The 65,937-nt window shown below is 41.5% G+C and overlaps 2 protein-coding genes across 9 annotated transcripts; both read left to right on the top strand.

Moving 5' to 3' along the window:
• The first annotated feature begins 2,794 nt into the window (after positions 1-2,794).
• Positions 2,795-8,773, top strand: Hsd3b3 (hydroxy-delta-5-steroid dehydrogenase, 3 beta- and steroid delta-isomerase 3). The gene is given in 4 exon segments (NM_001042619.1): positions 2,795-2,884; positions 3,019-3,225; positions 4,873-5,037; positions 7,607-8,773. Coding segments are annotated over 3 exon segments (1,122 nt in total). The 5' UTR covers positions 2,795-2,884; positions 3,019-3,080; the 3' UTR covers positions 8,419-8,773.
• Positions 8,774-22,993: 14,220 nt separating this feature from the next.
• On the top strand, positions 22,994-50,915 carry Hsd3b2 (hydroxy-delta-5-steroid dehydrogenase, 3 beta- and steroid delta-isomerase 2). Of its 8 annotated transcripts, none has more exons than XM_063281677.1 (8): positions 22,995-23,382; positions 23,620-23,821; positions 32,897-32,970; positions 34,520-34,586; positions 40,305-41,615; positions 44,980-45,186; positions 48,393-48,557; positions 49,776-50,915. In XM_063281677.1, exons 6-8 carry the CDS (start codon positions 45,042-45,044, stop codon positions 50,585-50,587), a joined length of 1,122 nt encoding a protein of 373 aa, XP_063137747.1. In that variant the 5' UTR covers positions 22,995-23,382; positions 23,620-23,821; positions 32,897-32,970; positions 34,520-34,586; positions 40,305-41,615; positions 44,980-45,041; the 3' UTR covers positions 50,588-50,915. The 8 variants fall into 8 exon arrangements, with proteins under 8 accessions (XP_063137748.1, XP_063137746.1, XP_063137747.1 ...); XM_063281674.1 differs by having other exon boundaries at positions 40,170-41,615; XM_063281678.1 differs by having other exon boundaries at positions 22,994-23,382; positions 32,897-34,586; positions 40,305-40,362.
• Positions 50,916-65,937: the final 15,022 nt, after the last annotated feature.

The following is a 65,937-nucleotide window of genomic DNA, read 5'->3' as shown; positions in this document are numbered from 1 at the left end:
TATATATAAATTCTTATTTTATGTAAATTTATATGTATGTATATATGTATGTATAGATATATAGATATATATATTAGTTTTAGTCATGGTGTTTCATTGAAGTGATAAAAACCCTAAAACAGTGTGTGATGTATATGGTCCACTTACAGCTGAGGTCTCCACAGTTTCTTACTTACTTCACTTTGACCAGTTGTGAATTTCTGTTTTGTTGTGCACTGCACAAAGAACCTTCGCTGATAAGGACTGCGGGCTGCACTCATCCATGGGTATAGAGATAAGTATTTGGCGAGCAATTAGATTCAACATCTCTGTGTGTGTGTGTGTGTGTGTGTGTGTGTGTGTGTGTGTGTGTGTGTGTGTCTGTGTGTGTGTGTCTGTGTCTGTGTGTGTGTGTCTGTGTGTGTGTCTGTGTGTGTGTGTGTGTGTGTGTGTGTGTGTGTGTGTGTGTGTGTGAATTTGTCACATTACTCGGGGTAATGCTGCTCCTCTCAAGAACCACAGATTGCAAAATAAAATGCCCCGTTGAGTTGTTGGTCAAGGGAATACCAGGGGCCCTCAATATTACACAAGCTACTGTCATTGCTCTTGGTTGCCTGTTGAAACTTATGGTAAGATATTATTGCTGAAGACACCATGTGGTCACAGGAACTGGAAAAATTAAGGTGGTGCTATCCAAGAAGCTTTCTTCCTGCTGGCTAGATTTCATAATACCCAAAGGTGCCAAGGCCACAGGGGAAAAAGGAAACATCAACATTCTTGTACAGCTGTGGATCCTGTGAACTACAAGAACAACCAGCCTAGAAAAAGATGCCCATGGATGCAATATGACCACAAATGTTATGGGAGTAGTCAACAACATTGGGCTGGATATAAGGATGACTCCACAGGGGGAAATGCAGGCCTTCTCCATACCCATGGATGAGCACAACCCTCAGTCCTCACTGGAGAAGGTTCTTTGTGCAGTGGACAACAAAACAGAAACTCACAACTGGCCAAAGTAAAGAAAATAAGACTCTGGGAGTCCTCAGCTGTAAGAGGGACACCTATACCACATACTGCCTTAGGGTTCCTAGTGCTGCTGTGAAACACCATGAACAAAGGCAAGTTGGGGAGAGGAAAGGGTTCATTTGGCCTGTACTTCCACATCCCTGTTCATTGTCAATGGAAGTTAAGGATAGGAACTCTAACAGGGAAGGAACATGGAGGCAGAGTTGGTGCAGAGGCCATCTTCCCATGCCTCAAAGAACACTGTGGAAGAGATCACAGAAAGATTCTAAGAGCCCCAGGTCAGTAAGGACCAGGGCATATGTCCTCAGAATATTACAGGACATTTGCATACATGAAGTCAAACCAGCTAGGTTGCCTCCACCAAACCTACATTGATCAAGTCAGTTAACATTCCACCTTGGAAGGGGAAGGGGTTCAGAACGCTTACCCCTGGATGAGTCTCTTCATATTTTTTATTCACATTACATCCTAATGACAGACCCCTCCCTAATTCATGCCCAGTCTTGGCCTTGCAAATTCTTACCCCAATTACCTACTCCCTTCCCCTCAGAGAAGGAGAAACCTTACACTAACTTGGGTACCACCCAACCCTGGAACATCTAGCCCCAGCAGGAGTAAATGCCTCCTCTCCACTGAGACACAGCCAGTCAGTCCAGGTAGAAGAATGAGATCCAATGGTAGGAAAGGGAGTCAGAGACAGCCCTTGCTCCCCTTCTTAGGAAACTCACATGAAGACTAAGCTACACAGCTGCTACAAATGAGTAGGGGGCTTAGGACCAGGCCTGCATGTTTTTGGTTGTTGGTTCAGTCTCTGTGAGCCCCTATGGGCCCAGGATAGTTGACTCTTGACATCTTATAGTATCCTTGACTACCTGGATCACTCCAACCTTCCTCAACTTTTCCAAATAGCACCTCCTAAAGTTTTCCACTTTGCACCTCCCGATGTTTGGCTGTGGCTCTCTGCATCTGTTTCCAACCCCTGCTAGATGAAGCCTCTCAGGAGACAGTTATGCTAAGTTCCTGTCTATAAGCATAGCAGGGTGTCACTCAGCATCGAGGCTGCATCTCTCACATGGGATGGATCTCAAGGTGTTAAATAGGGTCTCCAGGAAAGCAGACCTGCACATGTACAGGCTATAAATTTATAACTACTAGTATGACTTTATTTCTTAGTAAAGTATATTAAAGTCAATTTTAGCATATAAATTAAAAAACTATTTTCATAAAAATTTTTTGAATAATAAAGAGATCAGTTTTTTTAAATCTCAGTAAATGCTTACTGGATTGCAATGTAGATATTCATACAATAAATTCAAATTCTGGTAAATAATTTCATATAATTATTCTTAGATTGAATATACTAAAGTTCTTCTAATTCTTTTTGTTTGTTTGTTTTTTGTTTTGCTTTGGTTTGCTTTTACAGACAAGGTCTCACTATATAGCTCTGGCTATCCAGGAACTCATTATGTACACCAGGCTGGCCATGAACTCACCTTGCTCTGCCTTTAGAGTGCTGGGATTAAAAGCACACACTCCACTACTGCTCCCATTTTTCTAATTCTTTAGTATTTTCTTTCTGTTGCTCCATTTTACATTAACGATAATACTGTGAGAAGTGCACATGTCCAAACAAAATAGTCGTTATCACAAGGGAGCCTTGAAGCTGACATTTCTTCCTGTGTCAAGAATGAAGGACAGAATGTTTATCAATCACTGGGAAGGAGGGACCACAGAGAAGAATAAATAATGACCACAACGCAAGTGTGAGTCAAGATATGGTGAGTCAGAAGACCAGGGAATAAAACTCTAGTCCTGATCTGAGGGCTGAGGAGAGCCGCATCCAGACTTTCTCATCTGATTTTGAACAATTTAACAGGTTGGATTTTATTTTGTTTCATTTTATTTTAGCTTCTCTTGCTGATAGTGTGCTCATAGTGTGCAAGCAAAAATTGGGTAGAGGGAATTCAAGGAATGACTGGAAAACTGGTTTCATTGGATCTTTTTGTCTAGCCCTCCTCAGGATCACCATACATCACCACTGCTCCGCCTGTGATCTGCTTCCTGGGTGGACCATGCCTGGATGGAGCTGCCTGGTGACAGGAGCAGGAGGGTTTGTGGGCCAGAGGATCATCCGGATGTTGGTGCAGGAGAAAGAACTGCAGGAGGTCAGGGCTCTGGACAAAGTCTTCAGACCAGAAACCAAGGAGGAATTCTCTAGTAAGTGAGTCAGAGGCTCTGTTTGTGTGACTGTTGGGAATGATCACTGAGGATTGGGAGGGCTTCTTGTCTAGCAAATATGGAGAAGCACTTGGAACTTAAGGCTTCTCCCATGCTCAAACACATCGGGAAGATTCATGACCACACAGCATATAATACACCACACAGCTGTAGGTCTAGAGTCTGACTTGTGTCTGATCTAGAGATAGTGGCCACAAGGACAACTGCTGGAACTCCAGACCTCTGTCTTTCTTCCCAAGTGGCAAATCTCACAGTTGTGTACTCCCTGTAAGGTGAACTTAGTACATATTGGTCTACTGGAAAGATGCTGGGTTGGGGGCCTCCACAGAGGGTCCCTGCCTTTTCTACTTGGTCTGGTTGTTTGTTCCTTTCCTTGTGTGGTTTGGCAGAGGACACTCAGTGAGCATTCTCCAACATGGAGTTGAAATAAAAAGTCAAATCAGTGAGTAAAAGAGAGACAGAGAAGGCAGAGAATGAAAGACTGAATCACACAGAGCATATACGAAACAGTATAATGACCAGGGTCAGGTGAGGGCCATGGACTCCTCACCTCCTTTCTCCAACGTCATTCCCCTCTATCCTTCATCTCCACAGAGGAAATGACAGAAGACTTGTCTGGAGTCTGGCATTCTTCTTAGCTGAAATTGCTGCTCCTAGGGCAAGAGCAAGCTCTGGAATGACAGTGCAGATTCTTAGCTGCATTGTCTTCACACCCTCAAGATATCCCTGCAGGGACCATAGGAAAAGAGCCTCAGCTATGAGGAAGTGTCAGGAACTGGTGCAGACTGCCTATGTCACATACTCCTTTGTGAGGAATTTATCTGACTACGTAATTAACAGGGTCCCCCTGTGGATTCCATAGAAGCTAAAGGTACTGATGCATCCACGGCCCTGGCTTCCTGTCTGCAGCCGAGTCCTCTTATGGGCTGACTTGTACTCAGCATCGATAAATGCTTCTGACAACTGCTGTATGCTGACTGACAGTTCTCTCAGAGGCTCCATTCCCATCTCTATAATTCAGCTAGCTCTTCATTTGTTCTCAGCCCAGACCCAGAATATCAAGGCCTATCAAGTTTAGGGCTGAAATATCTTTGTGTCTCACTCTTCTGAATCCATCTCACTAGAACTCTGGAGGACATAATCTGGTTATCCTGTTGCTGGTACATATTTCTCTCCTGTCTTCGCACCTGTGTAGTGTATACCAAAGATTGGTGTCACTGCCTCCAGATTCAGAACTCCGGCTATTGTTACTCCTTCAAATCCTAAGAGTATTTCCACATTCCCTATCAACTAAATCTTAGCCTCCCTCCTTACATTTGAGTGCCGCCTCCTCTCAGGTTACTTTAATGAATATAGGAATTTCCCATAATTCCTTGTTTATGTGTAAAGCACAAATGGCATCTTACTGCTCAGATGCATTTTCTACAAAGGGATGGGGTGGAAATAGATGCTTCCTCCTACCCTACAGATGCTGTATTTTGGTTCTTGAGCTTCCTTCAGGAGAAAGGCCACCTCCCTAGTGTCTTCTCCCCATAGCTGCCCTTGAAGGTCTAGGTAACTGAAACCTGTTTAGGAAAGTTCAATCCCATGCAGAAAGCTTCTCAAGGATCTGCTTTGTGTCCACAGAGCTGCAGACAAAGGCCAAGGTGACAATGTTAGAAGGAGATATTCTGGATGCCCAGTACCTGAGGAGAGCGTGCCAGGGCATCTCTGTTGTCATCCACACGGCTTCTGTCATGGATTTCTCACGTGTCCTACCCAGGCAGACCATCCTAGATGTCAATCTGAAAGGTACAGTACCTGAGGACAACATGGAGCATGTAGGAAAATGAGAAGAGAAGAACAGGTAGTAGGGGGAAACTCCTAATTGGAACATGCTGTGCTCACACACATCTCTGACAGCACTGCTCACAGTCCTGATATTTCCTTAAGATTTTATTTTCTTTTGTCTCTGCATCACTGCTATGTATGATTGGTATGATGAGTGCTGATGGGGAAAGAAAATGGCATCAGATCGCTGGTCCTGGTGTTACAGGTGGTTGTGAAAAGCTACGTGAGAGCTAAACTCTTAAGCTCTTTGCCATCCCTCTTGTCCCTAGTCTCCAGTGAGGAAAACAGGCTGCGAGTGGTGGGGGAGGAACATGACTAAGACTCCAGATGAGGAAGGGAATGAAGCTTTAGAGTCAAGCTCCCAGTCCTGTTCTCCTTCATCCCAGTGCAGCTGCATTCCAAGACCCAACCCTCCATGTCCACCTAGCCAGGGCCAGCTTCCAGGACAGATCCAGCCATTAGACAGTCCAGTGTGATTTACCGTAGTTCTGTGAGAGCCGCCCTGCACCCATGCGGCAAGTTGTCCCTGGCAGAGACCAGAGTAAAGCTCTTTCACAGAACCATGCTGGGAAGAATGAACCAGCTCTTGTCCTCCCATGCACTTTCCTTAGGAGACATTAACTCCCATGTCTTTAACATAAGTTCTCAGCCCACTGTGGCCCTCCTCTGGAGGAGGTAAGGGTTTTTCCCATGATCTTCTTCTTTTTCTCTATTTTACTTTTAGTCAGTCTTTCTGAAGTATAGCTTCATAATGTTATAAGTTATGATGAAGCAGGTAAATTCACATGGGATTTCTATGTAATATCCTCACTTGCACCACCAAGGACCAATCTCTTTATCACCACTATACCCTCCTCCATATAAGTTCTTTTTTGGTTAATTTATCCTCTCATATAGTAGACCTCAACTGCAGCATCCTCTCCATCTTTCCACCCCCTCTACTTCCTTCATCAGCCTCCTCACCTCCTCCTTTCCCATCCACTCATCCCATGTTACCTTTTAGAAAAGGGCAGGCCTCGCAGGGATATCAATCGAACATGGCATATCAAGTTGAATTAAGAGTAGACAGATACTCTCACATTATGACTGGATGAAGCAACACAGTTGGAGGAAAACGGTCACAAAATCAGGCAGAAGCAGCAGAGACAGCCCCTGTTCTCTCTCATAGGAGTCCCACCAAAACACCAAGCTCCAAAATGAAAACATATAGAGGGCCTAGGGAAGAAGAATGCAGGCTCCCTGATAGTTGCTTCAGGCTCAGTGAGCTCCTAGGAATCAAGGTTTGTTTATTCTATGGGTTTTCAGCTTGAGACTCTTGCCATCAGTGAAAGCCAACCCTGAAACTTCCTGGCAGACTAGAAACCAGACAACAGATGTCCCAGGAACCTATAATAAAACCACCTGCAACAGGCAAATATATATGAGTGAAGTTATATCTAATGATATTTTGCTAAACTCATAGATTAATGTCTAGCCCAATTGACACCAGAGAGGCTTTATCCAAGACCTAATGGAAATAGATGCAGAGACCCACAGTAAAACATGAGGGACAGGTCAGAGACTCAGGCTGAAGAGAGAGAAGAGGGAATGTAAGAGGCAGAGTGGTCAAAGACACCACAAGAAAACCCACATGTGTTCCTTATGTGTGACTTTCAATTTGGTCACTCCAAATTTGGCAAAAGGAAAAATCATTTAGGATTTCCTGGAACACCTTTTAAATGTCCCTTCTACTTTCTAAACCACAGCCCTGACACACATATTACTGCAGAAAGATGGCTAAGGACCCTGGTGTTCTTAGCCTGCCTCTCCACTATAATGCTCACCCACTGCATATCCCAGCAGCAGGAGACGTGAAGTGATGAGGATGGTGAATAGGGCGTTATCACTAGAGCATTGTCACACTGAGAAAATGTGTCACGGTGATAGCTATCAGCCCTCACTAGCAAACAAAACCCAAATTTAATTGGCAAATATATTAAACTTAAGAACATTAAGCCATTTCTCCAGGAATCGAATTACTGAGTGACTTTTAATGTCAATAAATGAGTGGGTGATAGTGGACTAACTCCTTGCCTGGGACATTACTTCCTTCCTCCGAGATCTGCAGGTCTGTACTGTGTCTACAGTGTCCTTCCAATCCAGGAGTGACCAGCAGTAGGCACATATTGTTTTCAGCTTTCTTGCAGGCCCAATAGAAAGTAATGTGAATGACAAATCTCGTTCTTAAAGCTATATTCCCAAATTACACAGTAGAAAGCTTTTCTTCTTCTCCAGAATTAAAGGTTTAGACAGAAAGATAGGAAGATCTGTAAAGCCTCGGCTACCAGACAGTGCGTGTCACTTATTTGATTCTTTATATTTGTTTATTTACATTTCATTGATCATGTGCCTATGGCATAGGTGCGCTGATTCACAAGAAGAAAAAAGTAGAGTTCACCAGAGAGCTGGAAATAGAGTAGAAATAACAGGAAGGAGATATTTTTGTCTTATTTCCCAACACTGACAGTGACAGTGTGTTGTCTGTTATTAGGTACCCAGAACCTATTGGAGGCCGGTATCCACGCTAGTGTGCCAGCCTTCATCTACTGCAGCACAGTTGACGTTGCAGGGCCCAACTCCTACAAGAAGACCATCCTGAATGGCCGTGAGGAAGAGCATCATGAAAGCACATGGTCAAATCCATACCCATACAGCAAAAAGATGGCCGAGAAGGCAGTGCTGGCAGCCAATGGGAGCATCCTGAAAAATGGTGGCACACTGCATACTTGTGCCTTAAGGCCCATGTACATTTATGGGGAGAGAGGTCAATTCCTTTCTAGAATAATAATTATGGCCCTCAAAAATAAGGGTGTTCTGAACGTTACTGGCAAATTCTCCATAGTCAATCCAGTGTATGTGGGCAATGTGGCCTGGGCACATATTCTGGCTGCCAGGGGCCTTCGAGACCCCAAGAAGTCACAAAATATCCAAGGACAGTTCTACTATATCTCAGATGACACCCCTCACCAAAGCTATGATGATTTAAATTGCACCCTGAGCAAGGAATGGGGCCTCCGCCTTGATTCCAGCTGGAGCCTTCCTCTGCCCCTGCTCTACTGGCTTGCCTTCCTGCTGGAAACTGTGAGCTTCCTGCTGCGTCCATTTTACAACTATAGGCCACCCTTTAACTGCCACTTGGTCACACTGTCAAATAGCAAGTTCACTTTCTCCTACAAGAAAGCTCAGAGAGATCTGGGCTATGAGCCACTTGTCAGCTGGGAGGAAGCCAAGCAGAAAACCTCGGAGTGGATCGGGACACTAGTGGAGCAGCACAGGGAGACACTGGACACAAAGTCTCAGTGACAGAAAGGGGGCAAGGATGTGGTTCTGGGTGTTACCAGGTCCTCCAGCTAGGACAGAGGCACAATCCAGGTCCTGATGCCCTCTTTTGACACAGACTCTAACTCTATGTCTTTATGACTTCACTGGAAGCCTTGCTAGTCCACAAGCTTTCTTCCCTAATCCCCTGTCCAGAGACACACAGGTAGTTATGCCTCAGCTGCTGTGACCAAAGGCTTCAGCAATGACAATTTCCTGTCACTTAGAGCTGAGTATTACTTTTCTGTTCCCCTTCAAGTCCTAAATCACACCCTGCTTTGGTTAAATCTCATTGATTTATAAAGCAAGAGAGAAACAGCAATAAATACTGTAATGCCTTACCTGGAGTCAGCATCTTTCTGTTGTTAGACATTGCTGTGATTTCCCTTCCATAGCCAGGCCCTTTCAGTTCACAAATAGAACACAGAAGTGGAGCTCACTCATTGGAAGTAGCAATCTGAGATTAGCCTTCATCATGAAGTTGTGGGTGTTATGCAGGGGTCAACAGAGAAGACTACACACACGTGAGTTTAGGCCGATTGAAAAGACTTTATTCTGTCTGCCAGATACACTAGGTGCTGAGGACCCCAGGGTAGCACTGAGCCTTTCTTTCAGTGAGGGTTTAAGCACAAAAATGATGTTCTAGGTTGACAATTTCAGGTAACAAAAATACACAAAAGCAGAACAGAAGCTAAAAAGCAAGGCTTTCCAAAACTGGGTGGACTTTGAAAGATTAGGCCTTTGTTTTAGTTTTGGCAGGAGGTTCTGTCTAAGTGCTGAGTTTGATGGCCAGAGAGGTATTCCCATCATGGTGTCAGTTGTGCTAAGGTATGGGGCCCAGTTACTGTGGGCAGGAACTGTGATTGACATAGACTAGCTCATTTTATACTCCCTAAACTGGAAGCAAGGATGATCATACCTGAGTCATAGGTGATGAATCTTTCTCTCCACCTCCCTGTCTGGATGGTGGAAAGTTGTCCACTTCACCAGAGAGACTGAAGTGAAAGTTCCCATCTTCCAACTAAACCTTGAACTTTGCACTTGCTTGTAATAGGGACATAAGTGAGTGTCCAGGCTCACAATAATCTTAAGCAAAATGGGTATTCCTTCAGAAATGGCCCTGGAAAGGAAGAGACAAGAGAAAGACAAACTCTCAGTCATCACCTGTAATGTCTAAGTCCTTAGATATTGTAGAACACATGTAGATATATTTGGTTTTTGTTTTGGGGTTTTTTATTGGTTTTTTTAAATTTACATTTCAAATGTTATTCTCTTTCCCCATTGCCTGGCCATAAGCCCCCTAACCCATCACCCCCCTTCTTCTATGAGGGTTTCCCCCTGCCCAGCCATCCCTCTTCCCACCTCCTCTGACATTTCCCTTCACTGGGGGCGGTCCATCCTTGGCAGGATCAAGGGCTTCACGTAGAGATATTTGTGACAGGTAGTTTGATCATTAGTTAACTAAGTAACTAATAACCCCCTATTTATACCTTAAAATGTACACAGTAAAGACAAGCCCAAGTTCCTGGTAGGTTACAAGGAAGAGAACTGATTCAATCACACATGTGTTTTCACTCAGTCTAGAATGTGGAAGACATTATACCTATCTCCTGATTTAATACCAGTCCTTTCATCTTCTACCTCTTCAGCTCATTTCTGCATGGCATTCTCTGCATTGTACCCTTCCAGTTTTCTCCTTAAACTTTTCACTGTCTCCAAGAAGCCAGTCATATAATGTGTAGTAATGTAAGGAGAACAGAGCTCTTAACCAACAATTAACAGACAGCCATCCATTACACACAGAAAGAAGTGAAGAATGCTACTTTAGGTAACAGTAGTCCTTACTGGAGCCCTTACTGGAGCTAAGGGAAATAAAGAGGTGGGACAAGACATAATCTGGGTTTGCTAAGAGACATGGGGTGTTCTAAGTGTCAAGAACTAAGCATTGGACTATGGTGGTCAGTAGGGACCCAGTATAGTGTCCAGTGGATATTATGTTTAAAAACCACCTGCCAAAGATTAAAACAGAGACTGAAGGAACACCCATTCAGAGCCTGCCCCACATGTGGCCCATACATATACAGCCACCCAATTAGACAAGATGGATGAAGCAAAGAAGTGCAGACCGACAGGAGCCGGATGTAGATCGCTCCTGAGAGACACAGCCAGAATACAGCAAATACAGAGGCGAATGCCAGCAGCAAACCACTGAACTGAGAATAGGTCCCCTATTGAAGGAATCAGAGAAAGAACTGGAAGAGCTTGAAGGGGCTCGAGACCCCAAAAGTACAACAATGCCAAGCAACTAGAGCTTCCAGGGACTAAGCCACTACCTAAAGACTATACATGGACTGACCCTGGACTCTGACCCCATAGGTAGCAATGAATATCCTAGTAAGAGCACCAGTGGAAGGGGAAGCCCTGGGTCCTGCTAAGACTGAACCCCCCGTGAACTAGTCTATGGGGGGAGGGTGGCAATGGGGGGAGGGTTGGGAGGGGGACACCCATAAGGAAGGGGAGGGGGGAGGGGGATGTTTGCCCGGAAACCGGGAAAGGGAATAACACTCGAAATGTATATAAGAAATACTCAAGTTAATAAAAAAAAAAAAAAAAAAAAAAAAAAAAGAAATGCATGCTGACGGGAACCATATATAGGTCTCTCCTGAGGGACACAGCCAGAACAGGTCAAATACAGAGGTGAATGCTAGCAGCAAACCACTGAACTGAGAATCGGACCCCCATTGGTGGAATTAGAGAAAGGACTGAAAGAGCTGAAAGGGTTTGCAGCCCCAAAGAATAACAATGCCAACCAACCAGAGCTTCCAGGGACTAAACCACTACCTAAAGAGTATACATGGACTGACCCATGGCTCCAACTGCATAAGTAGCATTGAATAGCCTTGTTGGGGCATCAGTGGAAGGGGAAGCCCTTGGTCCTGCCAAGGTTGGACCCCCAGTGTAGGGGATTGTTGGGGAGTGGTAAGGGGGTAGATGGGGAAGGGAACACCCTTATAGAAGGGGAAGGGGAGGAGTTAGGGGGCTGATGGACAGGAAACCAGGAAAGGGAATAAAATTTGAAATGTAAATAAGAAATTCCCAATTTAATAAAAATAGAAAAAATAAAATGTAAATAAACTCTAAAATAAAAACTAAGCCTACTGGGCTTCATGAAAGAAAAAAGCAAAAAAAAAAAAAAAAAAAAAAAAAAAAAAAAAAAACACCTGCCAGAGAGTGTCAGGGTACCAAAGGATATTGATACTTGATACTGTATCTCCAAATACTAGACTGTAAGCTTTGGGCAGCAGAGAGAGAAAGTAGGTCAAGGAAAAGGGTAAATGTGTAATCATCTATCTGGATAAAGTGGAGACATATCTATTCCTTCTTTGTATGTTTTCCGAAAAATATATTTTAGCATATGTGATGGTTTGCCCATCTCGGCCCAGGCAGTGGTACTATTAGAAGCTGTGGCCATGTTGGAGGAAGTGTGTTACTATGGGGGTTGACTTGGAGACCCTCTTCCTAGTTACCTGAGGATGCCAAGTCTGCTCATGGCTTCCTTCAGACAAAGATGTAGAACTCTTAGCTCCTCCTGCACCATGCCTGGCTGGATGCTGCCAGGCTCCCACCTTGATGATAGTGGTGAACTCCTGCACCTGTAAGCCAGCACCAAATAAATGCTGTCTTCTATAAGATGTGCTTCATTATGGTCTCTGTTCACAGCTTAAGATAGAAGTTGGAGCCAGGGACTGGGGTTTTGTTGTGATAGGCCTGACCATGCTTTTGTTTGGAAGAATATGGATTAGGGGATTTTGGATTTGGAAAGCAGTGGAATGCTTTAAATAGGGCTTAATGGGCTATCCTAGAAGGAATACGAACAACTTTGTTGCTGAAAGTAATTTGAATTGTGCTGACCTGACCCAAGAAGTTTCAGAGGAGAAGAATTTCAGTACATAGTATAGAGACTGTTTTGTGGTATTAATGAATGTGGCCACTTTTTGCCTGAGGCTAAGGTGAAGACACTCAGATTATTTGCCTTAATTGCATTGACAAAGGAAGTCCCAGAAATGCTCTTCATAGACTTTGTTCTCTGGTTAAGTCTCATGAGGAGCATTTTAAACAAGTGTAGCCAGCTTAGAAAGGAAAAATACAAAATATAAAGTTTGAGTATTAATGGGATATTAGAAAGTGAAATAGAGCTGAATCCTATGTTCAAGGAGATAACAAATTAAGGGAATAGGACTTTTGGGCAAGATCCTACCTGCTAAATTTAGATCCAGGCAGGGTAGTACACACCTTTAACCCCAGGATACAGGTATGAAGATCTCTGAGTTCTAGGTCAATTTACAGAACAAGATTCCAGACAGCCAAGCTTAGGCAGTGAAGGAGTTGGAAAACAGGAAGAGATAATGGAATAGAATTAGGAATGCCATGCTCCTGCCCCAGTAAGCAGAAGGACTCAGCAGCTTTGGCCATATGGCTCTGGATGTAGAGTCCAGAATAAAAGGGACGACTGGGACAATTGAAGCTGGTTAGCTGGAGCTAAGATAATAGTGGTGATTAAGTAGAGACCAGCGTCACTGAGGTGAAATCTTCTGGGAAGTATTTTCTGAGACTACAAAGAAACTGTGTTCCAGAGATAGACAAGGTTGTACCTCATGCTACAGCTGTACTTGGTAATGTATAAGGGTCACCCAGGTGGTACTGGTTTTGAAGGCATGAAGGCAATATAAAGAACAGCTGAGGCTTGTCACTGTGAGAGGCCATGGAAGGCCATTGGTTAAGGTGCAGCCCCAGTTGCAGTTCACAGCCCAGGACTGAGGAGGTCATGCAAAATATTGAGGCTTGGCACCATGTATTCAATAGCCTAAGAGAGGCTATTGGTAAAACCTAGTTGCAGCAGAAGACCCCAGTATGTTGGAGATTCCAGTACCACATGATGATCACCAAGCACAGTGGTGGCAATGGAGTGGATCAAGAATCAACATAAGCTATAGAGGGCAGAGCTGAAGAAGTGACACAAGCAGTTTCCAGGAGCCCAGAAGACCATGTGTGGATCCTAGACATTGAAAGAAGAAGCTATAACATTGAAGTTGACTTGGAGACTCCAAGATATTAAAGGTGCCGGAGCCATGAGATATGTGGTGAGGAAAGCTGCAAACAGGGAGTGGAACCAACCCAGTAGAAAGCAGTTTGCTGCAGTCAAAACAGATGATAAAGAAGTTAGAGATCTGAAGACTGCTTTGACATCAGCCATGGAGATACAGAGTATGGAGTTTGCGCTGATTTCCTGTATTGCTTTGGGAATTACAGTTAAGTGATTGGGTGAATTTCAGAAGAGACTTTGAAATTTGGAATTTTAACACTATTGAGACTGCAAGACATTATGGGGACTTTTGAAGTGGGACTAAATATACTTTGCATTATGCTATGTTAAGGTATGGATTCCCATAGACTCATGTTTGAACAAACCTATGGGGCTAGAGAGTGGAATGTGAAGGTTTGTTCATGCTTATTCCAGGGAGTAACACCATAAGAAGGGGAGACATTGTTGGAGGAAGTATGCCAGTGAGGGGACGGGTTGGAGCCCCTCCTCTTAGTTGTCTGAGGATGCCCGCTCTGCTCCTGGCTTTATTCAGATAAAGATGGTAGAATTCTCAGCTCCTCCTGCACCATGCCTACCTGGTTGCGACTATGCTCCCACCTTGATGATAATGGACTGAAACTCTGAACCTGTAAACCAGCCCCAATTAAATGTTGTCTGTTATAAGAATTCCCTTGTTCATGGTGTCTGTTCAGTAGCATAAAACCTAAACTAAGACAGTTTATTTTATCCTTCTGCACATTTATAACTGGCTGGAAATAAATTTTAATAAGTCAATTGGATGGTATTTAAGTATACAAACTAAAATATCATATCTGAAGGCTAATCATTTACCTCTGCCCTCTAGTTCATGGTCTAATTAAGAGAGAAAACAAGGAACTTGGTAGTGCTTTAAAGAGTTGTTTAACACTTTATAAAGGTAAAGTCTGGAGGCAATACCCTGTTTGGACAAAGGATTAAAGAACCTAGCCATTTAACTAAATGATGATACATGGGTGGAATTCCACAGTTGCAAGTGGGAGGGAAAAAATGCAGGGAGATTGATTTGAGCCCATAAATGCCATGTGGGGATGTGGCTGATCCTGAGGATGCAAAGAGAACAAGTTTGGACAGATTAAGATGTAAAAGTAAAATAGATACCTGCAATAACATAAGAGATCTAACCATTAATATAACAATTCTAAGATTAAGAAAGGTAACTATATTCTACCTGGAGAGAGCTGGACTCCCAGGAGTGTAGTATTTTTAAGTTCAAAGGCGAGATAAACACTACTACTTCAATAACTGGCCAAAGAGGGACCTGCCATGAGACCATGGGGCTCAGGAAACAACGAGCAACTGAGGCAGGATCCTTCAAGTCTCCATCTGCAGGCCGGAGTTAATCAAGTGACATAAATCTTCAGACCCAAATCCCACGAAGAGAGAGCTATTCTCCCAGGAGCACAGTCACTCCTAAGTTCAAAGTCTCACAGGCTCACAGGAGGAACAGCTCCAGTCAGAGACAGCAAGCCCAACTAACACAAAAGACACACAGATGATGAGAGGCAAGGACAAGAACCTAAGCAACAGAAACCAAGGATACTTGGCATCATCAGAACCCAGTTCTCCCACTACAGCAAGTTCCTGATACCTCAACACATCTGACAAAGCAGATTAGAATTTAAAATCACACCTCATGATGATGATAGAGCACTTTAAGTAAGACAGAAAAAGTTCTCTTAAAGAAATACAGGAGAACATAGGAAAACAGGTAGAAGCCCTTAAAGAGGAAACACAAAAATCCCTTAAAGAATTAAAGGAAAACACAAGCAAAAAGGTGAAGGAATTGAACAAAACCATCTAGGATCTAAAAATGGAATTAGAAACAATAAAGAAATCACAAAGGGAGACAGCCCTGGAGATAGAAAACCAAGAAAAGAGATCAGGAGTCATAGATGCAAGCAGCACCAAGAAAATAAAGATATAGAAGAGAGAATCTCAGGGGCAGAACATACCATACAAAACATTAACACAACAGTCAAAAAATGCAAAATGCAAAAAACTCCTAACCCAAAACATCAAGGAAATCCAGAACACAATGAGATGACCAAACTGAAGGATAATATGTATAAAAGAGAGCAAAAATTTCCAACTTCAAGGCCAGTAAATATCTTCAAAAAAATTATAGAAGAAAACTTGCCTAATCTAAAGAAAGAGATGCCCATGAATATACAAGAAGCCTAGAGAACTCAAATTGACTGGACCAGAAAAGAAATTACTGCCACCACATAATAATCAAAATACCAAATGCGTAAAACAAAGAAAGAATATTAAAAGCAGTGAGGGGAAAAGGCCAAGTAACATATAAAATCAGACCTATCAGAATCACACCAGACTTACCACCAGAGACCCTAAAAGCCAGAACATCCTGGGCTATACAGACTCTAAGAGAACACAAATGCCACCCAACGCTACTATCCTAGCAAAACTCTCAGTTAACATAGATGCAGAAACCAGGCTACTCCATTACAAAACCAAATTTACACAGTATCTTTACACATATCCAGCCTTACAAAGGATAAAAGATGGAAAATTCCAACACAAGGAGAGAAACTACACCCTAGAAAGAGGAAGAAAGTCATCTTCTTTCAACTAATCTAAAAGAAGATAACCACAAAAACATAATTTAACCTCTAACAACAAAAATAATAGGAAGCAAGAATCACTATTACTTAATATCTCTTAACATAAATGGACTCAATTCCCCAATAAAAAGACATAGACTAACAGAGTGAATATGTAAATAGAACCCATCATTTTGCTGAATACACAAAACACACCTCAATAACAAACACAGACACTACCTCAGAGAAAAGGGCTGGAAAAATTTTTTCCAATCAAATGGTCCCAAGATACAAGCTGAAGTAGGCATTCTAATATCAAATAAAATCAACTTTCAACCAAAAATTATCAAAAAGAGTAAAGAAGGACACTAGATACTCATCAAAGAAAAAATCTATCAGGATGAACTCTCAATTCTGAATATCTATGCTATACATGCACATTCATTTAAAAAAACTTTACTAAAACTCAAAGCACACATTGGACAGATCATGGAACAGAAACTAAACAGAGACACAGTGAAACTAACAGAAGTTACTAAGCAAATGGATTTAACAGATGTCTATAGAACATTTCATCCTAAAACAAAACAATATACCTTCTTCACAGCACCTCATAGTACATTCCCAAAATTGACTATATAATTGGTCACAAAACAGGCCTCAACAGATACAAGAATATGGAAATAATCCCATGCATCCTGTCAGACCACCACAGAATAAGGCTGGTCTTCAATAACAACAAAAAGAACAAGAAATCCATACACACATGCTCTATTCAATGATAACTTGGTCAAGGAAGAAATAAAGAAATTAAAGATTTTTTAGAATTTAAGGACAAGGAAGGCACAACATACCCAAACTTGTGGGATACAATGAAAGCAGTGGTAAGAGGAAAACTCACACCACTGAGTGCCTCTAAAAAGGAACTGCAACATATACTGGTAACTTGACAGCACATCTGAAAGCACTAGGACAAAAAGAAACCAATGCACCTAAGAGGAGTAGATGGCAGGAAATAATCAAACTCAGGGTTGAAATCAACCAAGTAGAAACAAAACAAAGGAAAACAAAAATCCTACACAAAGAATCAACAAAAATAGGCGATGGTTCTTTGAGTAAATCAACAAGATACGTAAACCCTTAGCCAGACTAACCAGAGAGAAAAGAGAAGGTATCAAAATTAACACAATCAGAAAAGAAAAGGGAGGCATAACAACAGAAACTGAGGAAATCCTTAAAAAAACCATCAGATCCTACTGAAGAAATAAAGTTTCAAGTTTCATAGATATGAAAAACAAAGTTATAACAACAAGGTTTTGAGAAGTACATCTGGTGGTCAGGATTCCTATGACAAACTTGTGACCTTTTGGAGAGATATATCTGTTGTCAGGATGCCCAGTGATATGATAAAGTTTTGGTGATCAAGATTCTGACTAAGCTAATTAAGCAATAATAACTGTTCTCAGAATGACCCCCTACCCCTCCCTGTGGTAAATTCCAAGAACAACTGCAAGATGTCATCCTGACCCTGCCTGACCACCCAGTTCACCCCCCCTCTAAAGGACATGCCAACTTAGCCCTTTCCCAGTGATTTTCCAAGGCCAGGTGTAGGGCTGGATGAGGAAAGTGACTAATTGAGCCAAGAACAGCCCCTTGAGCAGGCCAGCCAATACCTCAATAGACCCTTTGTCCTGTGTACAGCCAATAAGAATAAGCCAACTAACCCTGTTGCTGAAGTCTGCCCTCTGTTACAAATAAAAGTTATGTGCTTTTTGGGTTTGGGGTTGCCTCTCCCTGTGTGGATGAGCAACCCCACATATGTAGATTAAAAACCTTATACCCTCAAGCTATTGCAGCGGTCACTTTGTCAATCTGTGCTCTGTGTGTTGCACTCCTGAGTAAGGTCACTATGGGGCCTTAGGACACTACAACGAAAACCTATATTCAACAAAACTGAAAAATCTGGATAAAAAAGACAATTTTCTACAAAGATTCCAGGTACCAAAGTTAAATCAGGATCAGATAAACCACCTAAACTCTCCCATGACCCCTGAAAGAAATAAAAGCTGTCATCAAAAGTCTCCCAACCAAATAAGCTCAGGAACAGATAAGATAGTTTTAGTGCAGAATTCTATCAGATCTTCAAGGAAGGAGCAATACCAATACTCTTCAAACTATTACACAAAATTGAAACAGAAGGAACTCACAATTTCCCTCATGCCTAAACCACCGAATGACCCAACAAAGAAAGAGAACTTCAGGCCAATTTCTCTGATGATTATCACTGTAAAAATACTCAATAAGATTCTTGAAAACAGAATGCAAAAACACATCAAAATGATCATTCAACGTGAACAAGTAGGCTTCATCTCAGGGATGCAGGGATATTTCAATATACAGAAATCCATCAATGTGAGCCACTATATAAACAAACTCAAAGAGAAAAAACACACGATCATCTCATTAGGGGCTGAGAAAGCATTTGACAAAATTCAACACCCCTTCATGGTAAAAGTCTTGGAAATATCAGGAATTCAAGGCCCATTCATTAACATGGTAAAACCAATATACAGCAAACCAGTAGCCAACATCAAACTAAATGGAGAGAAACATGAAGCATTATCACTAAAATTAGGGACTAAACAAGGCTGCCCACTCTCTCCCTACCTATGCAATAGAGTACTTGAAGTCCTAGCCAGAACAATTAGACAACAGAAAGATGTCAAAGGGATACATATTGGAAAGAAAGACGTCAAAATATCACTATTTGCAGATGATATGATAGTATATGTAACTGATCCCAAAAATTCCACCAGAGAACTACTAAACCTGATAAACAACTTCAGCAAAGTGGCTGGATACAAAATTAGCTCAAACAAATCAGTAGCCTTCCCCTACTCAAAGGATAAACAGGCTTAAAAAGAAATTAGGGAAATGACACCCATAACAATGGTCACAAATAACATAAAATATGGTGTGACTCTAACCAAGCAAGTGAAAAATCTGTATGACAAGTACTTCAAGCCTCTGAAGAAAGAAATTGAAGAAGACCTCAGAAGATGAAAATATTTCCCGTGCTCAGAGATTGGCAGGATTAATATAGTAAAAATGACCATCTTGCCAAAAGCAATCTACATATTCAGTGCAATCCCCATCAAAATTCCAACTCAATTCTTCACAGAACTATACAGAGCAATTTGCAAATTCATGTGGAATAAGAAAAAACCCAGGATAGGGAAAACTACTCTCAGCAATAAAAGATCTTTTGGGGAAATCACCATCCCTGGCCTCCAGCTGTATTATAGAGCAATAGTGATAAAAACTGCATGGGATTGGTACAGAGACAGGCAGGTAGATCAATGGAATAGAATTGAAGACCCAGAAATGAACCCACACACCTATGGTCACTTGATCTTTGACAAAGGCACTAAAACCATCCAGGGAAAAAAAGATAGCATTTTCAACAAATGGTGCTATTTCAACTGGAGGTCAGCATATAGAAAATGCAAATTGACCCATTCTTATCACCCTGTCCAAAGCTCAAATGCAAATGGATCAAGGACCTCCACATAATAGATACACTCAAATTAATAGAAAAGAAACTGGGGAAGAGCCTTCGAATACATGGGCACAGTAATTTTTCCTTAACAGAACACCAATGGCTTATGCCCTAAGATCAAAAATGAAAAAATGGGACCTCATAAAATTGCAAAACTTCTTTAAGGCAAAAGACACTGTCATTAGGACAAAACAGCAACCAATCCTGCATCGTACAGAGGATGAATATTCCTTATATCAAAGAATTCAAGAAGTAGATTGCAGAGAAACAGACAACCCTATTAAAAATGGGGTACAGAGCTAAACAAAGAATTCTTAACTGAAGAATGCCGAATGGCTGAGAAGTACCTAAAGAAATGTTCAACATCCATAGTCATAAGGGAAATGCAAATCAAAACAACTTTGAGATTCCTCCTCACACAAGTCAGAATGGCTAAGTTCAAAAACTCAGCTGACAGTAGACGCTAGGGAGGATGTACAGAAAGAGGAACACTCCTCCATTGTTGGTGGGATTGCAAGCTGGTACAACCACTGTGGAAATCAGTCTGGAGAGTTCTCAGAAAATTGGACATAGTATTACCTGAGGACCCAGCTATACCACTCCTGGGCACATACCCAAAATGTGCTCCAACATATAACAAGGACATATGCTACACTACGTTCACTGCAGCCTTATGGAATACACAGACCACATGAATCTCAAGAAGCAAGTCGAAAATGTGCATGCTTCAGTCCTTCTTAGACTTAGGGGGAACAAAATAATCAAGGGAGAAAATACAGACACGAAGTGTGGAGCAGAGACTGAAGGAAAGGCCATTCAGAGATTGTCCAACCTGGGAATTCAACCTATATGCAGACACCAAGCCTAGACACTATTGCAGATGCCAAGAAGTGCTTGTTTACATATATATATATATATATATATATATATATATATATATATATATATCATGTATATATATACATATATATATACACCATGACTAAGACTAATATATGTATATATATGTATGTATGTATATATATGTGTGTATATATATATATAAATGAAGCACACATTTTTATAAAAATATATATATTAGTCTTAGTCATGGTGTTTCATTGAAGTGATAAAAACCCTAAAACAGTGTGTGATGTATATGGTCCACTTACAGCTGAGGTCTCCACAGTTTCTTACTTACTTCACTTTGACCAGTTGTGAATTTCTGTTTTGTTGTCCACTGCACAAAGAACCTTCGCTGATAAGGACTGCAGGCTGCACTCATCCATGGGTATAGAGATAAGTATTTGGCGAGCAATTAGATTCAACATCTGTGTGTGTGTGTGTGTGTGTGTGTGTGTGTGTGTGTGTGTGTGTGTGTGTCTGTGTGTGTGTGTGTGTGTGTATGTGTGTGTATGTATTTGTCACATTACTCAGGGTAATGCTGCTCCTCTCAAGAACCACAGATTGCAAAATAAAATGCCCTGTTGAGTTGTTGGTCAAGGGCATACCAGGGGCCCTCAATATTACACAAGCTACTGTCATTGCTCTTGGTTGCCTGTTGAAACTTATGGTAAGATATTATTGCTGAAGACACCATGTGGTCACAGAAAGTGGAAAAATTAAGGTGGTGCTATCCAAGAAGCTTTCTTCCTGCTGGCTAGATTTCATAATACCCAAAGGTGCCAAGGCCACAGGGGAAAAAGGAAACATCAACATTCTTATACAGCTGTGGATCCTGTGAACTAAAAGAACAACCAGCCTAGAAAAAGATGCCCATGGATGCAATACGACCACAAATGTTATGGGAGAAATCAACAACATTGGGCTGGATATAAGGATGACTCCACAGGGGGAAATGCAGGCCTTCTCCATACCCATGGATGAGCACAACCCTCAGTCCTCACTGGAGAAGGTTCTTTGTGCAGTGGACAACAAAACAGAAACTCACAACTGGCCAAAGTGAAGAAAATAAGACTCTGGGAGTCCTCAGCTGTAAGAGGGACACCTATACCACATACTGCCTTAGGGTTCCTAGTGCTGCTGTGAAACACCATGAACAAAGGCAAGTTGGGGAGAGGAAAGGGTTCATTTGGCCTGTACTTCCACATCCCTGTTCATTGTCAAAGGAAGTCAGGATAGGAACTCTAACAGGGAAGGAACATGGAGGCAGAGTTGGTGCAGAGGCCATCTTCCCATGCCTCAAAGAACACTGTGGAAGAGATCACAGAAAGATTCTAAGAGCCCCAGGTCAGTAAGGACCAAGCCAAGGTGTCTTCTGGATATGACAGGACATCTGCACACATGAAGCCCTACCAATTAGGGTTGACTCCACCAAACCTACCTTGATCAAGTCAGTTAACATTTCAGCTTGGAGAAGGAAAGGTTCAGTACACTTACCCCTGGATGAGTCTCTTCATATTTTTTATTCACATTACATCCCAATGACAGACCCCTCCCTCCTTCCTTCCCAATCCTGGCCTTGCAAATTCTTACCTACTACCGTCCCCTCAAAGAAGGAGAAACCTCCCCACCTTGGGTACCACCCAACCCTGGAACATCTAGCCCCAGCAGGAATAAATGCCTCCTCTCCACTGAGACTCAGCCAGTCAGTCCAGGTAGAAGAACAGGATCCAGTGGTAGGCAATGGAGTCAGAGACAGCCCTTGTCCCACCTCTTAGAGGATTCATATGAAGACTAAGCTACAGATGAGTAGGGGGCCTAGAACCAGCCCTGTGTGTTTTTTGGTTGGTGGCGGTTCAAGCTCTGTGCGTCCCTAGAGGCACAGGATAGTTAACTCTGCTCATCTCATAGTGTCCTTGACCACATGGATCCCTACAACCTTCCTCAACTCTTCCACATAACTCCCTTAGCACCTCCCGATGTTTGGCTGTGGGTCTCTGCATCTGTTTCCAACCTCTGTTAGATGAAGTCGCTCAGGAGACAGTTATGCTAGGTTCCTGTGTATAAGCATAGCAGGGTGTCACTCAGCATCGAGGCTGCATCTCACATGGGATGGATCTCAAGGTGTTAAGTAGGGTCTCCAGGAAAGCAGACAGACCTGCACATGTACATTATAATAAACTCTGTAAATTTATAACTAGTTGTATGACTTCATTTCTTAGTAAAGTATATTAAAGACAATTTTAGCATATAGATTAAAAACTATTTTTATAAAAGCATTTTGAATAATAAAGAGATCATTTTTAACTCTCAATAAATGCTTACTGGGTTGCATTGGAGATAATAATAAAATAAATTCAAATTCAGGTAAATAATTTCATATAATTATTCTTAGATTCAATCTACTAAACTTCTACTTCATTTTTTGTTTTGCTTTGGTTTGCTTGTAGAGACAACGTCTCATTATATAGCCTTGGCAATCCAGGAACTCACTATGTACACCAGGCTGGCCATGAATTCATTTGGTCTGCCTTTAGAGTGCTAGAATTAAAAGCATGCACTGCATTACTGCTCCTATTTATCTAATATTTTAATATTTTATATCTGCTGCTCCGTTATACATTGACAATAATACTGTTCAGAAGTGCACATGTCCAAAAAAAAGTTTTATTACAAGGTAGCCTTGAAGCTGACTTTTCTTCCTGTGCCAACAATAAAGGTCAGAATGTTTATCAATCACTGGGAAGGAGGGACCACAGAGAAGAATAAATAATGACCACAACGCAAGCCTGCATCAAGATATGGTGAGTCAGAAGGCCAGAGATTAAAACACTAGCCTTGACCTAAGGGCTGAGGAGACTAGTATCCAGACTTTCTCATCTGATTTTCAACAATTTAACAGGGTAGATTTTATTTTGTTTTATTTATTTTATTTTAGTTCCACTTCCTGTTGGTATGGTCATAGTGTGCTAGAAAAAATTGGGTAGAGGAAATCCAAGGAATTACTGGAAAACTATCTTCATTGGGACCTTTTTTTCTAGTTCTCCTCGGAATGATCATACATCACAACTGCTCCCCCTGTGATCTGTTTCCTGGGTTGACCATGCCTGGATGGAGCTGCCAGAGGAGCAGTAGGCTTTGTGGGCCAGAGGATCATCCGGATGTCAGAACAGAAGAAAAAACTACAAGAGGTCAGGGCTCTGTACAAACGCTTCAGACCAGATACCAAGGAGGAATTCTCTAGTAAGTGAGTCAGAGGTTCTGTTTGTGTGACTGTTGGGAATGCTGACTGAGGGCTGGAAGGGGTTCTTGTCTAGCAAATATGGAGGAGCTCTTGAAACATAAGGCTTCTCCCCTGCTCAAACACATCTGGAAGATTCATGAGCACACAGCATAAAATACACCACACAGCTGTATGGCTAGAGTCTGACTTGTGTCTGACCTAGACGTGGTATCCACAAGAGCAACTACTGGAACTCCAGAGCTCTGTCTTTCTTCCCAAGTGGCAATCTCACAGTTGTGTACTTCCTGTAAGGTGAACTTAGTACATATTGGTCTACTGGAAAGATGCTGGGTTGGGGGCCTCCACAGAGGGTCCCTGCCTTTTCTACTTGGTCTGGTTGTTTGTTCCTTTCCTTGTGTGGTTTGGCAAAGGACACTCAGTGAGCCTTCTCCAACATGGAGTTGAAATAAAAAGTCAAATCAGTGAGTAAAAGAGAGACAGAGAAGGCAGAGAGTGAAAGACTGAATCACACAGACCATGTACCAAACAGTATAATGACCAGGGTCAGGTGAGGGCCATGGACTCCTCACCTCCTTTCTCCAATGTCATTCCCCTCTATCCTTCATCTCCACAGAGGAAATGACAGAAGACTTGTCTGGAGTCTGGCATTCTTCTTAGCTGAAATTGCTGCTCCTAGGGCAAGAGCAAGCTCTGGAATGACAGTGCAGATTCTTAGCTGCATTGTCTTCACACCCTCAAGATATCCCTGCAGGGACCATAGGAAAAGAGCCTCAGCTATGAGGACAGTGTCAGGAACTGGTGCAGATTGCCTATGTCACATACTCCTTTGTGAGGAATTTATCTGACTACGTAATTAACAGGGTCCCCCTGTGGATTCCATAGAAGCTAAAGGTACTGATGCATCCACGGCCCTGGCTTCCTGTCTGCAGCCGAGTCCTCTTATGGGCTGACTTGTATTCAGCATCGATTAATGCTTCTGACAACTGCTGTATGCTGACTGACAGTTCTCTCAGAGGCTCCATTCCCATCTCTGTAATTCAGCTAGCTCTTCCTTTGTTCTCAGCTCAGACCCAGAATATCAAGGCCTATCAAGGTCAGGGCTGAAATATCTTTGTGTCTCACTCTTCTGAATCCATCTCACTGGAACTCTGGAGGACAAAATGTGGTTATCCTGTTGCTGGGACATATTTCTCTCCTGTCTTCACACCTATGCAGTGTATACCAAAGACTGATGTCACAACATCCCAAAGCAGAACTCTGGCTCTGTTTCTCCTTCAAATCCACACAGGATTTCCCCATTCCCTATCAATTAAATCCTAGTCTCCCTCCTTACATTTGAGGGTCACCACCTCTCCAGTTACTTTAATGAATGTAGGAATTTCCCATAATTCTCTGTTTATGTGCAAAACACAAATGGCATCTTACTGCTCAGATGCATTTTCTACAAAGGGATCAGGTGGAAATAGATGCTTCCTCCTGCCCTACATATGCTACATTCTGACTTTTGAGCACTTATGCTTCCTTCAGTAGAAAGATCTCCTCCCCAGTGTCTTCTCCCCATGACTGCCCTTAAAGGTCTAGGTAACTGATATCTGTACCAGGAGATTTCCATCCCATGCAGAAAGCTTCCCAAGGACCTGCTTTGTGTCCTGAGCCATCCTTACAGCAAGGGTTTATGCACAAAAATGATTGACATACTTCAGTTAACAAAAATAGACAAAAAGCAGAACAACAGAAGCTAAAAGGCAAGGCTAGTAGATTCTCAGACTTTCCAAAACTCATGGACTTTGAAGAATTAGGCCTTTGTTTTAGTTTTTGGCAGGAGGTTCTCTCTAAGTGCTGAATTTTATGACCTGAGTGGTATTCCCATCTTGGTGTCAGTTGTGCTAAGGTCTGGAGCCCTGTTACTGTGGGCAGGAACTCTGATTGACATAGATTAGCTCATTTTATACTCCCCAAACAGGAAGCAAGGACTCTTATTCCTGTGTCATAGGTGATAAACCTTCCTCTCTACCTCCCTGTCTGGATGGTGGGAAGTTGTCCACTTCACCAGAGACTGAAGTGAAAGTTCCTGTCTTCCCATTACTCCTTGAACCTTGCACTTGCTTGTAATAGGGATGTCAGTCCTGAAGAGCAGGCTGCTCCTGCTTGGCAGAGCTCCAGCTCCATTGGCTTCCTCCTGCCTACGTAGACTTACACACCAAGCTCACAAGAATCTTAAGAAAACTGGATATTCCTTAAGAAATGGTCCTAGAAAGGGAGAGGTAAGAGAGGGGGAACTCTCAGCTACCACCTGTAATGTCAGTATGCTTGAAGATTCTAGAGCACACGTAAATATATTTGAGGCACGTAGTTTGATCATTAATTAACTGATCAATAAGTGCCTATTTTGATCATTAATTAACTGATTAGTTAGCATCTACTTATACTTTAAAATGTACACAGTAAAGACAAGCCTAAGTTCCTAGAAGGTTAGAAGGAAGAGAACTGATGAAATCACATAGTGTAAAGACTTTTTAGATTTTAATGAAAGTGAAGGCACAATGTATTCAAACTTATGGGACACAATGAAAGGAGTGCTAAGAGGAAAATGCATAACTCTGGGTGCTTTCAAAAAGAAACTGTAGAGAGCATACACTAGTAGCTTGACAACACATCTGAAATCACTAGAACAAAAAGAAGCAAATATACCCAAGAGGAGTAGATGGCAGGAAATAATAAACTCAGGGTTGAAATCAACCAAGTAAAAACAAAAAGAACTACACAAGAATCAACAAAACCAAGAGTTGGTTCTTTGAGAAAATCAACAAGACAGGTAAACAATTAGCCAGACTAACCAGAGGGCACAGAAAGAGTATCCAAATTAACAAAATCAGAAATGAAAAGGAAGACATAACAACAGAAACCAAGGAAATCTAAAAAATCATCAGACCCTACTACAAAAGCCTATACTCAACAAAACTGGAAAATCTGGATGAAATGGATAATTTTCTTTTTTTTTTTTTGAAAGTTCAGTCTTTTTATTCAAGATGAAGGGATGACATCCATTCATATATAGCATTTGTCTTTCAAAAGTCTTCCTAAAGTCTTTTTTTTCTTTTTTTTTTTATTAACTTGAGTATTTCTTATTTATATTTCGAATGTTATTCCCTTTCCCAGTTTCTGGGCCAACATCCCCCTAACCCCTTCCCCTCCCCTTCTTTATGGGTGTCCCCCTCCCCATCCTCCCCCCATTACCACCCTCCCCCCAACAATCACATTCACTGGGGGTTCAATCTTAGCAAGACCAAGGGCTTCCCCTTCCACTGGTGATCTTACTAGGCTATTCATTGCTACCTATGAGGTTAGAGTCCAGGGTCAGTCCATGTATAGTCTTTGGTTAGTGGCTTAGTCCCTGGAAGCTCTGGTTGCTTGGCATTGCTGTTCATTTGGGGTCTCGAGCCCCTTCAAGCTCTTCCAGTCTTTTCTCTGATTCCTTCAACGGGGGTCCTGTTCTCAGTTCAGTGGTTTGCTGCTGGCATTCGCCTCTGTATTTGCTGTATTCTGGCTGTGTCTCTCAGGAGAGATCTACATCCGGTTCCTGTCGACCTGCACTTCTTTGCGTCATCCATCTTGTCTAATTGGGTGGCTGTATATGTATGGGCCACATATGGGGCAGGCTCTGAATGGGTGTTCCTTCTGTCTCTGTTTTAATCTTTGCCTCTCTATTCCCTGCCAAGGGTATTCTTGTTCCCCTTTTAAAGAAGGAGTGAAGTATTCACATTTTGATCAATGGATAATTTTCTAGACAGATACCAGGTATCAAAGTTAAATCAGGATCAGAGGAACAATCTAAACCATCCCATAACCCTGAAAGAAATAGAAGCAGTCATTAAAAGTTTCCCAACCAAAACAAGGCCAGGACCAGATGGATTTAGTGCAGAATTCTATCAGACCTTCTAAGAAGACCTAATACCAATACTCTCCAAACTATTCCACAGAATAGAAACAGAAGGAACACTAACCAATTCGTTCTATGAACCCACAATTACTCTTATACCTATACCAGACAAAGACTCAACAAAGAAAGAGAACTTCAGACCAAATTTTTTTTATAAATATTGATGCAAAAGTACTCAATAAAATGCTTGCAAATCGAATTCAAGAACACATCAAAATGATCATCCATCATGATCCACTTGGATCCCAGGGATGCAGGAATGGTTCAATATACGGAAATCCATTAAAGTAATCCACTATGTAAACAAACTCAAAGAAAAAAAACCATATGATAATTTCATTAGATGCTGAGAGAGCATTTGACAAAATTTAACACCCCTTCATGGTAAAAGTCTTAGAAAAATCAGGAATTCAAGGCCCATACCTAAACATAGTAAAAACAATATATAGCAAGTCAGTAGCCAACATCAAACTAAATGGAGAGAAACTTGAAGCAGTACCACTAAACAAGGCTAGAAAAGGCTGCACATGCCCTCCCTACCTATGCAATAGAGTACTTGAAGTCATAGCCAGAGCAATTTGACAAAATGAGGTCAAAGGGATACAAATTGGAAAGGAAGAAGTCAAAATATCACCATTTGCAGATATGATAGTATACTTAAGTGACCCCAAAAATTCTTGTTTTCTTATAGAACCCAAGTCCACTAGCCCAGGGACAGCACCATCCATAATGGTCTGGGTTCTCCCCTCTTGATCACTAATTGAGATCGAGAGGGATCTCATGAAGGCATTTCTACAACTGAGTCTCTTTTTTTCTTTGATAACTCCAGCTTGTGTCAAACTGTCACACAAAACTAGCCAGTACAAGGAATCATCATCCCTGACCTCAGTCTGTATTACAGAGCAATAGTGATACAGAGCAAAACTGTATGGTACTGGGACAGAGACAGGCAGATAAATCAATAGAATAAAATTGAAGACCCAGAAATGAATCCACACACAACCACTTGATCTTTGACAAAGGAGCTAAAACCATCCAATGGAATAAAGATAGCATTTTTAACAAAGGGTGCTTTTCAACTAGAAGTCAGCATGTAGAAGAATGCAAATTGACCCTTTCTTATCTCCTTCTACAAAACTCAAGTCCAAGTGGATCAAAAACCTCCCCATAAAACCAGATACACTGAAACTATCAGAAGAAAAAGTGGGGAAGAGCCTCTAACGCATGGGCACAAGGGAAATTTTCCTGAACAGTATACCAGTGGCTTATTCTCGAAGATCAACAATCGACATGTGGGACTTCATAAAATTACAAACTTCTGTACAGCAAAGGACACTGTCAATTGGACAAAAAGTCAACCAACAGATTGGAAAAAGATCTTTACTAATCCTACATCTTTTAGATACCTAATATACACAAAGAACTCAAGAAGTTAGGCTCCTGAGAACTAAATAATCCTATTTTTAAAAATGGGGTACAGAGTTAAACTAAGAATTCTCAACTGAACTATATTGAATGGCCGAAAAGCACAAATGTCCAACATCTTTAGTCACCAGAGAAATCCAAATCAAACCAACCATGAGATACCACCTCACACCTGTCAGAATGGCTAAGATCAAAAACTCAGGTGACACCACATGATGGCGAGAATATGGAGAAAGAGTAACACTCCTCCATTGTTGGTGGAATTGCAAGCTGGTACAACCACTCTGGAAATCAAGTCTCAGAAAATTGGACACCTGAGAACCCAGCTACACCACTCCTGAGCAAAAATCCAAAAGATGCTCCAACATACAGCAAGGACACATGCTCCACTGTGTTCATAGCAGCCTTATTTATAATAGTCAGAAGCCAGAAAGAACCCAGATGTCCTTCAATAGAGGAATAGATACAGAAAACGTCCATTTACACAATAGAATACTCAGCTGTTAAAAACAATGACTACATGAAATTCTCAGGCAAATGGCTAGAACTAGAAAATATCATCCTGAATGTGGTATCCCAGTCACAATAGAACACACATGGTATGTACTCACTGATAAGTGGATATTAGCCCAAAAGTTCAGAATACCCAAGAAAAAATTCACAAACCACATGAAGCTCAAGAAGAAGGAAGACAAAAATGTGGATGCTTCAGTCCTTAGAAGAGGGAACAAGATACTCAAGGGTGGGAATGCGGAGACTAAATGTGGAGTAGAGACTGAAGGAAAGGTTTTCCAGAGACTGCTCCACCTGGGGATGCATCCTATGTACAAACACCAAACTCAGACACTATTGTGAATGCCAAGACGTGCTGACAGGAGGCTGATATGGTTGTCTTTTGAAAGCTTCTGCTAGAGCCTGACAAACTCAGAGGTGGATGCTCCCAGCCAACCATTGGACTGAGCATGGGTCACTAATTAAGGAGAGAAAAGACTGAAAGAGCTGAAGGGGTTTGCAAGCCTATAAGAAGAACAAATCAACCAACCAGACTCCCAGACCTTCCAGAGACTCAACCACCAACCAAAGAGGACACATGGAGGGACCCATGGCTCCAGCTGCATATGTGGCAGAGAATGGCCTTGTCAGACATCAATGGGAGGAGAGGCCCTTGATTCTGGGAAGGTTTTATATATATCATTCATATTTTTATTCACATTACATTTCAATGGCAGCCCCTCCCTCTTTTCTTCCCAGCCTTACCCTTGCAAATCCCTCCCCCCATTACCCATTCCCTCTCCTTAGAGAAGGAGAAGCCTCCCCCTTAGGTACCACCTCACCCCAAAATATCTAGTCCCAGCAAGAGTAAGCCTCTCCTCTTCCACTGAGGCCCAACAAGGTTGTCCAAGTAGAGGAAGGGGATTCAATGACAGGCAACAGAGTCAGAGACAGCCCTTGCTCCAAGTGTGAGAGGATTCACATAAAGATCAAGCTTTACATCTGCTACAAATAAGGGGGTGCCTAGGTCCGGCCTCTACATGCTCTTTGCTTGGTGATTCAGTCTCAGTGAGCCTCCCTGTAAGTTAACTTGGTAGTCTCCTTGCAGTGTTCTTGAACCACTCCAGCTCACTCAACTCTATCCCCCATGCTTCCTCACGACTCCCTGAGCCTTCCCTGATGCTTGACTGTGAGTCTCTGCATCTGTCTCTATCTGCTGCTGTTGAAGCCCTTCAGAAGACCTTTTTCTTTAGAGATGTGGTCCCCAGTGAGTGGACTATGCTTCAGTGGATGCAGTAACAGCCACGGATACATGAGCAGTACAAAGCGATTTTCTTTTTCCACTAAGAACCTAAAATTGAGAGGGGTTGTCAATAGGGGGTTAGACCTGGGAGAAGTTGAATGGAAGGGGGGTTAAATAAATTGTTTAAAATACATTGTATGCATGCATACAATTATCAAACTATTTAAAACAGTACAGTTTTCAAGAAGATAAATAAGAAATCCCAGGACCATTAGCATTTTTTGCTTGTGTTTTTAAAGTATTAAATATTTAAGATACAGTTTACATGTCTTCAATGTTTCCTATATAGATTCCTGGGTTTTCCTGTGAAATATAATTTATTAGGAAAGAAAAGTTGGAAGCTCTTGGAATCCTGCAGCTGGCACAGAAGCAGGGTGTGACAAGACAGACCTGAAAGGCTTCCTTCCCAGGTGCTCAACAGCAGAAAGCCTCTGCTCACTGACTAAACACAACTGCTCATCCACATAGTCTTGCATCCTGCCAAACTTCCAGAACAGAATTTAGGGCAAGACATTTTCCTCCTCAATTCTAGATGATATATGGGGCATAAGATCATGATTTGATATTCGTTTCTGTATCTCTTACTGTTCAACTGATCATAACAAGGACATGTGTTACATAAACACAGAAGTTAAGACTTCAGGGAATGCAATGTTACTTTTTGCAGCTGGAAACAGACATTATTTGGGTATGTGAAAATACCCAAAGAGCATTGAAGCCAGGTATCTGAGCTTCTCCCACCCTTCTAGTACCACACAAGGAAAACACTCGCTGTGCTTTATAAGTGAGTTATCTAAACCAACCCCCCATGTTGTCTTTAGTGGTTATTTTGCTTAGAAATAGTTTGCTAGTGACAGCCAGTTTTTTCTTCACATTAACAAATAAAAGATTTAAACTGAAATCTTCATTCCAGATAGTAAGATTAAATTGCCTTAAGATCAAATTTAAAATTTTTCTGTCTGAGAAAAACTATCCTGGGGTGGGGGTCGGGGAGTACCAAAAAAACAAACAAAACAAAAAACAAAATGCAGCAGATATTGGAGGCTATGATAAGGCAGGAGAGATTTCTCTCACTTTGTTGGACTTCTTCCTCATTTACAATAGTCCATTACATTAAATATGTAAAAACATTTTTGGAAATATTCGTTGGAAAGACACAGAAGACAAGAGTAAGAATTTCAAAGACTTCTGAGATTAGATGATATGACCTCTTATGCACTTGAAAAGTGTTGAATCAGATCATTTAACTCGTAACTCAAATACTAGAATGATTTACATTAACCATCCAACATCCTATCTGATATGTGATAAACACCTGTAAGAGGTTCCAAGAGTCCCAAGATCCCTATGGGTTGCAAGTCAATCTACCTGACCTGGTCAGAGAACTCCATACTAGATGAGACATCCCATCTCAAAAATAAGATGGAGAACATTTGTGGAACACCAAAGGCTGACTTCTATCTTCTGCAAGTATGCTCGAGTGAACGGACACACACACACACTCACACACACACACACACACACACACACACACACACACATATATTCACATGAGCGCAAGCACGTTTCTTAAAAGTTTTCTACATTTTTAAAGGACAGAAACTATCAAGTAAACAAAAGAGCACTGGGCTTCTTCTCTGAGATTTGTGTGCCTGCCCAGACTCTGGCCCCACCTCTACTTCACCATTTGAGACTGGAGAGTCTATTCATGCTTTGGAACCTCTCCAAAGTTGCCCTGCCAGTCAAAAAGTCATGGTAACCCTACATCCACCAAGTTCACGTTGTCTCCACAGCACTTCTTTATTTGTATAAACCCATGATCAATGTAGCTAGTAGGGCCACCATCATGGATCACACCTTGTATTTTTGTTTTGTTTTGTTTTGTTTTCTCCACGTTATTTTTTTCTCTCCTAGAGAATGCAGACTTCTCTGCGCTATGGAGCCTATGGGCCTCAACTTCACTAGAGATGAGTATACGCATCACATTGGTGTGTATTATGACCTCATTCTTTTTATCTTTTTAGTCTATTTCTTTTTTTTTTATCTTTATTAACGAGTATTTCTTACTTACATTTCGATTGTTATTCCCTTTCCTGGTTTCCGGGCCAACATCCCCCTAGCCCCTCCCCCTCCCCTTCTTTATGGGTGTTCCCCTCCCCATCCTCCCCCCATTGCCGCCCTCCCCCCAACAATCACGTTCACTGGGGGTTCAGTCTTGGCAGGACCAACGGCTTCCCCTTCCACTGGTGCTCTTACTAGGCTAACCAGAACCCCCACATCTCACTCATCGCTTCTCTTTCGTATCTGCCATTCTTTCTATGCAGATCCCCCTTCCTTACCTCCTGTATCACAGCCTAATACCAATCACTAACCCCACTGCTTCCTTCCTCTTTTCTTCCACAGTAACCCATGTACGCCACAGTAATGGGGTCTCTTCTATTTCCTGTAACATTTGGTACTTACAGAATGACTATTTTGTAGTCAGCTCACACTATATTTGCATGGTGTGTTTACTGTACAATAGAAGCTATAGTTGCAGACAGTACTTAACTTCGGTAGAGGTCGGGGATACATCCTTGTGCCCTGAACAACAGTTTAAAAGAAGTGGCACCCCAAGCACATCACAACCTCTTTATTCCTGAACACCATTCTCCTAAAAGCAGAAGGGCCATCTGAATTGAAAAACAACCACAAAAATCTTAATCAACGATCTGATCCCAAGTAGGCAGGTCCCAGTGTCAAAATGTCAAGACCAAGACAACCTGTTGAGTTATGTAGTTTGAACTCTATAGATGTGAGAAATAGTAATTTTTCTATTTGGTAGCCCCTAGAGAAAACTGGTGCTGGCTAGCTCTGTTAAAACTATGAGTGTACTCTGAACATAACTTTTATGTGCTTCTTATGTACTATTTTATATATTAATTCATTAGTCTGAATCTCTAGCAATTGACTTGATGAAAGTTTAAAACTAGAAGCCTGTAGTAATGGTCTCATTACATAGTTATTTCTCTACATGTAGCCCCCTGGGATCCAAAAATGAGACAAGTATTCATGATAGCCTGTGCTGGGGTGACTCTAAATGACTAGACTCTTAGTGTAAACGTAGACATGCTTGGCCTCATGATGAGAAGAGGTTTCAGAGCAAATCAGAATAAAGTACCATGCTCCTGGACTGGAAGGAATCCTAGAAGCTCCTTTGGGAGATGCACCCAAGGTTTGCCACCATGAACTTTGAACTTCCCCACATCCTTGGCATTTGGGGCTTCCCAATATATAAGAGAAAATGTCTGGTCCATAATTGAAAGCCTGAAAAAATGAATTCCAATTAAGCAGTATACATAACTGACCAAAAACATTCCCCTAGCTCTAATTATTTATCCATCTGCACTAGCCTATAACCTGAAATATAATGTTGTTCTAGAATTCTTAGAATTAATTGGCTAATGTAGCTTCACTTTTTTTGCCTTTTGATTCATTATGATGTAACTATTATTATTGGTGTATATTATTTCAAATATGTGATTGTTGCACTTGCAGGAGTTGTTTCTTATCTGTATTTATTTTCCCTACGGATGTCTATGTAAGATATGGTGGCTCTATAAAGGTAAGGCCCTGTAAATGGTCATGGATTGATTGTTAAAATGTAGTCATTTTGCTTTATTTGGGGGGCTTGTTTCTACATTTTCTCCTGTAGATCACCGGTGTCAAATTATTGACTGTGAATTAAGAGATGTCTTCTGAAACTGCTTCAAAGCTGAGCATGGGTCTTGGGATCCTAACTGGTGATGTTAATCTACCTTAAAGTGGTAGGGCTCTAAAGCCTAGAAGGCTGGTTGGGAGGGATTAGGGGAGGAGAGAAAATGATTCTCACAAGAGATCAGAGGCTAGCCTGTAACATCGTTTGGAGTTCAAAATAATTTCAGGTACGGGAAGCAAGCTTCAGTGTTGATGGTAATAGTTTCTATCCCAAGGATAATAGCATAATATTTTATAATATAGAATGTTGTAATTATATCAAAATTTTAAGTAAATTAGAGATCAAGGACAAAAGCACAAAACTATGTGTGCAGTCTAGTTTTTATGTTAATGTGACACAGCTAAGATTATGTGCATGTAAAAGGAATCTAAATTGAGAAATGCCTCTTAGTAGATGGCCTGTGGGCAAGTCTGAAGGGCATTCTATTGACTGAAAATTGACATGAGAGGGCTCAACTCGATGTGAGTAGTGTCACTCAGTCATAAGAGGTATAAGAAATCAGGCCAAACAAGCCATGAGGAGCATGACAATCAGCAGCTCTCTTCCGTTGTCTCTTCATCAGCTCTGGCCTCCAGGTTCCTGCCCTGTTTGAGTTCTTGCCTTGACTTCTCTCAGTAGTAGATTATGATGTGGAGTTGTAAGCTGAAATAAATCCTTTCCTCACCAAGTTGGTTTTGGTCATGGTGTTTTTTCACTACATAAACCCTAACTAAGACAGGAAGTACCCAAATCCATCTGGACAAGTTACTCAGAGCTGTTCTTCCCAGAAAGCCTTTTGAGTTCTTAAAGGAACAAACTTAGTCACTGTAAGAGTCAGGGACTAACAATGTATAGTAGAATAAGAACCATAAGAAATGCTGCCGAATGAGGGACAACCACAGCTACATACAACCAAACGTGGATTGTGAACATTGGCAGTGTGCTTGGCATAAACAACAACAAACAAAGAAACCCACCCCTTCAGAAGAGAAGAGACTAGAAAGAACCTGTTGTATCACAGAAGGTATGGGCTAGCTTGCTTTCCAGAAGATCCTCTGAGGCAACGGACAGCAATTAGAGCAGACAAATCTATATAGGATCTATTAGTGTCTGAGGTCCATAGTGTAGGAGTTAAGGGAAACATTTTAAAGTCTGTGTAAAGGGTATGCAGGTTATGTTGAGTATCTGGATGAATGACAGAGCTGTGAGAAAGGCTTTGTATGAGGGAGAAGTATCTGACAGTTATATTCATATTTACTCAGAGCCAGGTAAAATTAGTTTTGATCTTGGAACAGAGCCTACTGAAAAGAATTTATGGCAGTTGAGAAAGAATTTTCTAGTGTAAAGGTGAAGCACAAATGTCACTGAGACACTTTCCACCAGGACAATTTTAAAAGTAGAAGCTCTGTGTTAAAGGTCTTTCTATTTTATTATCTACAGTTAACCCCTGGAGTTACCTTTAAAGGAAAAGTATGTGTAGTTAGTTGGTTTAGTGCCCTGGTAGGACTCTTTTGCAGCTCCCTCTGGTCATTTTCTGGAAAGCAATGTTGACCCCTGTCCAGGTGAAACTCATTATAAAAACTCCTTGGTGTCCCACCAAAGAGGCCCAGATATCCTACCTATGGAACCCAGAACCAGAAATAAACATTTCTCCAGTAGGAGCCAGCAGAGAGGCAAGACGTCTCCTGCCTTCTTTCTGTTCCTAGGAGAGCTCTGAAAAAGTTTCCTTCTCTTTCTCCAAAGCATCTGCGGAGAGTCGGGGAGGACTGTTTTTCCCAAACCCATTTCTCTCATGTCTAGGGTGTAAACTTTCTCTAGTCAGAGTCCAAAGACTAAAACATAACTCTAAAAGAAGACATACGCAAAAATACTTTACCATTACCTTGTCCCTTTTTTATTACAAGTTTTACTAATGCTAGCCCAAATCACCGAGGCCTTTTCTAGCCCATCTTACCCCAATACGTCCCTGCTTCTTCGCCGGCGGGCTACCCCGGATGTCCCGTCAGGAGACCTTCTCTTTCCCGATCTCGGTGGGACCTCCATTTGTCGATGCCCACACCGACACAGTACCGAGAACCTGGCGTAAGACTGCGGGATTAACACACACACACACACACACACACACACACACACACACACACACACACACACACACACACACACACACACACACACATTAGAAAGAATGACCACTCTGTGACTTTATTTTTCGAGTATATACCCCAAGTTGACCAGGTGGAAAACTCTGGGAAGCACAGTGGGAAACCCTGGCTTAAGGCTTTGGTAACAAAAGACCGAATTCGTGCCCCCAATTTACTGAGGAGAAATCTGGAAGACCAGCCTAAATCTCAAAAATAAAAGAATGGGAAGACAAAAGACAGAAACGAATTGACCTTCGCCCAGGTGTGTCGTTACAGGGCCTGACTGTTTCCTTTGTTAGGAACAAAAGGCTTCCACTTGCATCAGCAGGGCTCAGCAGGGGTCAAACCCTGCAGGGGACCCAGAAGGATCTGACAAGGGGGTGAAACACTGCAGGGGACCCAGGCTCTGACAAGTCAGCTGGCTAGTGCTAACCTCAAAGCCTTTTTCTGTAAGAGTATGCTTAATAACATTTGGAAAGAACTCTGTGTTTAGATTCATTTTGTCCCATCCGGATTCAAGTCACAGCAGTAGTGGTTGGAATCTCTAATGTTAGCTACAAGCTATGTACACTTACTGGGTACAGTATCAGATAGCAGGCCAGTGCTTAATACTAGCCAATAAAACTATATAGCTATGCATTTAGCAGTCACCTACTGGATGCCTTCTTTCAGGCGGAACACAGATTTCTTAGAGCTAAATATTTATCGGCAACCGATTGGGTGCCTTCTGTCAGGCTCGGGGGTAGGGTGGGAGGGTGGCAGCTTTGCCTTCTTTCTAGACCTGGGATTGCTTCTTTCAAGCGGGTTACTTTCTTTCAAGCAGGATAGCTTTCTTTCAAGCTAGATTTGCCTTCTTTAAGGTCACACAGATTCAGTTTACTCGACTATCCTGAACTGATTTTCACTAATCAGCGGGCTAGCTAGGCCCTAGACGAGACTCCTAGCTCTTCCGAGATACACACAGAATATTTGGGGCTTACCTCAAGAAGTCCCTGTTCAGGCACTGTAAGTAATGCCGGGGGCCAGCCCGGACATTGGTCTTCTTTCTCCTGTTGGTTCTCCTTGAGGCAGTGGAGGGGGAAGAGCGTCGGCGGAGGGTAAGACTTTGTCTTAGGAGATACTTGGGATTGCTGTATAATAATAAGTTTACTTATGTACGTCTAAGTTACTATGTTAATGTAGCTGATTTACTTATCTATGTCTAAGTCACTATGCTCTGCTACTGTAACTGACCCACCTTCTGGGTTCCTCTGAGGCCAGAAACTGCAGTCTCTGGCATTTAGCACCTCATTATAAAACAGCAGGAGATAAAGTAGTGGATTACTTGCTGGAGCCTTTTCCCTTTTGTCCCTATGCTTCTTCCTTGTCAGGCTAGGTGGAAGATTGGAGCAATAAACTTCTATTGAACCAAGAGAAGTGAATAGCGCTTGCAGAAGGAAAAACTTTTACATAGCCAAATATGCAATAAACATAATTTCACACACCGATTCAATAAATGCGCATTGATACATTTCCACTCAAATTCAGATGGGCCCAGCTTACATGCATTCTCACAATTACATTCTTACACACACACATGCATACATTCTCACAATTACATACTTACACAGACATCCATACTTACATATGCATATGGAGCAAAAAGCCAAGCATCTGTGCAGAAAGAACTCACTCATTCTGGATGAAAGATGAGCTCCAATCTTTATTATATAGAGAAAGAAATAGCTTCTACCCTTTTAATACTAAATGAATTAAGCCCAAGTTTTAAGAGAAAAGGCCTGTTCCTTTTAATAAGACTAAGCCTGCCTTGCTATTGAGAAATGGCCTGTTCTGTCCCATGGTAAGGAGAAACCTCCCTGCTCCTTCTGCTCTCTCCAGCTTCTTCTTTTTTCCTCTTTTCCTCTGCATTTCGCACATTTCTCTCTTCTGTTGCCTATAGTCTCTAAGTTATTTCTCTCTGCATTTCTTCTCAGCCCAGATCTTTTTAGCTCAGTTCTCCTTAGCTCAAACCTGACTCTTCCGCTTAGTCCCTCTCCAGCTCAGACCTCCTCTCTCTGTCCTTCTGTGTCTGTCTTTCTGTGTATTCTCTTTGTCCTCAGCACTTAACCATCTTTGAGAATACATAATCACATGTTACAAAGTTCATCACAAGTTCATAATGAAAGATCAAAGCATAAATTGAAGTAGAAGTTTACAACAGAGAATGTTTACATGAATATCCATCAGGAGTAATTATCTGGCTAAACATTCATCACCAGTGTCAGCTCTACAGGTTCCCTGAAGGTCTAAAACCATACCTAAGTTGTTAGTGGAGTTTTGTATAGATAAACCCAGTCAATATCTTATACTCTGTCCTTGCACCTGTAATAAATCATTTGTTCTCTATTTATGGCTCTTGATAATTGTCTTACAACTTCTTGGAGTGTGTTCTGAGTAGGAGAAAGCCTGGTTACTAAGAGCAATTAACTGGTGACACCTGGGAGACCAGCAGAGTTCTCACTGCAGTTTTAGCTATCAGAAAGAGACTTAATAGCAGTTCCACTATAAAAGAACTTAATAATCATCGATATAATTTTAGGAGTTCTTATAGGATCATCATTAAGACTAAAGAAGTCATCTATTTGTCTGGATAGCATCACTACGAGACAGTACAACTTCGTAGGTCTGCAGAGATCTACTCCAAAGGGGTGTGCTATTACTCAATGATTGTTATATATGTCTAATAATAACAACAGGAAAAGCATTTTAATAGCAGGAATCTTTCCCAAAATGAATCCCTTACAGCCTTACTTAATAAGGGCGAACCAGTCGCAGATTATTTAATAATCCGAGGCTGGCCATCTCAGGATGATCACCTACTAGTTATTAGCTTGTCCTGTTAAGGCTCCTGACATAGTAGCATTTGACAGCCACTTGATTAGTTAGTAATGCCTACTAAAGTCCTATTTGAATTGGCTAAGACCAATCACTCTACTGACTCTCCTATATTTCTTTAGGTCCCCTGATTGAATGATAACAGTCTGGAAGCCTTGATAGGGCCTGGTAGCATGGGTTTCACAATTTCAAAACTGTTTGATTTGGGGTGTTATTCTTTCCTGTTGGGTGTTCAAGACCAAATAGTCTACCAACAATTAAACTTTTAGAATGCTAATTCATCCAAAACTGGAGGAGGTGGGTAGGACACCCTATCAGTTGGCTATCTTCAGGGTTGGGTCAAAGGTCTTAATGTGGGCTTTTGTTAAAGCATTTGAGACCTTTGACTCCTGATAATCCTCTTTACAAAAAACTCTGGTTGGTCTTCACCCTCTAGTGTCTGCATGGTGTCTGACATCAAAAGGAATGTTTACTCTGGAGTTATAGTGTTGGTAGAGGTATGAGTCTTCCTCTGGGTTATGACTGACCTTCAAGGACAAAGACATTGGCGCACTTCTTTATCCTTATTTAGACATCTACACTCAGGCTATAGAAGACTCAGAAAGACTTTGACAAATCTCCAAAAGAAGGTAAGAAGGACTTTGTTAGGACTTTCATGTAAATTTACATAAAAATTAGATTAAAATTATATGTTAAAATAGTCATTTTTGTTAGATATTGTGGGGTTTGGTGCTTTATTCTTGAGAGTTTCATATTTATATACATGCAGCATGATCGTATCCATCCTTCAAACCACCCCAAATAGTCCCTCCCTCAATGCTCCCCCAACACCTCCTCACCCCCTCCAGCACTGCCTCCCCACAACTGTACACCTGTTTTTGGATGGTAACCGTGTGAATGAGTGTGAATCTATCCACTGAAGGACAAGACATCTACCAGTGGTCATGGTCACACATTCAAATTTAAATCTCAGCCTAATAACTTCTCTCTGCCCTAAAATGACCCCAAAATGTAAAAGAGGGTTTTCACCAAGTGAATGTTATCCTGAACTCAACAAAGAAGATAATCCAACTTCTAAAAAACAGGAAACCAAGCACAAAGGGCAGTGCACAGATAGTAATCTCAGTTTTTTTGGAGCCTAGTGTGCCCTCCCCCTGTGTTGTCTGTCTCTCAATCAGCAGAAAGACAGCTAGCTATAGCCCTAGGTCAGGTTACACACCTTGTGACCTCTGCAGCACCTGGCTCTGTCCACTCCCAGTCCAATAAAAGTAAAGATCTGATTATCACCATTTAAAGTATGTCAAAGGTAGATTGATCTGTAGTTAAAGATAAAAAAATAGTTGTCATAGGTCAAGTAGACAGGCTCCCCACAGACTTATGGGAAACTGTTTCTACAAAAAAAAAATGTTTTAGCTTCATTTTAAGGTAACCAAATCTATTTTCTTTGTACCTTTTCAGTTTAGGCTGGTCTTTAGGTTGTAGGACAGGATACTCTCTTTAGCTCAGGAGGAGCCATCCCCACAAAGAAGCTCCCCTCAACCGGTACTGACATAGGAAACACCTAATTATGGTGGTGTTAGTGTCAATTTGCCACAATGAGACTCAAAGTGTCCTGATTGACTAATGTGGGAAGTCCCACCCTGATTGTGGGCGGCACCCTCTGGTAGCAGCCTAGATAAAGAACGTCCTGTCCAGGAAGAACATCTACCTCTCTTCTGAGTTGATTGGCAGTGCTGCTGCTGCTGGATCCTTTGCAGAGACCAGAACCCCCCTTTCCAAGCTTGTATCATTGTGGACTAGGGACCAGCTAGGTTCCAGAAATCTTCCTTCCACGATTCCAGCTCCTGGTTGGGACTACTGATACACCACACCCTGTGGCTGAGTAAGTACCATTTGTCTTCTCACAGTGAGGGATAGCCATTGGGGGACTACTGCAACTGTTGAGTCATTTAGCCTCTAGGACCAAGTAACCACTAGTTTCTGAATTGTGATTTAACTGTTCTTACTATTTTAAAACCCATTTAGTAAATTCTGGTTTTATATATATATATACTTTTGGTTCTGTTCTGCTAGTAACCCCTGACTAAAACACATAGCTAGCTGTACTATAATATTACTAACTACCAACCATGCTACTTGTAATTGGTATTATCCACCAGCGATCACAGGCATTTTGTAACCAGAACTTCTGTGTTAAAAGCCTAGACTCAGGCAGCCATCCTCACATACCAAGTAAAGAAACAAGTAATTGCTAAAGGCAGAGGAGGAACAACAACAACAACAAAATCTCTTCGGCATGACCCTGGAAAGACGAAAACCAGATAGAAATATTCTGTGACCCCCTTCCCCTCCCCAGTCCATTTTCATGGTACTGATGTGAGCTTACTCTAAATTGAGGAAGAGCAATCCCAGGAGCAAAAAGTAAAAGTAATTAAGAAAAGTTTGTCAAGATGTGATTTAATTGATCACTGTCTCCATCGAGCTTCTTCAATGTTGCCCAAAGAAGTCCTTCTTGCTTAAGGTGACAAGGTGAGTTTTATAAATTGATTGCTCACCATCAAGGATATTTGCTCTTCTATTTTTTTTTCTTTTTTTCGGAGCTGGGGACCGAACCCAGGGCCTTGTGCTTGCTAGGCAAGCGCTCTACCACTGAGCTAAATCCCCAACCTCTGCTCTTCTATTTTTTTAATGCATAATCTCAATATTTCAGAGGAAACTGATATATTGATTATGTCCAGAGAGGTGCCTGGACCCACATGGCTGTAGATAACACCCCTTTCATTCCATTTTCTCTTCCTGTAGGTCCCTTTCCATAATCACTTCTTAAAAATTACCACTGTGGTTTAGAGATGGCTAAAACATGTGGGAAATAGTGTCCTAGTGCACAGGTCCAAACAAACCAATAGTAAGATGGGGGTGGGGTGAAACATTCCATTGCTTTGTCATTGTCATTGAGGATACCTGACATATGAATCTTAAGGTTTGAGAGTTCTGGATCAGATTGATGCTAGATAGAGCTCAGAACACCATGGGTTTGAACTAAAGCCCCTATCCTCACCATCCCTCCAAGGACAACTACACAAGAACTATAAAAATTATCTCCATATCTTTGCTCACCAAAATATATTCATTAAGTGGTGGCAGCAGGAAGGTATGTTGTCAAGAAATTCTGTCCTTTGTTCAAGTAGTTTGTGAGAGTAGCTAGTTGGGCAGAGGATTTGGTTTTAAACCTGCCCAGTGGAGAACACACTCGGGCACCAGTGTGCCCAGTATAGGACCCAGGGCTACAGAACACATTCTATTATATAACTCTACCTGGTTAAAGAGTGGGATGGCCAGCCCAGTGGACTAGATAGAGGGCACTATAGTCATTAACTTTGCACTAAAATATCAAAATATCAGAGATGATAGGTTACAAACTTAAAGTGTTTAAACAGATCTTATATGATAAGCTGAGTCACTTTTATCTCAGTATTGGTTGGGAAGCAGGATGACTAGCTGAGTAGTGCTCCCTGAGGAGGTCCTCTTAGACCTGGACTGTGCCTGAGTAGAGGCTGAGTGGATATAATGATTAATGAAGGCAAAAGTTCACAGAAGACATAACTTTTACCAAACCTTTCCTGAAGTTCTTATTTCTTTTACCTGCTACCGTGGGAACAGAAAACATATCTAATAAGGAAATCTTTCTCCTGACTGATGCATAAAACAGGAGCCATGCAAGCCAGAGGGTTGGATTAAATAGGTGGTGTGTGTGTGTGTGTGTGTGTGTGTGTGTGTGTGTGTGTGTGTGTGTGTGTGTGTGTGCGTGTATTCAAGAATGTGACATTTTGCTTCCCACATCACTTGAAAGATCATCTCCTAACCAATCAAGGCCATGGTCCGAGGAGCAGGATTCAAGCAACTGAAAGTGCTAGGCTATGGACAGAGCCCATGGAAACTATTTTCAAACTTTTTGGAGGTCTAGGATGAAGAGGACTAACAGTGGATTCTGCTGTATTGGCTGGTGGTCCAGACTGCCCACCAGTTCCACAAGTTGTAGCTTACCCTACTACTGCAGGGGAGGGGAGTTACTTGTTACACTAGAACTGTCCCATGCAGTCTAGATGGGCAAGTGCATCCCCTAAGGTCCCTTCCAAGTGTGAAAATGTTGATGAATTGGGAGAAAAGGGGAAGCCCCTGAGAGAACAGAAGGGAATAAATGGGATCTAATTTAAGGGGATCTTATTTCACATCTACAGCTCCAACAAGGCTAAAGTCCAACACAATATTATTTCATAGCCCAATTATATCATATGTCTGACATGAAAGTGTATGCTCACCAAAAACTTGAGGAAGTGTAGTAACTGACTCCTTTGAAAGACAAATTCAGATAGTATGAAGCACTGAACATATTAATAAAGGTTGAATGGAAATCCCATTAACTTGTTAGATTTTTAAATTATGCATCTGTTTGACATGAGATATTTGTGAAAAAAACACAAAAACAAACAGACTGTGACTTTTGATACAATCATTTAAATATTGTGCTTTTTCTCTGTAGTATGTGACTTGAATCTCACTCCAAAATGGTTTGTGGCTGATCAACAGAGCCTTCCTATACCAAATGACTTCTGTCCCACACCCTCGAGGAAGCAATAGCTGAGGAATTTCAAAAGACAGGACTCATTGGGCCACCTATCCAGTCAGATTGCACTTGGCTAAACTCTGTGACCTGTCACATTTCAACCAAATTGTACGTGGTTAAAGCACGCCCATAAATGGGAGTATAAAAAAACAGATCCCCAGTGACAGGTTCTCTGTGTTCCAGATCACTGAACCTGTAGAACTTTCTAGAGAGCAGTATATTCTCCAAGAGCAGAGAAACCCCAGAGCCCTTCCTTTATGCCTTATTCCATGACTTCCCTCATCACCCTCACACACACTTTATACCCAACAAAGTTATGTCACCATTTCTGTGGGTTCCAGGAGTTGCTTATGTAATTTGATCACGTCTAGTACAGATATAATGAGGTCCAATTTGTGATCATTTGTTCAGAAGCACAGGTGAAATAACCCAGGCTTGCAACAGGTATTTAGGTAAAGAAGAAATCTTGTGACACAGCCATACCCTGTGAGTTGACAGTTTCTTGGTACACATTGGAATACATTGATTTGTGCTGTGGAAAATTTGTCCATGTCTTGTGATCTGTTATGAGAGGTTCAAGGGAGAAACTGGGTTGGGAAAATCACCAGATCTCTCTTTCTAGGCATCTCCAGGGTCACCGTGCATTAACCCCACTCCCACTGTGATCTGCTTCCTGTGTTGACCATGCCTGGGTGGAGCTGCCTGGTGACTGGAGCAGGAGGGTTTTTGGGCCAGAGGATCGTCCAGTTGTTGGTGCAGGAGAAAGATCTGAAGGAGGTCAGGGTCCTGGACAAGGTCTTCAGACCAGAAACCAGAGAAGAATTCTTCAGTAAGTGAACGTGAGAATTTGCCATGTGATTGCATGCCCAACACAGCCTGGATGCGGGAGGGCTCCTCCTTGTCTAGTAAAGAAAAAGACACTTGCAGTCCTAACACTTCTCCGTGTCCACATTTGTCAGAAGGAAACATCCCACACAACAAAAAAGACACAGTTTGGGAAAGGCTGAGTTTGGACTGAGAAGTTCTCTCTCTCTTTCCTGTAGCCCCTTAATGTGGACTTGCCAGTTGCTAGGTAATAGCCAGAAAGACCGTTAAGCTGGGGAATTCAACACTAACTCCCTCTCTCTTCTTACTGCTACTTATCTAGTCACATGTTTTGTGCATGTTTGGGGTTTTTTTCTGGGGGGGGAGGTGTCTTCCATTTAGCATCTTGAATAAAAGTAAAATAAAAAATTTAAAAAATACATGAAAGGGATAGAGATATAAGGAGACAGAGAGAGGGCTGGGGACAGGAATGGCAGACAGAAAGAGGCAGAGATGGGGATTGAGAAAGTAGATTCCCAAGCAAATGCATGAGGTCATACTGAGGGACAGACACAAAGACAGAGTGAGCAGGACTGTCCATACCTTTCCTGGACTGTTCTTACTCATTTGCCCCCATTCCTCATTGCAGAATTCACTGGTGCAAGCCATTAATCTTTTGCCAATTTGTTATTCTGGGCACAAGTGAACCAACTGATTTTGAAATATATTTTACCACCTATTCAAAACCTCATATCATTAAAATAACTTTGCGAGTAAAGTAGTAAGGAAGGTCACTCACCAAAACAGCGAGGACTTCAAGTGGGAAATGAAAGATGACTACAGCAGTATCCTATGATTAATGAGGATCACAGGTCAAGCTGGCAGTCCCTCACTTGAGCTCCATTATTTTGTTCAGGGGTCAACTCTTGGCCTGAGAGTCTTCATTCCTATGTCTGTATGTGACCCAAGCTAGATCTTTGCTCTCTCTTCAGCTTCAAGGGTAAATGCACCCTACCTAGGGATCTGCCCTAAACACAGGGTTCTCCATAGCCCTCTGGGACAACACCCATCCTCTGCATCTTGTCTCTGACCTCTTCCAGCATCAGCTCCCTCCCCTATAAGCTTGTATTGTTTCCAGAAAGCAATATCAACACACAGCCAATTCTATTCATTAGAATCCTGATATTTCAGCAATATTTACAAACAGCCAAGACTCAGTCTGGAGGAATAGCTCTACAGTGGGTATGGATAGAGAAGGACCTGCATAAACATAAGAGTGGAGATTCCTAGAAGTACCCTTTCTGTGCCAGGATCTGTGGGGGCACACCATGGTGACAACTCATTGGCTATGGGTAATATTTCTGGAATGTACTTAATGTTTCTAGCCTCTGTTTCTGTAGATGGAGATAAGTAAGTGCAGAAGTTAACTGGCTTCCCCAAATGTCACACCTAAAGTAAACAAACTACGTGGGAGCCTTCATACTCTTCCCATCTAGTATGTGGAAGAGCTTCTCTGGGTCTTTTTCTGACATAGCTCATATAACAGCACCATTCCATGACATTGCTGTGCAAATATCTGCCACATCCAGGTGTCTTGGATAAGGGTGGTGCTATGGTGCTATAGCTCCACTAGGAAAGACTCTACAGACCCTCTCCTGGAGATCTCAGGGTCCTCTCATAGTTCATGGATGAGACTCTATTTCACTACAGGTCTAGATTCCTTCTCTCTTGTCACAGCAGCATTCCTGAACCAGTCTATCTAAAGCAGTAGATCTCAAATTGTGAGTCAGCCAAGTGACTCCTTGGGAGTAGAAGGACCCTTTCACAGGGTTTGCATACCAGATATCCTGCATAACAGATATTTACATTATAATTTGTAATAGTAACAAAATTACAGTTATGAAATAGCAATGGAAATAATTTTCTGGTTGGGGGCCACCACAGCATTAGGAACAGTATTAAAGAGTTACAGCATTGGGAAGGTTGAGAACCACTGGTTTTCAACCTCAGTAACAAGGGAAAAGGAAGGGGTGGATTTATAGGATCATGATCAGAGAATTCAATCCTCAGGCAGGTACCTACTTCCTCCTGAGCATTGGAGTTTGCCTCTCTCCAACTCAGGTCCTTCCTGGAGTTGCATGGCAAAAGGAGGGGGCCTGGACAAGACATACTTAGTAGAGAATTAGGAGCAAGCCATTATATTTGTTTCTTTCACCCTGAATTTCTCTGGCCTTTCTCACTGTTTGGCTTCATGGGAAACTTCAGTTCAGTTGCATGACCTTAATCTGTCTTTGAAAAATTGACTCCAAGCAATGCCAGAGAATGGGCTAATGGCATGATTGGGTTGGGGCGGGGGGAGAGCAAGCGGGGTATCTTGGGTGGGTGTAGCCATAACTGTGTGCCCAGATTTCTTGAGTTTCACTTTCCTCATTTATTAAGTGGGGCCCAGAGGACCAGTTTCCAGGAAATGTGGGAAGGAAGGTCTTGAAGCTGCAGGAGAATTAAGAAGCACCGCCAGTACACGGTGCTGGCACAAACTGTGTGTGGCACACAATTTGCTTTGTGAGTTAATCAACAAGTGGAAATTGCTGTCTGCAACGTTCAGAACCTGAAGATACCATCACTGTATGCACTGCTTTGGGATAGAAGGCTACAAGGAAGTTAGCCCTGAGAAAGACTCAGTTGCAACATTGACATCTGATTTGATAGTATCTCAGAGGAGATATTCCATTGTATCCACACTGGGGCCCATCCTAATTTTATTTCCAGTCCCTCTGATCTCCCTGAGTCATTTAAGTGGAGTAATCAGTACTGAATAAAATCTTCCTTTTGTGCTTAGCACAGACCCAGAAAATACCAAGCTCTAGCAGGGGCAACAACTAAGGTTCACATCTGTGTGTCTTCCTTCTCTGCTACCACTACTGGGAATGAGTTTCTCATCAAAACCCTAGGACAGATGTCCCAATTGCTAATCCCACTTCTAGCCAGCTCTCTATTACCTCCAGATTCTCTTTTATGAATGAGTCAACTTCCCACCACTCTCTTAAATATCTGACTGCTTCCTAATCTGATTTGTTTTCTGCAGTAGGAAAGAACGTTTTCCTCCCTTTCCATATGTCAGACTTCCTCTCCAATATTTTCCCACTGTGACAATTCTTGATAATCTAGGTAACTGATACCTGTGTACAGCCCACAAAGAATCCTCTCAATGATCTGCCTTGTGTTCCACAGACCTAGGGACAAGCATCAAGGTGACAGTGTTGGAAGGAGACATTCTTGACACCCAGTGCCTGAGGAGAGCGTGCCAGGGCATCTCTGTTGTCATCCACACTGCCGCCCTCATTGATGTCACAGGTGTCAATCCCAGGCAGACCATCCTAGATGTCAATCTGAAAGGTAGTGTATCTGGAGAGGACAAGGGGAAAGTAAGGTAGTTGAAAATGTCCACGCAGACCAGGAAGGGGATGCTTTTACTTGGAATACTCACCATACTCCGAGTCTAATGCTTTTACTCCCTAAATCCAGCTGGTAGAGCTCAATGCTATTACATGGCTGATTGCCTGCAGATAGAACGTAAGTAACCCAGGATGTGGAGGTCTGTCCTCCATGCCAGGGAGATGGGACTCCAACTGTAAGCAATTAACAATCCCAGACCCATCACCTCCAATGAGCCAGTTGTAGACCTTGCAAGTGCTTACTCTTCATACTGCTAGTTTGGCTACAGCTCTGGGGCCTCGCCATATTCTGCCATTATAGAAATTCTGCCCAGTCGGAGGTGCACAGACTCTTTTAGTTTTCTGCCAAGAGCAACGGATGAGCTCAGCCACTGCTGGTTTTCAGAATGAAAACTAGAAGGAATATTTCTCACCTCTACTTTATATAACTGAGTAAATGAAGTCACAGATAGAACCAAGAATAACATAGAACAGTATAACATTGTGTATACAATCAGGAACACAACTATACCTCTATATCTCCCCAAACCCAATAGCCATTTGTCCCCTAACTCAGACGAGTTGTGCTCATGATAGTCTCATCAAATAACAAAAACCAAACAACAAAATAAAATAAAACTGTGTCTATGAATTATCTATGTAATGTGCTTCTCACCTGTACATAACTGTATTTGAGATTGAATGATGTTAAATCTTCAACAGTTCTTAGCTTAAAAGAACTGCTCTTGTTCATAATCTAAGAAATGATCTTCTGGTTTTGTAAATTTAAGAAACATGCCTGAATCAATATATGTAAAATTATACTTATTTCATAGACACATTAGGAATGAAAAAATGAAGTACTTTAGGTGACTTTTAAAGTTTAAAAAAAACCACCCAGACACACACACACACACACACACACACACACACACACACACACACACACGAACACAGTAACAGTAGCATGAACACAAAAAACAAGAGATACTTGTTCTCTGGAATCCATCTGTGGTCTCCTAGCTGTAGCATGTTAGCTGTGAGTCCAGGAGAAGAAGATACACCTGAATTGTGAAGAGGTTGTGCTATTGGGCTAGAGGATGAAAATGAGCCTGAAGCTGTGTGCACATTGAACCTATGATTTTTCTCCTGTCACTGACAGTGTGTTGTCTGTGATTAGGTACCCAGAATCTGTTGGAGGCCTGTGTCCAAGCTAGTGTGCCAGCCTTCATCTACTGCAGCACAGTTGACGTTGCAGGGCCCAACTCCTACAAGAAGATCATCCTGAATGGCCATGAGGAAGAGCATCATGAAAGCACATGGTCAAATCCATACCCATACAGCAAAAAGATGGCCGAGAAGGCAGTGCTGGCAGCCAATGGGAGCATCCTGAAAAATGGTGGCACATTGCATACTTGTGCCTTAAGGCCCATGTACATTTATGGGGAGAGAAGTCCATTCCTTTCTGTCATGATACTTGCGGCCCTCAAAAGTAAGGGTATTCTGAATGTTACTGGCAAATTCTCCATAGCCAATCCAGTGTATGTAGGCAATGTGGCCTGGGCACATATTCTGGCTGCCAGGGGCCTTCGAGACCCCAAGAAGTCACAAAATGTCCAAGGACAGTTCTACTACATCTCAGATGACACCCCTCACCAAAGCTATGATGATTTAAATTATACCCTGAGCAAGGAATGGGGCCTCCACCTTGATTCCAGTTGGAGCCTTCCTCTGCCCCTGCTCTACTGGCTTGCCTTCCTGCTGGAAATTGTGAGCTTCTTTCTGCATCCAGTGTACAACTATAGGCCATCCTTTAACCGCCACTTGGTCACACTGTCAAATAGCAAGTTCACTTTCTCCTACAAGAAAGCTCAGAGAGATCTGGGCTATAAGCCACTTGTCAGCTGGGAGGAAGCCAAGCAGAAAACCTCGGAGTGGATCGGGACACTAGTGGAGCAGCACAGGGAGACATTGGACACAAAGTCTCAGTAATGGGAAGAGGGCAGGGACATGGTCCTGGGTGTTTACTGGATCCTCCAGCAAGGACAGACATATAAGCCAGGTCATGCTGCCTTCTTTCAACACAGAATCCAGTTTAGTGCCTTCAAGTCATCAGAAGAAGCCTTGCCAGCCACTGACCCAGCCATGAGCTGTCTTTCTGAAATACCTGCCCAGAGATACACAGCTTCCTAAGCACCTTTTGTACCTCAGAGCTCTCTCCATTCTTTTCTCTCCCCATCCAAAGCATGTCTAACCTTCAGAAAAGTCTGCTTGCTTTGTGAAGCCCAATAGAAGGAACAATAAATATTTGTCAACACTTCATCTGTGGATTGTGCTTTTCTGTATAAGCCATTCCATGTCCCTTCTATGTCTAAACATGCATATATTGGAATCAGAGGGGATCATGTATCTGCGGTGGACTGAGGGAAAGTCAGGAGTAGATTCAGATGTGAGACTAATTCCGATCTATTGTCCTTTGGGAGTACACTAGATGACTGGAATAGATTACTCTATTTTGTGTACTAGGGACCATGACAGAAACACTGCTAGAGAGTTTTTTCCAGAGAGCCACTCCTTGCTCTGTCCAGGAGGGGGCGGCATCTACAAGAACATTCTCAGAGTTACACATTTTCTCACACTTAAATCTTCACATATGTTTCATGGCTTTTTAAAAAAAAATTGTAGCACTGGTATGAGAAAGGTGGAGAAATGCTAAGAATGTCCCTCTCCCTAGTCTAGGTAGAAGTATAAATAGACATACTCCACTTTACAAGCTACTGCCTCTTAGTTTTTCTCTTTGTAAAGCATAGATAACAAGCCCTCAGATCCCATACTCTATAACCAGGATTTGACAAGTCTAGTCAGTAAAGAAGGCTTTGGGTAAATACAGGGGAGTTCCCAGCAGTTGTTGGGGTAAGAAGATCCTACCCTTTCAGAGCATGGTTGTATCCACTGTCTATAAGATATTGGTAAAGAGATTAGGCACTGGCTTCCAGCCTGGCATTATTTAGAAGGAAGCTGTGCTGTTGGGTTCTGAGGCTGGAAAGTTCTCAGGAAACTGTCCTTAACATTCTTCTCATTCACTTTCTTCAAGAGTGCCTGCCTCTCAGAACCCTTAGCTTAGGATAGCCTGTGCATTTGAACCCAATTTGTAAAGGGTTTTGACCAAGAAACATGTGCATTTAGAAATGCTACCATCTGGAAGCATCTTCTCTCCACACCTGAAACTGCATTGCCACCTGATTCCTTTTGGACACTCTCTTCTACTGGGGAATTAACATTGTCCATCTGGAGTCAGTCTCTCTCTCTCTCTCTCTCTCTCTCTCTCTCTCTCTCTCTCTCTCTCTCACGTGTGCAGAGAAACTGACTTTGGTTCTTTGAAATTTTCATTCAACCTTTCTAAGGTTGAGACAAGAGAATTGCTGAAAGTTTGAGGTCATCCTACTGCAGAATGAAAATGACTGTTTCAAAGGAAAGAAAATGGAGCTAAATGTGGTATTGCACACTTAATCCAAGCACACAAGAGGCAAAGGCAGTTGATGCATCTCTTATGAGTTTGAGGTTTCCCGGGTCTTCATAGTAAGCTCCAAGCTACACAATGAAACTCTGGCTCCAATAAACAAAAGGGAAGAAAGAAAAGAAAAAAGTGGGGGACACCGCCCGGATCTGAAGAGACCCAGTAAACAGCTCCCTGCACCCAAATCCTGTGGGAGGGAGAGCTAAACCTTCAGAGGGGCAGACATGACTGGGAAGCCAGAAGAGACTACACTCTGCCCACATTTCTGACTCCAGAGGAAAATACCTAATGCCATCTGGGACCCCAGTGCACGGGGCCCCGGGAAAAGCAGGGCAGGTCCTTCTGGTTGCTGCCCTCATGGATAGTTCAAAAGCGGTGCCCCAGGAGCAACTTCAGCCAGGGGACCAGAGGTAAGCCCAACTTTTCTGCTCCAAGTGACCTGCCTAGTGGACTCAGGACACATGCCCACCGGAACAGCTGAAGACCAGTAGACAGGAAATACTACACGCCTGAAAGCAGAACACTCTGTTCCCATAACTGGCTGAAAGAAAACAGGAAAACAAGTCTATAGCACTCCTGACACACAGGCCTATAGGACAGTCTAGCCACTGTTAGAAATAGCAGAAAAGTAACACCAGAGATAATCTGATGGCGAGAGGCAAGGAAAGGAACCCAAGCAACAGAAAGAAAGACTACATGGCATGATCAGAGCCCAATTCTCCCACCAAAGCAAACACTGAATATCCAAACACACCAGAAAAGCAAGATCTAAATTTAAAATCATATTTGATGCTGGAGGACTTCAAGAAAGACATGAAGAACTCCCTTAGAGAAACACAGGAAAACATAAATAAACACGTAGAAGCCTATAGAGAGGAATCACAAAAATCCCTGAAAGAATTCCAGGAAAACACAATCAAACAGTTGAAAGAATTAAAAATGGAAATAGAAGCAATCAAGAAAGAACACAGGGAAACAACCCTGGATATAGAAAACCAAAGGAAGAGGCAAGGAGCAGCAGATACAAGCATCACCAACAGAATACAAGAGATAGAAGAGAGAATCTCAGGAGCAGAAGATTCCATAGTAATCATCGACACAACTGTCAAAGATAATGTAAAACGGAAAAAGCTACTGGTCCGAAACATATAGGAAATCTAGGACACAATGAGACCAAACCTAAGGATAACAGGTACAGACACTGTGAAGACTCCCACCTCAAATGACCAGTAAATATCTTCAACAAAATCATAGAAGAAAACTTCCCTAACCTAAAGAAAGAGATGCCCATAAACATAGAAGAAGCCTACAGAACTCCAAATAGATTGGACCATAAAAGAAACTCCTCCTGTCACATAATAGTCAAAACACCAAACACACAAAATAAAGAAAGAAAATTAAAAGCAGTAAGGGAAAAAGGTCAAGTAACATATAAAGGCAGACCTATCAGAATTACACCAGACTTCTCACCAGAGACTATGAAAGCCAGAAGATCCTGGATAGATGTCATACAGACCCTAAGAGAGCACAAATGCCAGCCCAGGTTACTGTATCCAGCAAAACTCTCAATTAACATAGATGGAGAAACCAAGATATTTCATTAAAAAACCAAATTTACACAATATCTTTCTACAAATCCAGCCCTACAAACAATAAGAAATGGTAAAGCCCAACATAAGGAGGCAAGCTACACCCTAGAAGAAGCAAGAAACTAATCCCCTTGGGGCAACAAAAGAAAGAGAAGAAAAGCACACAAACATAATCTCACATCCAAATACAAATATAACAGGAAGCAACAATCACTATTCCTTTATATCTCTCAATATCAATGGATTCAATTCCCCAATGAAAAGACATAGATTAACAAACTGGATATGCAATGAGGACCCTGCATTCTGCTGCCTACAGGAAACACACCTCAGAGACAAAGACATGCACTACGTGAGAGTGAAAGGCTGGAAAACAACTTTCCAAGCAAATGGTCTGAAGAAGCAAGCTGGAGTAGCCATTCTGATATCGAATAAAATCGGTTTTCAACTTGATATTCATCAAAGGAAAAATCCACCAAGATGAACTCTCAATCCTAAATATTTATGCTACAAATACAAGGGCACCTACATACATAAAAGAAACCTTACTAAGGCTCAAAGCACACATTGAACCTCACACAATAATAGTAGGAGATTTCAACACCCCACTCTCATCAATGGGGAGATCATGGAAACAGAAATTAAACAGAGACATAGACAGACTAAGAGAAGTCATGAAACAAATGGACTTAGCAGATATTTATAGAATATTCTATCCTAAAACAAAAGAATATACCTTCTTCTCACCACCTCATGGTACTTTCTACAAAATTCACCATATAATATGTCATAAAACAGGCCTCAACAGGTACAGAAAGATAGAAATAATCTCATGTGTCCTATCAGACCACCACGGCCTAAAGCTAGTCTTCAATAAAAATAAGGGAAGAATGCCCACATATACATGGAAGTTGAACAATGTTCTACTCAATGATAACCTGGTCAAGGAAGAAATAAAGAAAGAAATTAAAGACTTCTTAGAATTTAATGAAAATGAAGGTACAACACACCCAAACTTATGGGATACAATGAAAGCTGTGCTAAGAGGAAAACTCGCTCTGAGTGCCTGCAGAAAGAAACAGGAGAGAGCATATATCAGCAGCTTGACAGCACCCCTAAAAGCTCTAGAACAAAAAGAAGTAAATACACTCAGGAGGAGTAGAAGGCAGGAAATAATCAAACTCAGAGCTGAAATCAACCAAGTAGAAGCAAAAAAGACTATACAAAGAATCAACAAAAACAAAAGCTGGTTCTTTGAGAAAATCAAGAATATAGAGAAACCCTTAGCCAGACTAACCAGAGGACACAGAGAGTGTGTCCAAATTAACAAAATCATAAATGAAAAGGGAGACATACAGAATCACAGGAAATTCAAAAAATCATCAGATCTTACTACAAAAGCCTATATTTAACAAAACTTGAAAATCTGCAGGAAATGAACAATTTCCTACACAGATACAGGGTACCAAAGTAAAATCAGGAACAGTTAAACCATTTAAACAACCCCATAATTGCTAAAGAAATAGAGATAGTCATTAAAGGGATCCCAACCAAAAAGAGGCCAGGTCCAGATGGGTTCAGTGCAGAATTCTGACAAACCTTCATAGAAGACCTCATACCAATACTATCCAAACTATTCCACAAAATTGAAAAAGATGGGGCGCTACCAAATTCCTTCTATGAAGCCACAATTACTCTTATACCTAAACCACACAAAGACCCAACAAAGAAAGCAAACTTCAGAACAATTTCCCTTATGAATATTGATGAATAAATACTCAATAAAATTCTTGCAAACCAAATCCAAGAGCACATCAAAACAATCATCCATCATGATCAAGTAGGCTTCATCCCAGGCATGCAGGGATGGTTTAATATACAGAAAACCATCAACTTAATTCACTATATAAACAAACTGAAAGATTAAAAACCACATGATCACTTCATTAGATGCTGAGAAAGCATTTGACAAAATTCAACACCCCTTCATGATAAAAGTCCTGGAAAGAATAGGAATTCAAGGCCCATACCAAACCAGTAGCTAATAGTAAACTAAATGGAGAGAAAGTTGAAGCAATCCTACTAAAATCAGGGACTAGACAAGGCTGTGCACTCTCTCCCAACTTATTCAATATAGTTCTTGAAGTTCTAGCCAGAGCAATCAGACAACAAAAGGAGTTCAAAGGGATACAGATTGGAAAAGAAGAAGTCAAAATATCACTATTTGCAGATGATATGATAGTATATTTAAGCAATCCCAAAAGTTCCACCAGAGAACTACTAAACCTGATAAACACCTTCAGCAAAGTGGCTGGGTATAAAATTAACTCAAATAAATCAGTAGCCTTCCTCTACACAAAAGAGAAACAAGCTGAGAAAGAAATTAGTGAAATGACACCCTTCATAATAATCCCAAATAATATAAAACACCTCGGTGTGACTTTAACCAAGCAAGTGAAAGAGCTATATGATAAGAACTTCAAGCCTCTGAAGAAAGAAACTGAAGAAGATCTCAGAAGATGGAAATATTTCCCATGCTCATGGATTGGCAGGATTAATATAGTAAAAATGGCCATTTTACCAAAAGTGATCTACAGATTCAATGCAATCCCCATCAAAATACCAATCCAAATCTTCAGAGAGTTAGACAGAACAAATTGCAAATTCATCTGGAATAACAAAAAACCCAGGATAGCTAAAACTATGCTCAACAATAAAAGGACTTCAGGGGGAATCACTATCCCTGACCTCAAGCAGTATTACAGAGCAATAGTGATAAAAACTGCATGGTATTGGTACAGAGACAGACAGATAGACCAGTGGAATAGAATTGAAGACCCAGAAATGAACCCACACACCTATGGTCACTTGATTTTTGACAAAGGAGCCTAAACCATTCAATGGAATAAAGATAGCATTTTCAGCAAATGGTGTAGTTTCAACTGGAGGTCAGCATGTAGAAGAATGCAGATCGATCCATGCTTATCACCCTGTACAAAGTTTAAGTCCAAGTGGATCAAGGACTTCCACATCAAACCAGATACACTCAAACTAATAGAAGAAAAAGTGGGGAAGCATATTGAACACATGGGCACTGGAGAAAACTTCCTGAACAAAACACCAATGGCTTATGCTCTAAGATCAAGAATCGACAAATGGGATCTCATAAAACTGCAAAGCTTCTGTAAGGCAAAGGACACTGTTTTTAGAACAAAACAGCAACCAACTGATTGGGAAAAGATCTTTATCAATCCTACAACTGATAGAGGGCTTATATCCAAAACATACAAAGAACTCAAGAAGTTAGACTGCAGGGAGACAAATAACCCTATTAAAAAATGGGGTTCAGGGCTGGAGAGATGGCTCAGCCGTTAAAGGCTAGGCTCACAACCAAAAAATGGGGTTCAGAGGTAAACAACGAAATCACAGCTGAGGAATGCCAAATGGCTGAGAAACACCTAAAGAAATGTTCAACATCTTTAGTCATAAGGGAAATGCAAATCAAAACAACCCTGAGATTTCACCTCACACCAGTGAGAATGGCTAAGATTAAAAACTCAGGTAACAGCAGATGCTGGCAAGGATGTGGAGAAAGAGGAACACTCCTCCATTGTTGGTGGGATTGCAGACTGGTACAACCATTCTGGAAATCAGTCTGGAGGTTCCTCAGAAAATTGGACATTGAACTACCCAGCTATACCTTTCTTGGGCATATACCCAAAAGATGCCCCAACATATAACAAAGATACATGCTCCACTATGTTCATAGCAGCCTTATTTATAATAGCCAGAAGCTGGAAAGAACCCAGATGTCCTTCAACAGAGGAATGGATACAGAAAATGTGGTACATCTACACAATGGAATATTACTCAGCTATCAAAGTAATGACTTTATGAAATTCATATGCAAATGGATGGAACTGGAAAATATCATCCTGAGTGAGGTAACACAATCACAGAAAAACACACATGGTATGCACTCATTAAGTGGATATTATTCCAAATGCTTGAATTACCCTAGATGCACAAAACACATGAAACTCAAGAAGGATGTTCAGAATGCGAATGCTTCACTCCTTCTTTAAAAGGGGAACAAGAATACCCTTGGGAGGGAATAGGAAGGCAAAGTTTAGAACATAGGCAGAAGGAACACTCATTCAGAGCCTTCCCCACATGTGGCCCATACATATACAGCTACCAAACTAGATAAGATGGATGAAGCAAAGAAGTTCAGGCCAGCAGGAACCAGATGTAGATCTCTCCTGAGAGACACAGCCAGAATACAGCAAATACAGAGGCGAATGCCATCATTAAACCACTGAACTGAGAACAGGACCCCTGTTGAAGGAATCTTAGAAAGGACAGAAAGAGCTTGAAGGGGCTTAAGACCCCATATGAACAACAATGCCAACCAACCAGAGCCTCCAGGGACTAAGCATGGACTGACTCTGGGCTCCAACCTCTTAGGTAGCAATGAATAGCCTAGTAAGAGCACTAGTGGAAGGAGAAGCCCTTGGTCCTGTCAAGACTGAACCCCCAGTGGATGTGATTGTTGGGAGGAGGATGGTAATGGGGGAAGGAAGGGGAAGGGAACACCCATGGAGAAGGCGAGGGGTAGGGGTTAAGGGGATGTTGGCCTGAAAACTGGGAAAGGGAATAACAATCTAAATGTAAATAACAAATACCCAAGTTTATAAAGATGAAAAAAAAAAGGAGAGGGAAAGAAGGAGGTAGGGAGGAAGAAAAGAACAAAGAAAAAACAAGGGAACAAAGGAAGAAAGAACATTAACTCGAAGATTGATTAAGTAACATTAATTAAATTCCTGATGCCATTGACAGAGATTTGCAAAAAATTGTAAAAGACCCAATTTTAAAATACATCAGAGTTTGCTGTGGCCTCTCCTCCCACACTTCTTCCTCCATTCCCTGGGAACTCCTGGAACCTGGCAGCAGACCCAGCTTCCCTCCCTCCTCCATCCCTTTGTGTGAGCAGCAGATAACTAGAAACAGTCTCTATCTGGAACCCCAGTGACCATGCCAGGCCGAGATTCAGGCGATTTGCATGCTTCTCCTGTCTTCCATTACACTTTCCAGCCTTACCCCATCCCTGTAGCAGCCTGTTTACAGGAGTCTGACCTCTCAACTTACCTCCATTCCCACTGTACATGCCAAATCATGCAGCAGACCCAGCTTTCCTCCTTCCTGTGGACTCTCTCACTGCCTTCCCCTGCCTCAATCTAATCCTATCTGTCAGCCCCCAATATCTATAAGCATTTTCTACCTAGGACCCAGAAGCCACATCTGGCAGGGACTTGGATTAGGGAATCACACTTTTCTATCTGTCCTCCATAATAACCTCTCCATTCTCATCCTAGGATTGGTAACAACCAGCTTACAGGTGTCCTTCTCCCCCTCAACTCCTTGCACTGGAGCCTCCAACTCTTGTCTCATACCCAGTCTCCCTGTAGCCCATTGAACCCTGTCTCTCCTGATCATTCTTTGCCGTACTGCAACCTAATTACAGAAAGCCTTCCTCCCACTACACATCCAACTCTCTGGAGACTAACATCTCTTGATGGAGACAGTATCACCTTAGCTCTTTCCTGAAGCGCCTCTCAGTTTTTTTCTAGCCTACCTCTAGTCCTCTTTGCCACCCACCTTCCTGCAGAAGCATTCGCTATGAGACATCTCACAAACACCACACTTTCCTATGATCCAGAGAAGGCAACAGAAACCAAGGAAGATAACCTAGAATTGCCTCAGTGTTCCCAAACCCAGTTGCCTAGACACTAGCATAGGGAAAGAAAAGAAAAGAAAACAAAACAAAACAAAAAAACCCAGACTTCAAAATAGCAATTGTGAAGATGTTCAAGGAACTAAAAAGATAAAAAAAAAATCTTTTAATGAAGTTGTGAATATACAAAGGAGCAGAGAGTGAAGTGGTGAAACAGTTCAAGACATAAAAGTAGAAATAGAGTTGCTACTGAAAGACCCCCGGAGTGGGGAGACCCTCACTCAAGTCTCGGGATGATGCGACCCCCCAAGAACTCGCATAAAACTGTTCTTGCTGTAATTTACATGAGGTTTATTGATAGGAACCAGTACACTGGGGTCGAGACTCGTATCCCACGCAGGGGCAGTAGAGTTTGACGACCAGTAGCTAAGAGAAGGGGAATTTAAAGGAATAGATCACAACCCAAGGGGCAGGCTCTGAATGTCCTTTCCTTCAGTCTCTGCTCTAAACTTTGCCTCCGTATCCCCTCTTATGGATATTTTTGTTTCCCCTTTTAATTAATGAGTGAAAGCATATACATTTTAGTCATCCTTCTTCTTGAGCTTACTATGGTCTGTGGATGGCATCTTGGGTAATTCGAGCTTTTGGGCTAATATCCACTTATCAATGAGTGCATACCATGTGTATTTTTTCTTTTTTTTCTTTTTAAAATTTTTTTTATTAAATATATTTCTTTACTTACATTTCAAAGGTTATTCCCCTTCCCGGTTTCCTGTCCATAAGCTCCCATTCCCTCCTCTCCCCATCCCCCATATGAGTATTCCCCCTATACATCCCCCTCATCCCCCCCCATATTCCCCTGCACTGGGGGTCCAAACTTGGCAAGACTAAGGGCTTTCCCTTCCACTGGTGCCACAACAAGGCTATTCTCTGCTACATATGCAGTTGGAGCCCTGGGTCAGTCCATGTATAGTCTTTCATACCATGTGTATTTTCTGTTGCCTTACTCAGGATGATATTTTCTAGTTCATTGCACTTGCCTATGAATTTCAAGAAGTCATTGTTTTTTATTCCTGAGTAGTACTCCATTGTGTAAATGTACCACATTTTTTTGAATCCTTTCCTATGGTAAAGGGAATCTGGGTTCTTTTCACCTTATGCCTATTACAAATAAGACTGCTATGAGAGAATCTCAGAGGCAGAAGGTACTATAGAAAACACAGACAGCATCATAAAAGAAAATGCAAAATGCAAAAAGCTCCTAACCCAAAACAACCAGAAAATCCAGGACACAATGAGAAGAACAAACCTAAGGATAATAGGTATAGAAGAGAGTGAAGACTCCCAACTTAAAGGACCAGTAAATATCTTCAACAAAATTATAGAAGCAAACTTTCCTAACTTAAAGAAAAAATGCCTATAAACATACGAGAAGCCTATGGTACTCCAAATAGATTGGAACAAAAAAGAAATCCCTCCCATCACATAATAGTCAAAACAACAAATGCACAAAACAAATAAACAAACGGGAAAAAAAACAAAAAAAATTAAAAGCAGTAAGGGAAAAGGTCAAGTAACATATAAAGGCAGACCTATCAGAATCATATTACACACTTCCAACAGAGATGATAAAATCTAGAAAATCTTGGTCAGATGTCATACAGACCCTAAAAGAACACAAATGCCAGCCCAGGCTACTATATCCAGCAAAACTCTCAATTACCATAGATGGAGAAACCAATATATTCCATGACAAACCAAATTTACACAACATATTTCTACAAATCCACCCCTAAAATAGATAATAGATTGAAAACTCCAACACAAGAAGAGAAACTACACCCTAGAAAAAGCAAGAAAACAATCTTCATTCAACTAACCAAAAAGAAGATGGTCACACAAACATAATTCCACCTCTAACAACAAAAATAACAGGAAACAACACTCATTGGTCCCTAAAATCCATCAATGGACTCAATTCCCCAATAAAAAGACATGTACTAACAGACTGGATACATAAAAAGGACCCAGCATTTGCTGCATATAGGAAACACACCTCAGTGACAAAGACAGACACTGCCTCAGAGTAAAAGGCTGGAAAACAATTTTCCAAGCAAATGGTTCCAAGAAACAAGCTCAAGTAGCCATTCTAATGTCAAATAAAATAGATTTTCAACCAAAAGTTATCAAAAAAAGATAATGAAGGGCACTTCATATTCATCAAAATATCCACCAAGATGAACTCTCAATCCTGAATATCTATGTTCCAAATGCAAGGTCACCTACATTCATAAAAGAAACCTTACTAAAGCTCAAAGCACACACTGCACCTCACACAATAATAGTGGGAGTCAGCAACACCCCATTCTCATCAATGGACAGATCATAGAAACAGAAACTAAACAGCGACATAGAGAAACTACCAGAAGTTATGAACCAAATGGATTTAACAGATATTTATAGAACATTTCATCTTAAAACAAAATAGTATACCTTCTTATCAGCACCTCATGGTACCTTCTCCAAAATTGACCATATCATTGGCCACAAAACAGGCCTCAAGACATACAAGAAGATTGAAATAATGCCATACATCCTATCAGATCACCACGAACTAAGGCTGGTCATCAATAACCACAAAAACAACAGAAAGCCCACATATACATGGAAGTTGAGCAATGCTCTACTCAAGGATAATTTGATCAAAGAAGAAATAAAGAAGGAAAATAAAGACTTTTTAGAATTTAATGAAAATGAAGAAACAACAGATTCAAACTTATGGGACCCAATGAAAGCAGTGCTAAGAGGAGAAAATATAGCTCTGAATGCCTCCAAAAAAAGAAAGAAAGAAAGAAAGAAAGAAAGAAAGAAAGAAAGAAAGGAAGAAAGAGAGAGAGAGAAACCTGAAGAGAGTATACACTAGCAGCCTGACAGCACACCTAAAAGCTCTAGAACAAAAAGAAGCAAATACACCCAGGAGGAGTAGAAGGCAGGAAATAATCAAACTCAGAGCTGAAATCAACCAAGTAGAAACAAAAAGGACCATAGAAAGAATCAACAGAACCAAAAGTTGGTTCTTTGAGAAAATCAACAAGATAGATAAAGCCTTAGCCAGACTAACCACAGCGCACAGAAAGAGTACCAAATTAACAAATTCAAAAATGAAAAGGGAGACATGACAACAGAAACTGAGGAAATTCAAAAATATCAGATCCTCTACCTACAAAAGCCTATACTCAACAGAACTGGAAAATCCGGATGAAATGGACAATTATCTAAACATATACAAGGTACCAAAGTTAAATCGGGATCAGATAAGCCATTTAAACAGTCCCATAATTCCTAAAGAAATAGAAGCAGTCATTAAAAGTCTCCCAACCATAAGAGCCCAGGAGCAGACGGGTATAGTTCTGTGTTCTATCAGACCCTCATAGAAGACCTAATATTAATACTCCCCAAATTATTCCACAAAATAAAAACAGAAGGAACGCTACCCAATTCCTTCTATGAAGCCACAATTATACTTATACCTAAACCACACAAAGGCCCAACAAAGAAAGAGAACTTCAAAACAATTTCCATTATAAATATCAATGCAAAAGTATTCAATAAAATTTTCAAACTGAATCCAAGAACATATCAAGACCATTATCCTTCACAATTGAGTAGGCTTCATCCCAGGGATGCAGGAATGGTTCAATACACTGAAATTCATCAAGGTAACCCACTATATAAACAAAGTCAAAGAAAAAAACCACATGATCATATCATTAGATGCTGAGAACACATTTGACATTCAACATCCCCTCATGTTAAAACTCTTGGAAAGTTTAAAAATTCAAGGCACATACTAAAATACATTAAAAGCAATATACAGCAAGTGAGTATCCAACATTAAACTAAACTGAGAGAAACTTGAAGGAATCCCACTAAAATCAGGGACTAGACAAGGCTGCCCACTCTCTCCCTACTTATTCAATATAGTACTCAAAAGTCCTAGCCAGAGCAAGCAGACAGTGAAAGGAGGTCAATGGGATAAAATTGGAAAGGAAGAATTCAAAATACCACTATTTGCAGATAATATGATAGTTCTCTTAAGTGACCCCCAAAAGTTCCACCAGACAACTCCTAAACCTGATAAACAACTTCAGCAAAGTGGCCAGATATAAAATTAACTCAAACAAATCAACAGCCTTCTCTACTTAAATGATAAACAAGCTGAGAAAGAAATTAGGGAAACAACACCATTCACAATAGTCACAAATAATATAAAATACCTAAATGTGACTTTAACCAAGCAAGTGAAAGATCTGTATGACAAGAACTTCAAGTCTCTGAAGAAAGACATTAAAGAAGATCTCAGAAGATGGAAAGATCTCCCATGCTCATGGACTGGCAGGATTAATATAGTAATAATGGCCATCTTGCCAAAAGCAATCTACAGATTCAATGCAATCCCCATCAAAATTCAAACTCAATTCTTCATAGAGTTAGAAAGAACAATTTGCAAATTCATTTGGAATAACAAAAAAATAGAAAAAAAACTATCCTCAACAGTAGTGGAACTTTTGGGGGAAATCCCCATCCCTGACCTCAAGCAGTACTACAGAGCAACAGTGATGAAAACTGGTATTGGTACAGAGACAGGCAGGTAGATCAATGAACTAGAATTAAATACCTGGAAATGAACCCACACATCTGTGGTCCTTGATCTTTGACAAAGGAGCTAAAACCATCCAGTAAATAAAGATAGCATTTTGAACAAATTGTACTGGTTCAACTGGAGGTCAGAATGTAGAAGAATACAAATCAATCCATTCTTATCGCCTGTACAAACCTCAAATCCAAGTGGATCAAGGACCTCCACATAAAACCAGATATACTCAAACTAAGAGAAGAGAATACATGGGCACTGGGGAAATTTTCCTCAACTGAACACCAATGATTTATGCTCTAAGAACAAGAATCAAACAATGGGACCTCATAAAATTTCAAAACTTCTGTATAGCAAAAGATACTGCCATTAGGGCAAAACGGCAACCAACAGATTGGGAAAAGATCTTTACCAATCCTACATCTGATAGAAGGCTAATATCCAATATATACAAAGAACTCAAGAAGTTAGACTCCAGGGAATCAAATTAGCCTATTAAAACTTGGCAAGAGAGCTAAACAAAGAATTCTCAACTGAGGAATATGGAATGGCCAAGAAGCACCTAAAGAAATGTTCAACATCCTTAGTCATTAGGGAAATGCAAATCAAAACCTTCCTGAGATTCCACCTCACACCAGTCAGGATGGCTAAGATCAGAATCTCAGGTGAAAACAGATGCTGATGCGGATGTGAAGAAAGAGGAACACTCCTCCATTGTTGGTGGGATTGCAAGCTGGTACAAACATTCTGGAAATAAATTTGGAGGGTCCTCAGATAATTGGACATACTACTAACCTGAGGAACCAGCTGTACCTCTCTTGGGCATATACCCAAAACATGCTCCAACATATAACAAAGACACATGCTCCGCTATGTTCATAGCAGCCATATTTATAATAACCAGATGGAGGAAAGAACCCAGATGTGCTTCAACAGAGAAATGGGTACAGAAAATGTGGTACATTTACACAGTGGAATATTACCCAGCTACTAGAAACAATGACTTCATGAAATTCTTAGGCAAATGGATGGAACTAGAAAATATCATCCTGAGTGAAATAACCCAAACACACACACACACACACACACACACACACACACACACACACACACACACGGTATGCACTCACTGATACGTGAATATTAGCTGAAAAGCTCAGATTACTCAAGATACAAGTCACAGGCTGCACGAAGCTCATGAAGGACAGTCAAAGTGCAGATGCTTCAGTCTTTCTTAGAAGGGGGAACAAAAATATTCACAAATGAAAAAACAGAGACAAATTATGGAAAAGCGACTGAAGGAAAGGCCATCCAGAGACTGGCCCACCTGGAGAACCAACCCATATACAGTCACCAAACCCAGACAATATTGTGGATGCCAAGAAGTACATGCTAACAGGAGCCTGATATAGCTGTCTCCTTAGAGGCTGTGCCAGAGCATGCCAAATACAGAGCTAAATGCTGGCAGCCAACCATTGAACTGACAATAGTATCCCCAGTGGAGAGTTAGAGAAAGGATGAAAGGAGCTGAAGGGGTTTTCAAGCCCTTAAGAACAACAATGCCAACCAACCAACAGCCCCCCCAAATTACACAGCTCCTAGGGACTAAACCACCATCCCAAGAGTACACAGGGATAGACCTATGGCTCCATCCTCATATTTAGCCGAGGATGGCCTTGTTGGGATTCAATGAGAGGAGAGGTCCTTGGTCCTGTCAAGGCTCAATGCCCCATGTGTATGGGAATATCCAGTTGGGGATTTACGGGGGAGTTGGTCAGTGGGTGATGGAGAACCCTTATGGAAGCAAATGGAAGGGGGAAGGGATATTGTTTTTCTGGAAGGGAAAAT

This window comes from Rattus norvegicus, chromosome 2 (genome assembly GCF_036323735.1).
Source record: "Rattus norvegicus strain BN/NHsdMcwi chromosome 2, GRCr8, whole genome shotgun sequence".
In the NCBI taxonomy this organism is placed as follows: Eukaryota; Metazoa; Chordata; class Mammalia; order Rodentia; family Muridae; genus Rattus; species Rattus norvegicus.
Note: the sequence above shows the minus strand (reverse complement) of the source record. Positions and strands in the feature narration are given on the sequence as shown.

Bases quoted from the DNA above. Each gene is read 5' to 3' on its own strand.
- Hsd3b2 (XM_063281678.1), top strand. From the start codon at position 45,042: ATGCCTGGGTGGAGCTGCCTGGTGACTGGAGCAGGAGGGTTTTTGGGC. The intron at 45,187-48,392 runs GTAAGTGAACGT...TGTGTTCCACAG, and splicing joins AACCAGAGAAGAATTCTTCA to ACCTAGGGACAAGCATCAAG. The intron at 48,558-49,775 runs GTAGTGTATCTG...GTCTGTGATTAG, and splicing joins CCTAGATGTCAATCTGAAAG to GTACCCAGAATCTGTTGGAG.